The sequence below is a fragment of the Lissotriton vulgaris genome, chromosome 1_2 (genome assembly GCF_964263255.1).
Source record: "Lissotriton vulgaris chromosome 1_2, aLisVul1.2, whole genome shotgun sequence".
In the NCBI taxonomy this organism is placed as follows: Eukaryota; Metazoa; Chordata; class Amphibia; order Caudata; family Salamandridae; genus Lissotriton; species Lissotriton vulgaris.
In genome coordinates, this window is record NC_141686.1 from 340974971 (window position 1) to 341047059 (window position 72089).

Sequence of the window (72089 nt, forward strand, 5' to 3'; positions counted from 1 at the left end):
CGAGTGGGCTTCCCCCGGGAAGTCGTCAGTGACAGAGGCACGAACTTCATTTCGAAATACATGAAATCCCTCTGGCAGCAGTGCGGGGTCACCTACCGATTCACAACCCCCTATCACCCACAGGGGAACGGACTGGTTGAGCGGTTCAACCGTACCCTCAAGGGAATGATTATGGGGTTAGAAGAGCCCCTCCGCCGCCAGTGGGATGTGCTCCTCCCGTGCCTCCTCTTCGCCTACCGAGAAGTCCCTCAGAAGTCCCTCGGCTTCAGCCCCTTCGAACTCTTGTACGGGCACCCTGTTCGAGGGCCCCTCAGCCTAGTCAAGGAAGGTTGGGAGATGGCCCCCCTGAAAACCCCTCCAGACGTCTACAAGTACCTCCTGACCCTCCGCAATCAGACCAGGCGGTTCCGAGAAATCGCCAAAGCCAATCTTGAAGCCAGTCAGGAGGACATGAAGAAATGGTACGACAGAACGCCTCCTCCATAGAGTTCGTACCTGGCCAGCAAGTATGGGTGATGTCCCCCACCGAATCTTGTGCCCTGCAAGATAAGTGGACGGGGCCCTTCAAGGTGGTCGAGCGCAAGAGCCCCGTCACCTATCCCATCGACATGGAATCTTCCCGGAACCCCCTCCGGGTCCTCCACACCAACAGACTCAAGCCTCACTTTGTGCGCTCGGAGCTCAGCCTATTGATGGCTACAGACAGTGGGACAGAAGAAGACTCCGAGCCCCTCCCTGACCTCCTGAGGGCACGTGAAAAGGATGGTTCGGTAGACGGGGTCCGGCTGTCAGATGCCCTGACCTCAGAGCAGCGCCAAGACTGTCGGGCTCTCCTGCTGCAGTTCGCAGCTCTCTTTTCCCTTACCCTAGGGGTCACCACCTGGTGCCTGCACGACGTGGACACGGGGGACAGTCCCCCCCATCAGACATCGGGCGTACCGCGTGCCAGATCGGGTACGTGCCTGCATCCAGGACGAAGTCTCCAAGATGCTCACCCTCGGAGTCATCGAACCCTCGGACAGCCCCTGGGCCAGCCCAGTCGTACTGGTCCCCAAAGCTGCTGCCCCCGGCACCACCCCTGAGCTCCGATTCTGTGTTGACTATCGGGGCCTGAACGCTGTCACCCGGACCGACGCTCACCCCATTCCCCGAGCAGATGAACTGATCGACCGCATGGGGGCTGCCCGCTACCTCAGCATCTTCGACCTGACAGCGGGTTACTGGCAGATTGGCCTCACCCCCAGGGCTCAAGAACGATCCGCTTTCTCCACCCCGGATGGCCACTACCAATTCAAGGTGATGCCATTCGGCATGAAAAATGCTCCAGCCACTTTCCAGCGACTGGTGAACCAGGTATTGGCGGGCCTCGAAGACTTCAGCGCCGCCTACCTGGACGATATCGCAGTGTACAGCCGCCACTGGTCAGACCACCTCAACCACCTCCGAGAGGTCCTGCAGGCCCTCCAACAGGCCGGCCTCACAATCAAGGCCAGCAAATGCCAGATTGGCCAGGGGTCCGTGACCTACCTCGGACACCAAGTGGGGAGCGGTCTGGTGGCCCCCCTCCAGCTCAAGATCGCTGCCATCCAGTCCTGGCAACCACCCATCACCCAAACCGAGGTCCGAGCCTTCTTGGGGCTCACTGGATACTACTGGCGGTTTGTGGAGGACTATGGCAGCATTGTGGGGCCCCTCACAGCACTTACATCCAAGAACCAGCCGAAAAGAGTCAACTGGACTCCTGACTGTCAAGCGGCCTTCGAGAAGCTGAAGGCCGCCATGTGCACCGCCCCTGTGCTCCAGGCTCCCGACTACAGCCGAGAGTTCATCGTCCAGACTGATGCCTCCGACCATGGCATTGGGGCCGTCCTCTCCCAACTGAACCCCGAGGGAGTCGACCAACCCGTGGCCTTCATCAGCAGACGCCTACTGGACCGGGAACAGACCTGGAGCACCATCGAGAGGGAGGCCTTCGCAGTAGTGTGGGCCCTCAAGAAGCTCCGGCCCTACCTCTTCGGTACCCACTTCCGGGTGCAAACAGATCATCGCCCCCTGCAATGGTTAATGCAGATGCGGGGGGAGAATCCCAAGCTGTTGCAATGGTCCATCTCCCTGCAGGGGATGGACTTCACTGTGGAGCACCGCCCTGGCCAGGATCACGCCAACGCGGATGGCCTGTCACGCTTTTTCCGCCTTGACGTGGAAAGTCCCCAAGAAGATGGGTGACTCTCCCCGCCTTCAGCTGGGGGGGACGCATGTTGGACAGGCCAAATGAAGGGCTCGCTCCCTCCCCGCACGACAGGGCCCGGGCACCGGCTCTCCAGGTGCTACCCACAGAAGCAACTCGCAAACCGTCCCCTACAGGACCCCTGCTCCCGGACATCTCTGTATTACCGGCCCGGGCCACCGGCAGCACCATTGCCCGGCCCGGCCACCATCTTGGACACTGCACCACGAGGCCGCGTGGCCTCAGCTCGACCCCAACCCTGGGCCTGGCCAGGCCCCGACAGCCCGGCACCACCATCCACCCAGGAGGTGAACGGACCACTTGGCAGGTCAATGGGAGGAAGAAGTGTCGATGGCTCTCCCCCGCCAGGTGCCGATCGCCCCCAGCCTCCCCGGGCGCTGGCTCCACCCCCCTGCTGGGTGTCTGGACTCCCTCATCCCGGACCTCCCGACCTCCAAGTGCGAGGGTCCGGACATCAAAGGGCACCAGACCTATAACTGGGGCAGCTCCAGAGCAGGAAGCCAGTTGTAGCCTGGAGTCGAGAGACGCCTTGAAGAACTCATCCTTGACGGACTGCTGGCGCTGCCGCAGCCCTGCCTTGTGAACTGTCGTCCTGCCACTGGCGCTGCCGCGGCCCTCTGCAATCTACCGTCTTCGTTGGGACCTGCTGGCGCTGCCGCGATCCGTTGTAACTACCATCTTCGTTGGGACCTGCTGGCGCTGCCGCGATCCGTTGTAACTACCATCTTCGTTGGGACCTGCTGGCGCTGCCGCGACCCGTTGTAACTACCATCTTCGTCGGGACCTGCTGGCGCTGCCGCGGACCGTTGCCACCTTCGACCACTCCGGAATCTGCTGGCGCTGCCGCAGCCCGTCCTTCAAGCACGCCGAGCTCGAGGATTGAGAGCTATCCACCATCTCATCGTAACTACCAGATTGGTAATAAGACTGTCCCGCTACCTATTTCCTATCCAAGAGACTAGAATCGAGGGGACCCCTGAGTCCAGACCTCCTTGTACCATCCTACCGTACTTCAAGATTACTTATAAAGAACGTTAAATCTTATCCTTGTGTGGTGCCTATTCTGTGGGAAGGGGGGAAGTTACTTGTCTGTACGATCGCTGGAGACGGCTCTCCCCGGAGACCTCTCCCCTTGTCCTCGGCCGACCCTCCAGGTCCCGTCTAACACTCAGCAACATCGGAATCCGAGAGAAAGCACTGGAGTGGATCATCTTGTTCCTCGCCGGAAGAACCCAGAGAGTCCGCCTTCCCCCGTTCAGATCCGAGGCCACGGAAGTCATCTGCGGCGTACCACAAGGATCTTCACTCAGTCCAACCCTCTTCAACGTCTACATGAGCCCCCTCGCAGCCATCGCACGCCAACACAACCTCAACATCATCTCCTATGCCGACAACACCCAGCTAATCCTCTCCCTCACCAACGACCCCACCACCGCCAGAGCCAACCTGCACGAAGGGATGAAAGACGTCGCCGACTGGATGAGGAACAGCCGCCTTAAACTGAACTCAGACAAGACGGAAGTCCTCATCCTGGGATCATCACCATCCGCCTGGGACGACTCCTGGTGGCCCCCGGCCCTGGGCACCGCTCCCAAACCAACGGACCACGCACGCAACCTGGGCTTCATCCTGGACTCCTCCCTGACGATGACCAGACAAGTCAACGCCGTCTCATCCTCGTGCTTCAACACCCTGCGCATGCTCCGCAAGATCTTCAGATGGATCCCCACTGAAACCAGGAAAACCGTCACCCAGGCACTCGTCACCAGCCTACTGGACTACGGGAACACCCTCTACGCTGGAACCACAGCCAAACTTAAAAAAAGACTCCAACGCATCCAGAACGCCTCCGCACGCCTCATCCTGGACATCCCCCGACACAGCCACATCACCAGACACCTGAGACCTGGACTGGCTCCCCGTCAACAAGAGAATCACGTTCAGACTCCTCACCCACGCACACAAGGCTCTCCACGACCTGGGCCCCAAGTACCTCAACGACCGCATGACCTTCTACAAGCCCACCTGCCAGCTACGATCGACCAGCCACGCCCTCGCCACCGTACCACGCATCCGCAGAGCCACCGCCGGAGGAAGATCCTTCTCCTACCTGGCAGCCAAGACTTGGAACTCCCTCCCCACCCACCTTCGGCGAACCCAAGACCATCTCTCCTTCAGGAAGCAGCTCAAGACCTGGCTGTTCGAGTAGTAGCATACCCCCTCCCCCAGCGCCTTGAGACCCTCCCGGGTGAGTAGCGCGCTTTAAAAGTGCTGTGATTGATTGATTGACATTGGTCTGCTTTTGTTCCTTATAATTAAACTGGACCAGCAAGCATCCTCCCACAGCCCAACCGTTCTCCCCTCATCCTCCCCTCAAACACCCACAAGTGTGCGTATCCTTAGCAGTCCAGAATTCATCACCAGGGTGACCACTACCTATCCAGGGGACATATTTGAGGCCTCACACTCCACAAATACTACTGTACCTCCCACATATCTCAAGTACCACAAAATAAGCGAGCTTAGCAGTCCAGAGCTCTTCTGTCAGGTGACCTCTCCCCAGCCCACCTTACATGTCGTGGTTTCTCTTGCTTTTTCTCTCTCTCCCTAGCTCTCTCTTTCTCTCTATCTAAACGTTTCTATTTCTTCACTCTTTCTCTGACTAATCTCCACCTCTCTCTACCTTTCCCTATTCACCATCTCATTCTTCAAAACGTGCAACTGATCCAGCGGAGCTCCCCAACATCCCTCTATAATCATGTCACTTAACTCAGGAACAACTGTTCCTACTCATGGGGCCCATAACACTGCGAGTCACACACACATCACACTGCTCCCGAATCAGTGAAAAGAAGGCGAGATGCTGGTTAGCAGGGTACCTAGGTTCTACACTTTATACATTATATACATTTATAACGTTTTGTTCATCATGCTAATTTGAAAACAGGACATATATACAGCAAAGTACTCCGCCAATTCGGTTGATAGGCCAAGCTAGTAGAAGTCAGTTCATGGCGATTTAGACCGGCTCAATCAGAGTAATCCTACAATCATTTAACATTTCTTATTCTATTCTGTCATGACATTTATCTAAAATTAAAAAACATAATCAGACTCCAGTTTGAGTTTGAATTAAATTTTATCTGCTTCATTTAAGAAAGGTACTTTTAAAGTTTATTGTGACAAGCAAAGTTTAAGCAATTTATTTAGTACATGTTAAAGGAAAATGAAATTTAGAAAAGGTATTTCCCTCTGTTATATGAAAATAACAGATTCACGCAGGTTCCCAACCTGTCTCTCTATTCTCCTCAATACCTCCCTTGCACAGATAAAATTCTGCATTCAATCCTCTTCTCTGCTCCATCAAAAGTTCAAGTCCAAAAATATTTCAGTCTCTCTCGCACCATATAAGTGTCCAAACCAACCGCACGTCGTGGTGCAAAATCCAATCAGTGGTGCAAGCTCCTTTTTTTTCACTCTCTCGAACAAGCTCTTTTATACATTTTTTTCTCTAACTAACTAACTTAAAATTGAGACTTTTAGGGTCCACAGTTCATTCCGATTGGTCCATTAGACGGGTGGTGATGATCACCTCATTCAATCCTCGCTTAAACCAGTTTTCATTTTAGCAAAGTCATCTTAAAACGCTCTCATGGCCTTCATCTCCGATTTATGCTGGTCATTCTCCTTTTGTTGCACAATTTGATATTTTTCTCCATCTGTTCCTTTCACCCGGTTTTAGATGCAGGCATCCTTTGGCACACTTGACATCCCTCGCTTCGGGTACAGGCCATTCTATTTACTTCTGCTTTCACAGCGCGCATGCGTGGAGGCCTTTTCTTTCAAACTGATGTCAACGCTTCAAATATCAATCATTTACCACAGACAGGCTGCGTAGGCCTCAATGAGAACTAATGCAGAATTATAGCCCTTCTGTTTACCTCCCACCATTCGAATGTTCCCAGTTAGCTGTTACCTAGCATAAGCGTCACAGATAGCGTCATTTTCCCTTGCCACGACATATAAATACACTATTTAAAGCATAACTACACATGATTATTCAATTAAATGTATATTATTGTAACCCTATATTAGTATGACTCGTTTACAATTATTAATATATTAATTTTGCAAATAGCCATTAGTTTCCCTCATGTAATATCAAATGTCTAGGTGCATTTTGATGGTTAGTAACATGCTTCACACTGTTATGTTTCGTTATATTTATGAGTCTGGCTTTACAAGGGGTACACAACATGTTTGTCCCTCCCCTGCACCACCACAACACAGCTTTATTTTCAGCTTGCGTTTTTAACACTTAGCTATAAAACAATAGAAAACTTCCACATAAGTACATTAACACACGTACGCTGATGCCACACAAAAAACTGCATTAAAAAACCTTCAGTCTCTGTGATAGTTTACACCACAATCACAATTATGCAGCTATGGCAAAAAAAAACACAATTTCCTTTATTTGGTCACGGTTAATTAGCAAATCTTGTTTTAGAAGTCGATGTGTTTTGTTGATTTACAATTTTAAAAAGCATCGGGCCTATCCTATTTTTTCATTATAATATGACCGTAGCAGTCCAGAACTCTAGTGCAGAGAGACCTCGCCCCAGCCCTGCTCGCATATCTGAGGCCTGCACCTGCAAACACACTACCATAGCACAAGCTTCTTCCCCTCATCCTCTCCCACACATCGCCATAGCCCACAAGGTGTGCGTCCTTAGCAGGCCAAAGCTCTCCTTCAAGGTGGCCTCTCCCCACCCCAGGGCATATCTAAGGCCTGGACCTGCAAGCTTCAGCTCCTCATCCTCTCCCACACATCGCCGTAGCCCACAAGGTGTGCGTCCTTAGCAGGCCAAAGCTCTCCTTCAAGGTGCCCGCTCTCCACCCCAGGGCATATCCAAGGCCTGGACCTACAGAGGTTTCTGAACAAGGGCAAGCTTCAGCCCCTCATCCTCTCCCACACATCGCCATAGCCCACAAGGTGTGCGTCCTTAGCAGTCCAAAGCTCTCCTACAAGGTGACCGCACTCCACCCCAGGGCATATCTAAGGCCTGGATCTACAGAGGTTTTTGAACAAGGGAAAGCTTCAGCCCCTCATCCGTTCGTACAAATCTTCACAGTCCCACAAAATAACCGTCCTTACCAGGCCACAGCTCTGCTGCACGGTGACTTCTCCCCAGTCCAGCAAACATACCTGAAGCCTAAATCTGCAGAAATCTCCTAAGAAGTCCCCTCATCCTTCCCCTCAGCTTCCAAACCACACTCAAGCCAAGCGTCCTCAGCAGTCAAACGTTCTTCTCCAGGATCATCACTCCCCACCCTGCGGACATGTTTCAGGCCTCAAACTCTACGCATCTTACCAGAAACTTCCTTCCTTCATCCTTTCCCACATATCCTCAGAATACCACAAAATAAGCATCCTCGGCAGTCCAGTGCTTTTCTCCAAGGTGACCTCTTCCCAGCCCACCTCGCATCTCTTTCTCTCTATCCATACCTTATTTCTCTCTCTCTCACTTTATTACTAATTCATATTTGTACAAAAATACATTGCTTATGGTTAACAAGGCTTTCACACTTTATCTTACATGCGCACATTCGTCTGAGTCTGTTTGCTACAATTAAACTTTGTGTGCTCCGGCACTGGATGTGTTTTTGGATAGCTTGTATTCAAATATTAAATAAATTAGCATTTCTGCTTTCCTGGACAATGTGTTTTTGGTTCCACAACCAGTTGCATGATCTTTTTATATTTCAATATAATACACAACTAGTCCTTTTTAGGTGGACCATTCGAGACCTCTTGTATATACTTTAGTCAATTCAATTCAATTCAAAAATTGTTTATTTCGACCATTTCAGGCCATAAAAGAGTGCAAAGTAATACACAATAAAAGGAGATAAATTGTACAAGCATACATGGACACCATAAAATTCATTGTACACATATTGAACGTATTTTGCAAATACAAAAGGAAAGGATCCAAATATTTTAAAACTTAGCATTCATTATCAATCAATTGGCGCCGCTTGGACCACATAGCTAATAAAAACTTGGAAAGTGCAAATACAATAGCGCTTGATGTGTTAGTCTTTAAAATTCTAAAAGCATACAAGCAATTTTTAAAGCCTAAATTTCTGCAGAGTGGAACCAGCCAATAGTTCCTGGATTTGATGTAAGCTGGACAGAAGAAGAGCACATGGAGCTCGTCCTCTAAAACACTGCTACATCCTGGGCAAGATTTGTTAGTGGGGGCTGACCATTTGCTAGTAAAGGCTTTAAGTGGTAAGGTGCCATATCTCCATTGGATAAAAAGCTTCCTCGCTAGAATCGGGAAGACAACATCCATAAAATCCTCAAACGAGTAAGACTTTTTGCAGACTAAGAATGAATGGATCAAAGTACCAGAATTGGAGGCACAGACAATAAAGTTCAGTTTTTTCTCCTTGAAAATCCTAGTAAGGGACTTGCGTGATACCTCAAGGCAGCCCCTTTCCGGATTGTCCCACATGTCCGGCAAGCCCAGACTTAAGAATTCACGTTTTATGAACGCCAGCCATGGGATTTTGCCTGCGCTGTTGACGCTTAATATTTGCTTTAGCTCTTCCCTATAATTTAGCAGGTCTGTAGTTGCCCAAATCCTATGCCAAAACCTGAGCGGTTTTAAAGCTAGCTCATCTTCTATAGGTATCAATCCCAAGTCTAGCCTTAGGGGGAGAAGCGGGGTACTTTGTGAGAGTGTCAGCAGGCATCTTATGAATTTGGTTTCTATCTTGGCGATTTCCACCCCCCCCCCTGGAGTGCCCCCACAACTCTCCACCATAAAGAGCTGCAGCCCTGGCTTGGGTCTTATAAATTTTCCGGGGCTGGGCTCACTGGCTTAAATGTCGATGTGTATGGGACTTTAAAAATACCACCCGCCAGCTGGGACAATTTCAATTGAGATTTAACTCGTTGGGTACCCCAGGAAAGATTTTCGTGAAGTGTTACCCCCAGTTATTGTAATGTTTTGACCCTTTACAACCTCACAGTGCCCAGGATAGGATTTGTTCAAGTGGATGGCGGAGGATTAAATATCATGAATTTTGTTTTTTCGGAATTTATCTCAAGGCCACGGAGTCGACAAAAGTCCCCAAAACCATTCAGAATCCGTTGAATCCCCATTGGGGATTTGGAAAGCAGGAGGGTATCATCGGCAAACATGATCGCCGGAACCCTCCTGCCTGCCAACATTGGTGCATCGTTATAGGGGACATTATCCAGATGTGAAATTACACCATTAACATAGAGGCAAAACAGGATCGGTGCCAGGACACAGCCCTGCCTCACCCCTCTTGCAACTGGTAACCTAGAAGACAATGCCCCATTCCTCCCGCATCTAACCTGGGCAAAGTTCCCCTGGTGTAACCTCACCAACACATTCAATATCTGTGGCGGAACACCCAAGTCCTGGAGGACACCCCACAGTTTTCCCCATGGCTCTAAATCAAACGCGGACCGGAGGTCCACAAACACCATGTAGAGGCTGCCACCCTCAATCTTTGCCGTTTTCCAATACAGGAGAATCAGGCGAAAGATCTGGTCCATGGTGGATGTGTTCCTTCTGAACCCCACCTGAAAAGGGCTTAAAACTTCATGTTTCTCCATCCATACCAGCAAGTGGTCCAGGACAAGCCGCGCAAAACAATTTGCAGGACATCAATGAGACTAATGGGCCTGTAGTTGGCTGGGAGCAGAGGAGAACCTTTCTTGAAGATTGGGACTATCTCCGCTCCCAGCCAAGTACCGGGAACCTCCGTGCCTCCTAAAATTGCGTTAAAAAGAATAAGCAGGTAAGGGGCCCAGATCCCTGGTTGATGCCTAAATAGGTCCCCTGGGAGTGTGTTGAGTCCAGGGGCCTTGCCCACTCCAAGTTTTCCTAATGCATTAGACACCTCTGCCAGGGTAAACTCTAGGGCCTCGTGCTGCCTGAATAAAAATAAAGGTGCCTCCATGTTATTCATCTATATATAAGGCTTTAAAGTGAGATTCCCACACTGATGCATCGATATTGGGTTCTATTGCGGAGTTTGGTTCTCCCGAACCTGTATTGACCAGTGACCAGAATCTACCAGCGTCCCTGGATTCCAAGGCGGTGGTTAAATTATACCACCTGTCAAGGTCCCACTCACTCTTAGCATGAGCCATTACTCCTTTGTAACGCATTCTTAATTCCCGAATTTTGGGTTTATTAGTCCCAGACTTAACAGCCGCAATCAACTCAGACTTGGCCCTCCTGCAACCTGAGTTGTACCACGATGAGACTGGTGTTCTCCTCTTCCTGATGGGAGCCTGGGGATTAAAAACCTCGGCTAAAACAAAAACCGGATCCGAGTGGATGTGCGCTCATTTCCCATTGCAATCTATAGGTGTAGGAGGAGTGATTAGAATATCAACCTCCAAAAGCTGAGGTAGAACCAAACTATATCATTTGGCCAGTTCTTCTTGAGATTCTGCTATTTTGCCCCACTTTACCCTGGGTCTATTGTTGGAGAGTATCAACCCTTCACCCTGGTCATGTATTTCGGAGGAGTGAATATCCTTCGGTCCTGGGAAGGCCATCACTAGGCATTGGGCATTGTGGTCACTATCGACCCTCAGGATTACTCTAAAATCAATAACCTTTGGCCACATCCTTGTTTCCACCATGATGTAATCAAGGCGAGATTCATGGCCCTTTTTATTATAAGTGCACGTTGATGGAATATCAGACGGAGTGCGTCCGTTACAGGCCCTTAAGGAGTTATTTAAGGTAAGGGCCGCAATCTGAATCGCCAGAGGGGACCAAGACTTTGGTCGTGGTGATTGACAAGGTGGAATGGCCCAGTAGTCATCTTCGCCCATAAGTGCACCCTCACTCGTTCTTAGGAGGGGTTCGTAGTGACAATTCACATCTCCAGCCAATAGAAAATGGCAGTCATGGGGCAGTGTACTCAAAAAATTAGAAAGGTCATCAATAGTGGCCGATTCGTGAGCCAAACTAACTGGTCGTGTATATACATTATATATTACCTTCGCCTCACCCAGAACCACCTAGCGTTCAGAAAGCAGCTTAAAACGTGGATATTTGACAAATAATCCTCCTCCCCTTCCTAAGCGCCTTGAAACCCTCTGGGTATGTAGTGCGCTATACAAATTTTTTGACTTGACTTGACTTCTCTGCCGTGCACCCCAAATGAGTAGCTACCCAAGTGGCGAGGCCGCCTGAGGGTCGTCCCTTCCCTCCCCACCTAGCCGGTACATGGAATGTGGCGAATCCCTCTCTAGAGTGTTCGTCCCTGGCCCAGGTCTCCTGAAAGAGACAAATATCCTTTTGATCTACCAAGGAGCCCCACTCTGGACAATTTAATTTGTGCGATAAACCCGCCACATTCCTCGATAAAATTATCATCGTCTTCAGTGTTGCGCCAGGATTTGAAAAGGCAACACTGGTCTGCTGTGCTCCGTCACCTGGGTCTACATTAAGAAGGGGCCCTAAATGAGGGAGAACAGTGCTGCCCAATCCATCAGTAACTATTTCCCCTTTGATCTACGTTGTTCACTCCCCGGCTACATGTTCCTCCCCCTCCTGCCCCTCTTCCCCTTTCCCCCCCACCACGGCTACTGCTTACCTGTTAAACACTAGATCGGCCAGTAGGCAACAGCTCGAGCTCTTTAACTTACTGGACACCGAGGCCCCTGATTTTCTGTTTGTCACAGAAACTTGGTTTTCGGCCGATTCCCTCCCTGATCTACTGTCCACTCCCCGACTTACTATGCCCTTCGGGCGGATCGCCCTTCTGGTAAAGCCGGTGGGGGGTGGGGGGCAGAAGGGGGGGGGGCGATGATCACTCGCTCCAATTTTCAGTTTCAGCTTCTTCCCCACCCTCCCATACTCGGTGTTGATTTTTTAGTTGCCCGCTCAGTTAACCTTTTGGCCCCCCTCACAATAGTCCTTGTGTATCGCCCCCCTCAGAACATGCCTTCTTTCGTGCCCGCTTTGCAGGATCTCCTGGCTACGCTTGTGGTCAATAATTCATCTGTGCTCCTCTGGGGAGACTTTAATTATTGGCCGGACGACCCCAAGGAAGACCAGTTCTCCAAGGACATTTTTCGGCCACTCTCCAGTGCCTCAACTTCCTCCCTCATGTTCACTCCCCTACTCACGTACATGGTCATACTTTAGACCAAATATGGTCAGCCAGCTGCACTATCCTCTCCCCCAGTGTCCTCCCATGCACCTGGTCCGATCACTTTCTGATCTCCTTCTCTATCGAGCTTGAAGCACCAGAGAAACTCCCCTTACCTAAGAATATCTCGTCTCGCATTTGGAATCGGGTTGATCTCAACTCTCTCGGTGCTTCTCTCGCTCTCTCTCCCCCTGATCTTCTTAACCTCTCCCTAGATCTTTAAGTAGGTGCCATGAATCACTGGCTGTCCTCTTCCTGCGACCTGGTTGCCCCCCTCAGGAAAGTCAAGGCTTGCCGCCCCCATGATGCCCAAAAGTGGTTTACGGACGAGTTGAAAACTCTTAAACTGGATCTTAGGTGCTCTGAACGCCACTGGAGGCGCAACTACTGTCCTCTCCTGCGAGCCAAATACAAGTCTCTTTTAGCTAATTATAAGAGGGCTATCCTCTTAGCTAAAACTACTTACTTTTCGGAGAAAATCACCTCATCAGCCAATAAGCCCAAAGAGATTTTCTCCATAGTTCGCAACTTAGTTGCTTCCGACAGGGCCAACCCTAACCTTATCCCTCCCCACGCTCTTTGTTTGTCCCTGAATGATTTTTTTCTAGAGAAGATCGCGAAGATCAAATCTAACATCCCTTTAGCATCTTCGCCACCTCCTTCCCCTGCTCTCCCTCTGCCTTCTTCTTCCCTCGACCAGTTCCCCCCATCTCCTTGGATTCCTTTCTTGCTTTACTCCAGAAAGTGAAGTCAGGCTCCCCGGCTGACTGCGTTCCAGCTCGCATTCTGAGAGAGCTCTTCACTCACTGTCCTGATCCTCCCCTTTCCCTTCTTAATGCCTCCATCTCTTCCGGCCTGGTCCCGAAATCCTTTAAATCAGCCATAGTATTCCCCATTTTAAAAAAATCCGGCTTAGACCCCTCCCTTCCGTCCAACTTCAGACCTATTTCCCTTCTTCCATACCTTGGGAAGATCTTAGAGAGTTATATTACATCTTGTCTCTCCACTTTCATTGAGGACAACCATCTGCTGGCCTCCCACCAAGCGGGATTCCGCCTGGCCCACTCTATTGAGTCAGTGGTCCTGTCCGTTCTAGACGAGCTAAAGAGCAAGGCTGACTCCAACTTACCCCAAGCCTTGGTGCTCCTTGATTTGTCCGCTGCGTTCGACACGGTCGACCACTCCATCCTTCTCGGCCGTGTACGCGCAGCGGGCGTTCGGGGCACTGCCCTCTCCTGGCTCGCCACTTTTCCTAAAGAACGGACTCAGGCGGTCCATATTTCTGGTTTCATTGCCCCAACCCGATTGGTTCCTTGCGGGGTCCCCCAAGGTTCCTCCCTGTCCCCTCTTCTTTTTAACCTTTACATCGACCCCCTCATTCCCTCTCTCATTGACATGGGGGTCTCCGTGTATAATTACGCGGATGACCTCCAGTTAGTATTTGATCTCTCCTCTCCTTTGGACTCCTTACCTAAATTCCACTCTACCCTAGCTTTCATCTCTGAGTGGATGAATCACAACCAACTTAAACTCAATCTGGACAAGACGGAGTTGGTCCTGACTGGCCCTACCACCTCCCCCTGGTCTGCCGCCTTTTGGCACTCCACCTGTGGCCCCCCCGCCCATACCAGCGGCCTCTGCAAAGACCTTGGGCATTAAAGTCAGTCAGGACCTCTCCATGCATGCCCAGATTAGTTCAGTTGGTTCCTCCTGCTTCCTTTCCCTCCGGATTATTTGGAAAGTGTCCCTTTTTTTCTTCCGATGCTCTTAAACTTATTATTTTGGCAATTTCTTTATCGTCTTGACTACGGAAATAGCCTCTACGTGGGCATTCCGGCCTACGAACTACGCCGTCTTCAGGCTATCCAGAATCAGGCCGCCCGTCTTATCCTTCACCTTCCCAAGTCCCTCTACATCACTCCTGTTTTGAAATCCCTTTAATGGCTACCCATTTGCCAGAGATCCCTTTTCAAGATGGGTTGTCTGGCCTTCATGGCCCGTGCCCGCACTGCCCCGGCTTTCATTAATTCCCTCATCAGTCCCTACACTCCCAACCGTGCTCTTCGTTCCTCCAATCAGGCGCTTCTCAATGTTCCGCGCTTCCGCAGATCCAAAACTGGAGGCACTAGATTCTCTGTATTAGCCCCTCGCTTCTGGAACAGTCTCCCACTGTCCATTAGATCCATTCCAGTTTACCCACAATTCCGCAAAGCCCTTAAGACCTTCCTGTTCTCCCAAGCGTACTCCTGCTGATCTCCTTTCGGTAGAATTCCATCCAACTCAGCCCTCAACCTATGCGCCAGGAAGCCGCTCGGTCACAGTGCGCTCTATCAAGAACTTTTAACTTCAACTTCAACTTTGGGCCCTTGAACATGAGTATGGGGATCTATGAAAGGACCAGGTGGGCCACCAGTACATGACTCCACATCTCGAATAGATTCAGCAGGGTAGCTAGATTAGCTATTACATCCAGTGCCCAACTTACTATGCTGTAGTCAGTCCACCATTTCCAAACTGCTGTACCTATTATGGGTAGTTAGATGACTCTGGGCGATTAAGCGCCCATTGCTACCCCTCTCTCCCCTACCCCCACGTTGGTGCATTACTAAAGACCAGTCACCTGTGCGATCTGACAAGTCTGTTGGCGGATAAAAAAAGGACAGGGGAAGGCATTGAATAGCTGTCCCAGTGCTATTGTTGCTCCAATTACAGATATGCTCCACAGTACGGGGATCCCTAAAGTTTACCAGAACGCAGTCACCTGTGATAGTTTTAGTACAGTGACCCACCCATGAGAGCCTATGTACCATCAGTATTTCGCTAGTGATGTGAGAGGGTAGTGGTCTATTTTGATTTAACCAGTGGGTCACTTTATTTTTTAAGGAAGTAAACGATTCCTGACCAGGGTTACTAATTTCCGGAATTCCTACCAATACTACTACATATGGACTGGTTTTAGGTGGTAAGTCAATTCTAGGTGCCCTCTGGAGTGGTGCTGCAGATACAATCTGTCCATTCTCTTTTAATTTCCCTGCAGTAGCAGAAATTCTCCTAGTCAGATTCCGTGCATTTGCGGGCCTGGCATCAGCTATTTGTGACGTAGGTTTGATGACGTCCCTGATAGATGGCAGAGCAGAGAGGGGGGGTGGGGGGGGGGGTTTGAATTGCAGGGCCCTCCCATACAGGAGTCGTTTGGGCAATACCCAGACATGAACCATTAGGTTTTAACATGTCCCTCATACCTCGTGCGTGTAACCAGTTCTAGCTGGGAAAGCTGAACTTCGATAAGTCCAAGTCTGTCTTCTATCGGTCCCAGCGAAGATCTCAGTAAATCACCCAATTTTATAAGGAGAGAATCTTTAGCCAGCCTTGTACGGCCAGTAGACTGACCGCATCCGAGATAGTTGGCCCTGGGCCCAATACAATCGGTGACGATGGCCCCTGACTAGACAAATCATTCAAGGCTTTGGACCCCTTGCCTTTCGATGTTAAGTCACTGTTACCCAGCCCTTTAGCACGTTTAGACTTTCTTCCTCCCACAGTGGACGCGGCAGCGCGCTTTCTCTTGGGTTTGGCGCCATCTTGTCCTAACTGGGGTTGACAGGTGGGTGTTTTCATATGAAGATTAGCCAAGACTAGAGTGGTGGACAGAGCATCTGTCATTCCTGAGCAAACAAGAGTGACATGCGCTCATTGTCCTGGGAATCAGGCGGGTGTGTATAGTTACTAACACAGGAAATATAGTAGCACAACTATTCCGCTCGGGTTTCCGGGCGTTGGCAAAATAACCCATGGAGGAGCGTTTGGCCAAGGCCAGATTTTGCGACACCCAGCGCTCCATCATAGTTATCCCCTGATCGATATCAATATTTGCTCTTGTTATAAAGTTATCCAAAGTGCCAGTGAGGAGACCCCTAGCGATCAGGGTTTTATTCCTCGTCTCACGTGCAGCCATACTATTGCTACCAGGCCTTCTGACAGGAGATACTTGTAGCAAACCAAGGCAATAGGTGCTTATTCTGCAGTAGGCGCTAGAGGCGTGGTCCGGTCCGGTCTAGAACGGGCTAAAACGGGCCCGCCCTTGACCCGGGGCTCGCCCTGGCGCGCGCCCGTGCGCGTCTCGCGATATGCGGAACTGGGCGAAGCTAAATACAGGCAGTGAAGTGGGCGGGAAGAGTTCCCAGCTGCGGCCGGTGATGAGGCGATACGGCGCTACGGCTGCTGGTCCTCGCAGTCCCGCGCTGTGAGCCCTGGCTCCAGAGAGGCCGGTAGAGTCCCGCAATGTGTCCCCACTTTCTATATATACTTATATATTAGTGCAGTGGTTGCCAAAGTTTTTTGACCCATGGCTCCCTTGACCTAATTGGCAGTTGGCCGTGGCTCCCCCCCCATTTTTTTACCGGTGGGCAGGTGGGTGGGGATGTAAGCCCGACCTTGGGAGCACTTCTTGTTGTCTTCCTTAAATCAATTGGGATGCAATGAAGGTATTTAATCATATTTGTAACAAAATAAAAAGACAACAGTTGTAAAAGGGGGAAAACAAACTTTTCTTTTATGTGCTGATACGTTTTCTCTCATCTCGGTGTTATCATTGCATACTGGAGGAAAAACGCACCCAACCGGCAAACACGCACGCCGAACTTCATTTAATACATTCCTGTCAACCCTCTCCCCCTGCCTGCCAGAACCCTGCCAACCCTCTCCCCCTGCCTGTGGATGTCTCCCCCGTCTCTTGTTTTATGCCTTGTGGCTGGCCCTGCGCTAGGAGTGCCCGTTCTTCCCATGCTTGCTCCCTTTCTGACCTCTCCTGCCCCCTCTACCCATGTCTGTCCCCTTCGTGTCTTGAGACTGTCACTTCTTCCCACGCCTGCTCCCTTCGTGTCCTCTGACTGTGTCTTCTATCCATGCTGCTCTCTTTGTGTCCTCAGACTACCCTTCTCTCCATGCCTGCTCCCTTCGCGCACTCAGTCTGCTCCTAGTGTCCATGCCTGCTTCCGTTGTGCTCTCAGACTACCCTTATGTCCGTGCCTGCCCCCATACCCCCATACTGCCCCCTCTGTCCATGCCTGCCCCTGCGCCCTCAGACTGCCCCTTCTGTCCATGCCTGCCCCCGCGCCCTCAGACTGCCCCTTCTGTTCATGCCTGCTTCCGTTGTGCTCTCAGAATACCCTTTTGTCCGTGCCTGCCCCCATACCCCCATACTGCCCCTTCTGTCCATGCCTGCCTCGCATCCTCTGACTGCCCCTTAGGTCCATGACTGCTCTCTTAGTGCCCTCTGACTGCCCCCTCTATCCATGCCTGCTCCATACGTGTTCTCAGACTACCCTTTCTTTCCATGCTTGTTTCCTTTGTGCACTCTGTCTGCCACTTGTGTTCATGCCTGCTTCCTCCGCGACCTCCAACTACCCCTTCTGTCCATGCCATCTCCATACGTGCCTTCTGACTCCCTCGTCTATCCATGCCTGCTCCCTTCGTGCACTCAGTCTGCTCCTTGTGTCCATGACTGCTCCATTTGTGCCCCCTGATTGACCCACCTGGCAATGCCTGCTCCCACCGTGCTTTCAGACTTCCCCTCCTGTCCATCCCAGCCCCCTTCGTGCTCTCAGACTACCAAGTGTGTAATAAATGGTGTGCATGTATTGTATTGTGTCGCCTGGGAAGTTTGGAGTTTCTGGTGTGGCTTACTAGTCGTGATTTCGATTTGATCTGATCTAGTGTGCCATTGAAGTTATGGAATATGATCAGTAGATATTGCATGCAAAGACGGTTCACCCATCTCCAGTTCTGTCTTGATATCCTAGACAACTAGGGCATGTAATCCAACTCTCTGGTGATTGTAATGCAATGACTTCAATAACAGCCAGTATGTATGATGTTTTGGTACATTGATAACTAAAGTCTGCTTGTCTGATATGTTCGATAAGGTTTCACAGTTTTCATTCAATAAGGACCAGCCTGCAGCTTTTCACCTAGCGACTTCACATTCCAGTCGTTCTGTTTTTCTTCAGGAAGCAGCACCGCGCAGGACTGTCTGTTTCCGCGATAATGCAGGTGGCATTTCTACATTTCTAGAGCTGCTGCTGCAATTTCTCACATCGTGCCGCGGCGCCCCTGGCAACTCATAACGGCGCATTGGGGTGCCGCGGCGCACAGTTTGGGAACCACGGTATTAGTGGATGCAAATATGTGTATGTACTTTGTGGGCTCTGGAGATCACCCCTAGAACTTGTCTGCTTGTGCTTAAGGACTTTCTTTTCTGTTCAACTACCTCTATTTAACTGTCTTAATAAAAAGGGACCAGTAGAGGTCAAAAAAATACTAAAATTGCTTTCAGCTGAGGGACTTTCTTTTTTTAAAATTTCTGGCAACTGCCTCTACTTAACTTTCTTGAAAGAAAATTACAAGCAGAAGTCAGTTAAATACCAGAATCACGTTAGCATACTGTAGATTCCAGTCCATAGAAATGGTCTTCCACAAGCACCCGTAGACAATAATATTTTTTTCAAATCTTGTATTCTCAGTGATATGACCACCAAAGGCCCTGATTTTATACTAAAAACAAAGCTTTGGACTATACCATTTCCATTTAAAAGGCACTATTTTTCTCCATGTGTTCCCATACCTGGCGCGTCAGGCAGTTTGGTGCTTACTTTCCCTCAATTTTAAAGAACAGTAGATGTTTCAGCACCCAGGCTAATGTGCTGCATAGCTAAATACATATGAGGTCCCAAAGGCGAGACCGATTGCATTGCAAATGCTTGTTAAGTTTACTGTTGATTGGTTGCTGTGCAAATTCAGCAATAGAAAAAGAAGCATTATTCTCACCTATATGTGCTTAATAAAATTTTACATTCTTGACATGACAGGTCAAAAAAAAAATTCTCTCAACACTTATATGCAGATACATAAACATTAGTTCTGGGCGGTGAACTCCGTGCCGTTCGTGGACTTTGTGGAGATTCTGCACTCCGCAGAGCACTCGGAGGACTGAAAAACTTTTCCTTGCTCGTGCCCACCAACATTGAATTGGTGAGCGTGAGCAAGGAAAATCCAGCGCTAGACCATCTCCAAGCCAGATTTCTCAAAGCAGGTGCTCGGGGATTTGCACTAGCACTCATTTTGATAAACTTTATTCGCGTTGAGGAAGCTGCTGCTCTAGTAGAACTTCTATTCAAGCAGCGGAAAGAAGCAGCGCCCTCTTGAACTGTGCGTGGTGCTGTTCGCACTGATTTTACAGCGCGGGACAAACATCTGGCGCAAAAATATCACTATGTTTTATTACAGGAATGTTGAGTTTAATATGCTTGTAACTTGTACTTATATGGCCTGTGTAAGCCGAATAAAGTTTTATGTCTGGCTGAAGTGCCGTAAATGTGTCAACGCAGCTGTAACACTCTTGTGACCCGCTGGCTTGCTCTTGACAATAATCAGCTGAGGCCCCCAATTCCTAGTCTCATCATCCACTTAGCCCCCAGGGCGTCTCATCATTGCACACACATACATACCACCATTGCGACTTAGTTCATTCCTAGAGATCCAGACGTCACTGCAGATCCAGGGCTTGCTACCAGCCACAGCAAGCTCCAGCACATGGCCAAATGTGGGTGGGGACCTGGGCACGGGTGTCTGAGAGACCCCAGAGGAGCCTCGCACAAAGCCTCGCAACAGGCATCTGTCTGTTCCTTGCTTCATGGTCACTGATGACCACGGGTGGATCTTGTGGGGGGACACGGCGTTCACCAGGATGCTTCACAATTCCATACACTAGTGCTGTTGCTTCCATATAATAGTTTAGAGGCACGCCTTGTGCTCTCACAGATGGCACAGGGTCCAGAGTAATCGGACTATTTTAAGCCAATCAATACGCTCAGTGAAGGAAAAGGTCCAAGAGACAAACGTGTTCCCAAAGCAATTACACTATTAAACGTCAAAAGTTGTCTTTGGAAACATCAACAGTGGAAATTGAACTTGTAACGCTTGCACTACTCTAATAAACACAGTGATGGAGCGAACTACACCCTGGAACGCCTCACATCTGAGGGGCTGGTGGTGGAAGGGCTGCGGGGGAGCATAAGCTCCTCCCCACCCAATCCGGGACAGACTAATCACCAAGATAGAAAACAGACACTCTGAACACCCTGATGAGTTTGAAGTATCTCCCGTGCCATCACCACATGAAACAGGCAGGTAGATCGGTTTATTAGCAAAGTTTTAATGCGTAAAATAAGTCATTCTTGGCAAACAGCTCCCTGCGACAGTTCCTTTGTCTAGTTGTCAATCTCACCCCTCACACTAGAACAGGACACAACTGACCTCACAAAACACATCACAGCATGCAATGAAATACTCCTTACAGTGTCTTTATCAGACAATCTGCTTTGTTTTGTAATGCATGGGAAAGTTAGTTTTTGGGTATTTAATTTTCACCAGAATAGCGGCCAAACTCCAGCCGACTTCGACCATATGGTTTGCTTTGCCCAGGCCTTGACCCGTTCTGGTCCGAGGTGGAATCTGAGCTCACACAGACCTTGGGTCGTCAGGTTCCACACAATCCCTTACGTCTTCTCCTGGGTGTATTTGATGGTTTGGACGGCTCTAGAGCGGATAAACATTTTCTGGGAACGGCGGTCGCTGTGGCTAAATGAGATATTGCAGCGGCCTCGGCCCAGCCCGACCCCCCTACCCTGTGAAAGTGGCGCCGGGGAGTGGATTGGTGCGCGGCCCAGGAGGAACCCCTCCGAGACACATGGTTGTCCCACGAGGTGCCAAATGGCTGATCCTACTGTTTTAAATTGCCAGCTTTGGCTCTCCCGTGTAACGGGGTGCTGCTCTCCAGCTTGGGTGGCTTGCATAAATACTCCTGCCCTAACAGTGGGGTTTTTTACTGTCTGTTGGAGATGGAATTGGCTTTTCTGTGTATGATGTATGCTGTCTTTTTTTTTCTCCCAAAATGATAATAAAATTGATTTATCAAATTTTTTTTAAAATTCTCACCTGAATAAACCATCTCAAAACATTATGAATTGTGTAACGGTCTCGGCAGTTGAAACTGCAGAATGATATGGTTGGTGCCACCTTTGTAAGTTGTTAGACTCTGGACAACCATGAATCCTCTTTTGATCTCTCAGCCTGGATGGGATGTACAGAATATTTACACAGCCGGTCTGAAGATACTGATAGGAGTAGATGTTCCTGCTTTAGTGATGAAAGGAGTTTATATTTTTTGTCCTCAAGCGGTAATTGATTCCGATTTCTTCTCCTAGTTTCTTTTTCCCATTTGCCCAGTTCTTTCAATATTTTTTTGTTGAATCCCAGAAGTTATGTCTATCAGGATAGTTTATGATCCACACTTGGTAACCGGTCCTCAACACTGCACACATTTCATGAGAGTCGGACAGGTTTAATTCGCAGTGAAGCAGCCTCTGTGAAGTTCGTTTCTTGGTGAAGGGACGTTAGTGACGTTGATGAACCTACATTCTGTTTGGAGACGCTGCGAACGTTAGAGTTTGTCCATTAACTCAAAGCTCTTCTGACATTCAGAGGAAAGGGAGGATCTCAGCCCGGAAGGATTGTTAGATGTCATAGGAGGTCTAACTTCAGCTGTAGATTCTTAGATGATGTAAAAGATCACATTCTATTTTTAAATGAAGGTTTTTTGGCAGTGCTTTGAGAAGACTTTCATCTCGTATGTGTGGTGGCCCCCTGCCCTGGGCACCACTCCCAAACCAACGGACCATGCACGCAACCTCGGATTCATCCTGGACTCCTCCCTCTCGATGACCAGACAAGTCAACGCCGTCTCCTCATCATGCTTTAACACCCTGCGCATGCTCCGCAAGATCTTCTGATGGATCCCCACCGAAACCAGGAAGACCGTCACCCAGGCACTCGTCACCAGCCGACTGGACTACGGGAACACCCTCTACGCCGGAACCACAGCCAAACTTCAAAAAAGACTCCAACGCATCCAGAACGCCTCCGCACGACTCATCCTGGACATCCCACGACACAACCACATCTCCGACCACCTGAGAGACCTGCACTGGCTCCCCATCAGCAAGAGAATCACGTTCGGGCTCCTCACCCACGCACACAAGGCTCTCCACGACCTGGGCCCAAAGTACCTCAACGACCGCCTGACCTTCTACACGCCCCCCCGCCAGCTACGATCGGCCAGCCACACCCTCGCCTCCGTACCACGCATCCGCCGAGCCACCGCCGGAGGAAGATCCTTCTCCTACCCGGCAGCCAAGACTTGGAACTCCCTCCCCATCCACCTTCGGCTGATCCAGGACCACCTCTTCTTCAGGAAGCTGGCTGTTCGAGCAGTGACGTAACCCTCTCCCCCAGCGCCTTGAGACCCTCCCGGGTGAGTAGCGCGCTATACAATTGCCGTGATTGATTGATTGATTGATTACTTGATGCTGCTGAGCACCACCTTTTGTTTACAGCAGTTTCCATATCCCGTGCGGCGTCATGGTTGTCGCCTGTGTGCTCTTTGATGGTATACAAGGCTTGCCTTAAGATCAAAGCTCTTGCTACACACAGGGCAGTAATAAAGTCTCTGTCCTGTGAGTGATTTGATGATGTACAAGGGTCTCCTTCCGAGAAAACCTCTTGGAACACACAGTGCAGTGATAAGGCTTCTCTCTCTTGTGTGTATGCTTTGATGGCATATCAGGGCTGCCGTAAGAGTAAACCCCTTGGAACACACAGTTCAGTGATAAGGCCGCTCTCCTGTGTGAGTTCTTTGATGCAGTACAAGGTTTGTCTTCTGAGAAAAGGGTTTGGAACACACAGTACAGTGATAAGGCCTCTCTCCTGTGTGTATGCGTTGATGCCGTATAAGGGTCGACTTCCGAGAAAACCTCTTCTCACACACAGTGCAGTGATAAGGCTTCTCTCCTGTGTGAGTTCTTTGATGCAGTACAAGGTGTGCCTTCTGAGAAAAGGGTTTGGAACACACAGTGCAGTGATGAGGCCTCTCTCCTGTGTGTGTTCTTTGATGCCGTACAAGGGATCCCTTATCAGAAAAGGGTTTGGAGCACACAGTGCAGTGATAAGACTTCTCTCCTGTGTGTACGCTTTGATATTGTAGAAGATTTCCCTTCTGAGTAATACTTTTCTCACAGATATTGCAGTGAAAGGGCCGCTCTCCTTTGTGAGTTTTTTCATGTGTTGCCTTATCAGCAAACCTCATTTCATGCTCAGTGTAGGGATACCGATCTGTATGTGTTTGTTTGTGCAGTAAAAGACACGTCTTTCCAGTAAATGTCGTCTTACACTCAGCACAGTCATAAGCTCTTAGGCCGGTGCCTATTCTTTCCTGCCTTGCAAGTAGTGTTTTATTGTTAAAATTCTCCCTCCTGTGTATTCCTTGGTGTTTTCCTTCATTCATTTTATAAGCAAAGTTCTTCCTTCCTCCAGAAGCTTTACGTTTCTCTTTTTCATCCATACTTTCTGTCGTCGGCTGCTGGGCTGCAGAATGAAATGAACACTGAGAATTATACATGGGAAATATTTCTTGAAAGAAATGCACGGTTATAATATGAGAAAGGTGGACAGTAATATCTAGGAAGGAAGGAAAATGTTACTACCTGTAAACAATCATTTGCTGCTTGTAGTTCTACAGTTCACATGTGGTGACCTCTCATGGGTTGGGTTCTGACTACTAAGAAAAAATTAATTTAACGATTGAGTTTTGATCTGGAGAACGACTTGTGATCCCATAGCAGAAAGGTATAATGCATTAGCGCGCAGACTCCAACTTAAATTATTGTGTTGTTTTCTCCATCGGAAAAGAAAGAATGCAGGCCCCGTATTGGTTACAAACTGAACTCCCCCCTCACGGAGATGCCAGCCCGCTGCATAGTGAAGTCTCAGCCTGCACAGACCCTTGGTGTCACCATGGAGTAATTCTCACAGAAAGGTTAGGGAGAGTTAGAGGTAAGAATATATATAAAACTTCTCTTCTCCTGTTCTCCCACAGGCTTATAAAACTTTTCCCAACAGGCAATACAAAATTAATAAGTCCTGATGATGATCCCCATGTATCTTAGAGCAGGGATCGAAACGTCGACCGTTTACAGTAGTTATACAGTATAAAACAATGTGTATTATTCACTGTATATACTACTCTGGCAAAACACTTGCAGTTTGATTTAAAAAGTGTCCAGTTTGCTCTTTTTCTTGCCTGTAACATCTTTTCTTACCTCTAACTCTCCCTAACCTTTCTGTTTTGTGGTAAAGCACAGGACTGTGCTCTTGTACATTTTTTGTAACGCGATTTACAAATATTTCTACATTGTGAAAATAAATTCCTTGTCCGGCTGGACTTGGACAAAGATAAGCGGCTTTTTAAGGCTTTGCTTAATATTTCTTTTCTATTCATGCACTGCTTTGGACCACTGTTTGCTTACAAATTGTTAATAACCCTTGGTCCGCAGCCAATAATAGGGTCCCCCTTGTTTCCTTAAAAAAAATCCCCTTCAGCTACGCCACCGGACTCCACTGGACGGACCACAGCTGCGTCTACTTCAGCTTCAAAAAGAACACGATCCACCACAACCAGCAACAGGTTGCACGCAGAAGTTGGAACAAGATCACAGCCGACCAGCTTGTCGCATCCCTGAGCCAGGACCCCCCTGCCAGCTCAGCAAATCCCAGCCAGGCCGCCAACAACAACCTCACGAGGTGGATCAGCAACTGCGCAGACGACCTCGCCCCACTGAGGACCCCGCCCAGCAGACCCGGCAGTAAGAAAGCACCATGGTTCACCAACGAACTCAAGAGCTCCAAGAAGAACTGCCGAGCCCTCGAGAGAGCCTGGCGCAGAGACCCAACACCAGACAACATGACCACCCTCAAGCTCGCCACCCGAAAACACCACCAACTGATCCACACCACCAAGAAAACCGCATTTAAGGAACGACTAGACAACAACGCACACAACAGCAAAGAACTCTTCAAAATCGTCAGAGAGCTCGCCAACCCCAGCGCCGGAAACAACTACATCACCCCATCGCAAGACCTCTGCAACTCCCTCGCCTCCTACTTCCACAACAAGATCGCAGATATACACAACAGCTTCAGCACACAGTCCACGCTCCCCACGACCGCACCTGCTCCCCCGCCACCACCCTCCGCGCCTGGACCCCGATCAACACCGAAGAAACCCTATGCACGATTAACTCCATCCACTCTGGATCTCCGACCGACCCCTGCCCTCACCACGTCTTCAACAAGGCCGACTCCATCATCGCACCCCACCTACAGGACATCATCAACACCTCCTTCGCCACCGCAACCTTCCCGGAGAGCTGGAAGCACGCCAAACTCAGCGCTTTACTGAAGAAACCATCAGCGGACCCCACTGAACTAAAAAAACTACTGCCCCATCTCGCTTCTCCCGTTTCCGGCCAAAGTCATCGAGAAGACCGTCAACAAGCAGCTGGCCGCCTTCCTCAAGACTAATGGATCCCTCGAGCCGTCGCACTCTGGCTTCCGGGCCAACCACAGCACCGAGACCCCCCTCATTGCCGCCACTGACGACATCCGAGCCCTACTCGACAACGGGGAAACAGCGGCCCTCATCTTCCTGGACCTCTCCGCAGCATTCAACACTGTCTGCCACCGCATCCTAGTACACCGCCTCAGCAATGTCGGAATCCAAGAGAAGGCACTAGAATGGATCGCCTCCTTCCTTGCAGGAAGGACACAGAGAGTCCGCCTCCCCCCGTTCAAATTCGAGGCCACCGAAGTCATCTGCGGAGTCCCCCAGGGTTCATCGCTCAGCCCCACCCTCTTCAATATCTACATGAGCCCCCTTGCGGCCATCGCACGCCAACACAACCTCAACATCATCTCTTACGCCGACGACACCCAGCTGATCCTCTCCCTCACCAACGACCCCGACACCGCCAGAGCCAACCTACACGAAGGGATAAAAGACGTAGCCGAATGGATGATGAACAGCCGCCTGAAACTGAACTCAGACAAGACGGAAGTCCTTATCCTGGGATCTTCGCCCTCCGCCTGGGACGACTCCTGGTGGCCCCCTGCCCTGGGCAGCGCACCCAAACCAACGGACCACGCACGAAACCTGGGCTTCATCCTGGACTCCTCCCTCTCCATGACCAGACAAGTCAACGCCGTCTCCTCTTCATGCTTCAACACCCTGCGCATGCTACGCAAGATCTACCGGTGGATCCCCACCGAGACTAGGAAGACGGTCACCCAGGCCCTCGTCACCAGCCGACTGGACTATGGCAACTCCCTCTACGCCGGAACAACTGCCAAACTCCAGAAGAGACTTCAGCGGATCCAGAACGCCTCAGCAAGACTCATCCTGGACATCCCCCGACACAGCCACATCTCCGAACACCTGAGAGACCTGCACTGGCTCCCGATCAACAAGAGAATCACGTTCTGACTCCTCACCCACGCACACAAAGCCCTGCACAACCAAGGCCCAGGATACCTCAACAACCGACTCAACTTCTACACTCCGACCCGCCAGCTTCGATCGACCAGCCACGCCCTCGCCACCGTCCCCCGCATCCGAAAAGCCACCACAGGAGGAAGGTCCTTCTCCTACCTGGCCGCCAAGACATGGAACTCCCTCCCCACCCACCTTCGCCTCACCCAGGACCACCTCTCCTTCAGGAAGCAGCTCAAGACCTGGCTGTTCGAGCAGTAGCAGACCCCCCCCCCAAGCGCCTTGAGACCCTCTGGGTGAGTAGCGCGCTATATAAATGCCTTGATTGATTGATTGATTGATTGATTGATGTAATATGTGAGGGCATAAGCAGTGCATGGCGGGGGCACATGTAATAGTTAGCTCAGTAAATTATACCTGGTGAACGTCAGGTTTGTTTTTCGTTTCTTTTTACCTTATTTCAACACCCAACTAAGAGAGAGAGAACGAGAGAGATAGGTTTGGGGTGATTCATCAAGCAGGGACCAAGAAAATAATAATTTTTCAGGCAAGCAAATCTGACTTTGCACCCCCTGCTTTTATTGCATTTTCACTAAATTGCGTCTTTCCTAATCATTTTAAAAATAAAGTGCTAAATCCACAAACCAAGAATTATAAATAGGCCTTGATTTTGACAGGAGGATATTCTTCTCGTTTGGTGGAACTAACCTGTTGGACTTGGCCCTGCTTGGACATCCCGAATTTTTTTGCCTTTCCCCTATCCCTTTCGCTGTGATGGAATTGGTGGGTTCAGGATGTTGCCCACTTTGGCGCTGGTTACCAGTGCAAAGTGTGTGTGCTTTCTGCCTTACATAGTTATATTAGGAACCCCCCCCTTTAGGGAACATCTCCCCCATGGTAGGAAATGTATATGCCATGTGTGGTGTGAGAGTAAAATAATGTAAATGTAAATGTATTTATATAGCGCAAATCACCGACCTGGTACCTAAGCGCTTGCTTAGGGAACCCGTCCTGGTATTCCCCTGTGAGATAACCCGGCAGGGTATCCACAAGGTGAAAGCCAGGCATCCCACCACGAGGGGCCGTTGAGATTAAGCAAGCTATTGCCCAGAGTCGCAGAGTGTGAACCCGTGAATCGAGTAGGCACCGGAGCGAGAATTGTCGAGGACGTGGACATTTTAGGACTCAAGATCCCATCGAGCCGGGAATTGAACCCTGGTCCCGGGCTGACCTCTGCTTCCACGTCTGCCTCCTCTAACCCGTGAGCCACACTTCTCCATAATAAATACTGTGTAATAGTGTACGCACCTTTATTCTCACCATTGCAGAAATGTCACTTTTAAAATGGACGCCATTTCTTTCTGCTTGTGCCGCCTGCCTGAGGTGGGTGGGCTGTCTAGTGTTTGAAGTGACAAGGTGTTCTACACTTTCCCCACAGTGACAGTGGAGGCTAGAACTGTCAGGGACCTTCTAGAAGCTTCCAGCTCTTTCTGGTAGGTGGGAAGATATATGTAGAGCAGTAGAGATGCCATGTGCTCAGACTGAGGGTGGACTGGAATGAGAGGGGACACCCTGCCAGGAGGTACCGCCGCAAGAGCCTGTGTGCTGGCTCCTGAGCCCATCTGTACCCCTCTGCTGTCCACAGGGCCAGTGAGAGCCTTTGCTGGAGTGAAGACTGCTGTGTCAGGAGGAGTACCACTTTATGGGAGATTACTGCTTCTAGGAGCTGCTGTCCTGTACTGATGAGTGCCCACTGTTTGCTGATCTTGCCCAGCCTGACTTGCCTGCTCTGCTGCCCTAGCGCCTCGTGAGCGCTATACTTTGACTGCCTGAACTCCAAGGAGGTGAGAAGTGTGGGCGCTACTCCCAAGGGTGAGAACTGTGAGTCACCTAGCGCCTGATGAGCGCCATATTTGAAGTGACTGTGATGCCCTGCCTGCACTCTAGCACCTGGTGGGCACGGTTTTCCTGATTACCAGAAGACTTACGCGATCTTCTGTCCCTGAAGCTTCTAGTGGGGCCTAGTGCCTCACAAGCGCTATATTCAAGGTGCCAGGGGGAGAGGAGCTGACGCTTGCAGTGCTGTGCTGTCAAAGCGCTATATTTCAATTCCCCTGCACGTGTGCTGCATTGTGGTGCTGCCAGAGTGCCTTATTCGCATTGACGGTGCTCTGCTTGCTGCCAAGGCGCTACAACTGTGCACAGAAGAGGAGCTGACGTCTGCAGTGCAGGGAATCTAAAGCGCTACGAGGGGATCTCGGTGTGTGGGATTCCCCCCCGCCTGCTTGGTTGACAGTGGGCAGCTGCAACGTATTGAGGGGCATTGTACTCCTCAGGAGAAGAGAGAGAGGAGTGAGAGACACTCCTCCCCTGCCCCAGTGCTTTGCACACTTTGTTTTTGCTGTTTTTGCAGCCAGCCCTGACTTTGCGGGATATAGGGCATTTGAGCCCCGGAGAGAGGCCAGTTGGCCTGGGGCCAGTTTCAGAGTGTTGTGCCCCCGATTGGGGCGAACTGTGCTTATGCTGGCGAGGCCTATTGCCCCATATGATTTATTGCATAATATTGTTGCATAATGCATTTGTACCTAGGATGATGATAAATGCTTTTCCCTCCGGTTTGCAGAGCTGATTTTGGGCCATTGGTAATTTGAGAGCCCCCGAGTAGGGGCTCCCCAGGCGCAGTAGCGCCTGAAGCGAATCTGAAACTTTGGGGCAGCTATTCCAGGTGTATTTACATAAGGTGTCCTGTTAATGTTGCTTATGCCTAATGCATGTGGTTATATCTCTAATGGTTTCTTTCCCCCTAATGCTTACAGGATGTTTGGGGGTTACTAGGGATGCACCATTGTGCTAATGTTCTGTCCTAATGTGCGCCATGATGAAATGCTTCATGTGTATGCCCCGTTCTAATATGATTAGGCCCCATGCACCGCAGGAGGTGCCTTATGCATCTGCTAATGCCTAAGGTGATGTTGCCTAGCGTTTTTACCCCATGAGAAGGCTTCATGCCTCCTATGTTTATGCCCACAGGTTGATGCCTAATGCTTTTCCCGCCTAATAGGTTATTCATACTGTTTGTATGATTAATGCCTTTATGCTACTGTTTTTCCCTAATGTCTACGTGGCTGGTTTAGGCCTACCTTGACAAATGCTTAAAGTGATTTATGCAAAGTGCATGTCTACTTACCAGGAGGTACGGCCGGTGAGACGTTATTGCTTGTGGACTTTCAGTTATCCTTGGACTTGTGATGGTTCTGGCAGCGGCCCGATTGGCGCTGCCCTCTATATAGTCCCCCTGTGAATTATTCCCCGGTGCAGGCTGGCACAGTTGATCTGCACCTGTGATTCCCTTCTGAGGTGTTTATTTTACAATACACATACTGTTTTTCACCTAACCTGGTGTGGAGTCTTTTTGTAGTGTGCCTTGTGTGTCGCCTGTGTGTGCTGCGATGATGCTTTACACATTTCCTCCGGAGTTTGACCCACCCGCTCTGCACCACACTACCCGTTTCTAACATAACCCCAGCGTGTTTTTGTTTGTGCGACGTGAAGTTGCTGCATGGGAGTGCTGTTTAACTGCATGGAAATATTTCTGTGGTTTGTTTTTAGATCTGGCAGGCTACGCCACGGCCATAAATGAAAGATAAAGAGAGAGGCAGAGACTGGGGCATTGAAAGAGGCAGACACCATCAGTGAAAGAGAGAGAGTGGAAAAGCAGAAAAGAAGCAGACACAGGCGCAGTGAAAAAGACAGATTCTGGGGCACGGAGGGAGGCAGAGACAAGTTATGGAAAAGATAGAGATGCAAAAGTAGTGGAAAACATAGAGACAGACAGCAGAAAAGACCAACAGAGACAGAGAAAGAAAGATGCCATGGAAAAACAAAGTCGAGTCTGAGAGGTGTGCACTGCTTCTGCAGTCTGTAATGGCAGACCTGCTAACATCGGATTAGTTGGGTCACTCGGGGTGGCACAAACAGAGCTTCAGGCCCTAATGATCCCTTTAATGGCCCTGCCCTGGGTACCACATACCAGTGACTTATAAGCGGGTTAAAGTCCTTGCCAACTGGGGTTACCAATTCACATGTCACAGTTTTTGGGAGAGAGCACAGGTCTCAACGCAGAAAACCATGTGGAGAAGTGTGGCTCAGGGGTTAGAGGCGGCAAACCCGGAAGCTGAGATCGGTCCTGGACCAGGGTTCAATTCCCCGCCTCGGCGGGTCTTGGGCTCAAAAATTCCACGGACTCGATAATTCTCGTTCCGGTGCCTACTTGACTCACGGGTTCACACTCTGCGACTCTGGGCAATAGCTTGCTTAATCTCCACTATGGCCCCTCGCGGCAGGATGCCTGGCTTTCACCTTGTGGATACCCTGCTTGGGTTATCTCACAGGGGAATACCAGAACGGGTTCCCAAGACAAGCGCCTTGATGCCTTCGGGTGATACGTGCGCTATATAAATCGCAATACAACCATCGGCACTGGGAAAAAAGTGTGGGGGCAAAGGGGGTGACCATAAAAAAAAAGGGCCCTGTCCCACATCATCCTTTACCCATAATAGATGAAATGACAACACTTGATGGAGCAAAACTCTTCTCAAAATTGGATATAGCCTCAGGGTATCATCAAGGGCTATTGAGCAAGGAGTCAAGACAGAGGAGGACATTTGTGGCTCCTGGTGGAGTAGATCAGTTTCACACGATGCCATCTGGTCTCGCCCCTGCAGCAGCCATATTCCAAAGGAGGATGGCAGAGGAGGGGGAATGGTCTCTCTGAAGTTTTGGTTTTCCAAAACAATGCTTTGATTTTTGGCAATGATTTAGATACACATATGCGTACACTTAGAATATCTTGAGAGGCTTCCTGAAAAGAGGTTTGAGATTTTAAAAAAGTGATACATGTATGGTTGGTTGAAAATTGTGGGCATGTGGTTTCAACTAAAGGGATTTCAATATGGCCAGGCCTGTTGACAGTCACTGAAATACCTGCTCCAAAACACTGTGACCAACAACTTGAGTTTAAGGGAATTGTGGGAGGGATGGGCGGAAATAGAAGCTAGGAGGCTTTAGGAGTTTATCAATTGTTCCGGTTTATTTGTAGTTTGTAGAGAAAATCAAGAGTTCTTCTTGAGCTGCTGTCCTGCGGGTGGTCGGAGGGTCTCTTCTGGTGTGTGTTCCTGTTTCCTGGTAATTCCCGATATCCGCTTTGGCTGTCCATCTCCCAGATGGCTTGAAAGGAACAGAACAAAAAAGGATGGTGAGACTCGGATTCTCGGAAAAGTCCTAGGTCAGTAGATGGGATCGTGTCCGTCACCACACCACGTTGTTAACGCCTAATTAACGTGCCCCCCCCCCCCGTGTATGTAATTCAAGCCGAGTCACTCAGGAGTTAGAGGAAGAGAATCACCAGAGACGAATATTAGCAAACGACATCGGTAAACGGTGAAAGAAAAATAAAGGCAGACACCAAGGAAATATCCTCATGAAAGAAAAGAAAATATGTGGCTTACTTTGGTGCAGTACAAACACCCCTTGACTGCTCCCTGTACCTCAATATGCTCTCCCCTGCTAGCTTGATGCCCTCACTTTCCCCGGTTCACTCACTGACCTAGCTGCAGCTCTCCTGAGCTGCGGTGGTGTTTTCGCACCTCCTGGGGGAGGTGGGGATCCACCAATCCTCGCTCCACTACTCTCCTTCGTCTGGGTTATCATAGCCGTCGTCGTCCCGTTTTCTCCACGTTTCTTCCCTCGTCTCTCCTCTGGCATCCTGCTAATACAACTTGATGCACACTCTGCGTCTTCTGTCTCCGCCTTTTCTTTTCTTGCTGGCCTTCCTGATTGGTCCTTCTCCGAAATGCCACCTCCTTCTTCCTGCAAGGAGGAGGTCGGGAGCAACGGGTTAACCCTTGCCATCTCCCGGCTTTCCGTGGTATTTCCTGTTTCCAGGATGGGTAACGGGGGTTCAGGGCCCTACTCTCGGGGTCCTCCTCACAGGAATGTATGAATTTTATTCAAAATGTACTGAAAATGTTGCGGTGATTGCTGAACCACTTCACAACCTTTTTAAAAGGAATGCTTGAGGGATTTGGGGACAGGAAGGTGCATTTGCTGAGATTAGGGGAAAACTGCTAAATGCAGGACTACTGAGTCTATTGCTACCAAGCAATGAGTGCTGTATCACTGAAGATACTTGTAGCGTTGGCATTGGCGCTGGAGTGACTCACGGCGAAGGAAATGAGGAATGTGCAATGGCATCACACACACTGCGACCACATGAACGTAAATACTCGACCATTGAGCTGGGATGTAGGGCTGTGCGTGGGCAACTTAAAAGATCAAGTCATCCTCATGTGGGGCCAAGTTCAGAATACGAATAGATAATAAACCTCTTTTGAATGGTAATAATGTGAACACCAGCAGGCTACTGCCAGGTCGGTGAGGTTACGTTTGAAACATCATTTTGAGGTCGAACACACTGCAGGAGAGAGAATCAAAAATACTGATTGCTTGCCCCGACTGCCCTGAGGGCAGGAAGATGTGGAACATAAGAACACAGAGAATGACTGTGAGGATGTGGAATGTATTGCAGGAAGTATTTGTTGGCCGGGTAAAGACTGTGTGTGTGTGTGGGCAAAAGTAGAGAAAGACATTGGATGAAGATTCTATTTTATTGAAAGTGATTCATTTCATGAGGAAAGAATGGCCAAAAGAAAAACCATTTGTTTTGAAAACTGCAGACCAATATTACATTTCATACTGTCAGAGGTGAGCAAAACTGGTCGCCTGCCATCGACACAGATGTGGAAAAATTCATTAGAGAGAGTTACGAGCTGTTTGCAAAATCATAAAACAGTGAAATACACAGTTCTGCTTATGACAGAAGAGGGTTTTCCTGACAGGACGGGACCATGAATGTAATGATTTTTTTAGGTCTGTTTCAGATGCTTCCTGTGCATCAGAAATTTGCCATTGTGCTTGAAGACTACATGTCAAATTGGTTGCAAGTACGGTTTGTACGTGTCAGAGAGGGTTTTCAGGGTGAATTGGTTTCGGATAAAGGTGTATAATTGGTCTTGAGGGAGATGAAGCACTATTTGGATGGAACTGGTATCAAGCATAAATGTGCTAGTCGTCATCACCCACAGAATAATGGCCAAGCAGAGAGGATGAACAGATTGGTCAATCAGGGTTTTTTCATGGCCGGTATCAAAGTGGAAGATGCTGTCATGGCTATGCTTACAGCTTATCGCAACACACTGCATGATTTGGACTTCGTAATATGCACTAAAGAGGGGCTAAGACACAATAGCTATATAAAGAAGGAAGAAAGATGAATTGACCTTCAAAAGATGCATGTGATATTGTAAAGCTATTGTTCGCATAAACATGATCACAGAGGCAATAATAAACTTATGCAATCAAAGTACTCTGGAATGACTGGGGGAATCAGATGCTGAATTTCCACAGTAATTCCACATATCCCAGAGCAATCACCATTTACTTCACCAACCCTCCAGCAGAGTTGCTTTAAATGCTGATATTGCTAACTTGGAGGGAGGAAAAAGTGAGGGAAATGTAATAGGAGACATTATGGAGACACAGCTGAGGCCTTATAATGGGGCCCATATTAGATAAAATAAACATAAGAAAATATATCACCCAATCCTGTATACTGTAATACAACTAACCCAGCTTGATATTCAGACCACCTTGTACTGTGCACCTAACCCTACAGACCACACTGAATCTTGAACCTCCCTTGACCTTGTACGTTGTTCTACAGGATGTAGTATGTTATAATACAGCCGGCCCTCTCTGACCTGAAGGCCCCCCAGTTCTATGTACATGTACCTACACACTTCAGAAAAAAAAGACCATTTCTTACCGAAGGCTCTGGGGTGCCGCGGACCCTTACCCCACCCATCCCACCACTACAGACCCGACTTACAGATCACTGGTCCTCTTCACACTGCCTTCCTCTCCTCCTAAGTGGCAGACCCTGACTGACCCAGAAATCCTCTCATATTCTGTGCACTCACACATCACATAGACCCAGCCCCATCTCTACAGTGCTTTAGTTTGCACTAGCAACAAAAAAGGGCACTGTTACTCTTGGTGAATAACACCTCACTTTCATCTCACACTTAGGGGATGGTGAGTATCGCGGAGCTTGGAGTGAAATCACAGATTCTGACACATAATTCCTCAGAGGTCCTGAGCCCGGAATGGGGCGTCTCATGCACGGACCAGAATTCAGGTCATTTTTCATGTGCAGAGTCCCAATTCTTAGCCTATCACTGAACGGGAAGGAGAAAATCCTTTGCGAAAATAAAGGCGATACCTGGTACATAACCGCTTCTGGTGTACTCAAGGCCCCGCCCCCAAAGATACCAGTCCACACAACTCAGATTTGGCCCCCTGAAGGTCTTACTAAAAATCTGGAAAGATCCACTTTGGAGATATTTTATGTTACATTCCCTCAGGACTGTACAAGTGAGTAGACATTCTGCATGGTCATTCAGTACGAAACAAATACCTGGGATGGCTTTGAGCAGCAATCCATCTGCGTCTGTATTTCCTCTCTCCAATGGGTCTCTAGCGATAGCTCCATCAGTATCAGGAGCATTCTGTGGCAGGAATGATGAGGCTCCAGATGGGCCCTGCGCATCAGCACATGTGGGTTGTAGGTCAGAGTTCCCATCTCGGTTCTCAGGGCCCAGTGGTTCTTGCTTGTAGTTATGATCGTAGTCCTCAGGGCTCAGTGGTTCTAGCTTATAGCCGCGATCTGGACTGAGTGCCTCAAGGTGCATTCTTTCGGTCTTGCAGTTCTGATGTGGTTCATGTGCATCAGAAAGAACCTGCAGGCATGTGTGGGGCTGCATACTCTGGGCCTCTTGAAATGCTGGTTGTCTGCAGAGGTTTTGCCGTTGACCGTCACCATCAAACCACAACAACTCTTGCTTTAGGTGTTCACTTGGTCTCTCCCCATCTGGGAGCACTGGTTGTCTGCACTGGTTTTGCTGTGGCTCATGTCCCTTGTAAAACAGTGGCTGCGGGCAGACGTTCTGTTGTGCTCCCCAACTATCTCCATACAATGGTTCTTTCTTCATGTGTTCCTCTGGTTCTTGTTGCATGCAGTGGTCTTGCTGTGGTTCATGGCCATCATCAAACACTGGTGGAAGACCTGGGGTAACTTGAGCATCTGGAGGAGGGCACCTGGAGCCAGTACCGTCCTGCTGTGGTCCAGGGCCAGTCGGAGACAGAGGTTGGAGGCACTGGCTCTGCTGTGGTTCCTGCCCATCATCAAACACTGGCGGAAGACGAAGGCTTGGCACACCTGGGATGACTTGAACATCCGGAGGAGGGCCCCTGGAGCCAGTACCGTCCAGCCGTGGTCCAGGGCCATCCGGAGACAGAGGTTGGAGGCACTGGCTCTGCTTTGGTTCATGCCCATGAGAAGACCTAGGATGAAGACACTGATTTGGCTGTGGATCAAGACCAGGTGAAGATGTAGATTGAGGGTATGGGTTCACCTCCTTGGCCCTGACTGAAAGATTGATAAGAGGGGACCAGCTGAGAGGACAATCTCTGACCACCACCGGACTGGCCATCTCCAAAGACACACCCCCATTTTCAAGGTGATCTAGACCCTTTGCTTTCCAGATTTGCTCCATGAGCCCAGCGACTCTTGACGGCACGTCCTCTAGGGTATTCTGCAAGTTATCCAGTTTGGCTTCCAACTGCTCCAACATAGATAACAGGATCATGTTAGGCAGGTTCCCTGATAGGGCTTCCATCTCACAGTCCCTCTGAGCATCAGTTTGGGATCTTGAAGAAGGCACATTATGGGTAAGAGAAGAAGGGAGTGTGGCTCTTACGGGTTCAGGTGAACACTGCAATTCTCCTTTTTGTCTTGGAACCGGCCTTTTCTCCATTCTGGAATTCTGATGTTCAAGTCCTCAGGTGTCTGTGAAGGGGAAGAAAATAGAAAAGACAACACATTATCACAGGACAATTAGGTCAAAATACTCCTTCCTGTCTCACCGCAGCTAAGGCTCGAAAGAACTAAACTGTCTCAAGAGCTGGAGAGGATCTACCCTGCTCAAGGTCAGGCTGTCCTCGAGGACATCAGGAGTTATACCCTGCTACACATCTAAACCCCGCTCAGTGCTGCCCTTACGTGATATGGTGAGATTTAATGCAGGTCCGCTCTGCCCTGCCAGAGAGGACTCCCTACCCAGAGCTGATCTGTTAAGCTTCAAAATGTATCAGTATGACCTCATCAAACCTAACCCTACAATTTAACGGACTTATTACGTTTTTGTAATTCTTTATTTTTTTTATGAAAATGTGGTAAGCATTACCATAATGGATATTCCCTATGAAATTGAGCCTTGAGAAATAATAGATTTAAATTCCCAGATAAAAATACACATTTTCTGGTCAGGAATTGAGCTACCTAGGTCACGTAATCTCTGCTGATGGGGTCTGCCCCAAAGGTGAATCAATTGAAACCACACAGGAAATACCAAGACCCATAAAGAAAGAAGAGGCACTCGCGTTTTTGGTGAGAAACTTTCTATTCTCAGTTTCTACCTAATTTACTTGTGCCATGTGAGCCCTGCTGAGGAAGGGTGCAGACTAGGTGTGGAGTAGGGAATGCGAGAAGAATTTGCAGATGTTAAGGAGAGTCTTGTGAATGCTCACAGTCTGCATAGTTTTGCCCCATTGTGTTGTTACGGACGCCAGAGACAAGGGCCCAGGAGTGGAACTGAAACAGCGGCATGGTCGGAAAGCAAGTCATGATTGCCTTTGCATCTAGGGCTTTGCCGGGGGCTGAATGTAGACATTCGAATACTGAGATGGAGGCATTGGCCATGTTTTGGGCTCTCAAAATAAACATTGTTGTAGAGTGTAGGAAACTGTAAGTAGAGGATGTTCGACTAGTCCAAACTGGACCCAATCTATGCAGCTGCTACAAGGTGCCTGCTTTCTAGTGTCAAATAAGAGGCAATCTCTTTCTGGCGTTTAATATGATACATGCACAATGACACAACTGACAGAACTTGCCAGACCGAGAAAGAACTGTTGATCTTTACTTTCAAGCTCTACATATTTTGAGCAAACAGTCGAAGAGCGCCCATCTCCGAAGGCTAGTAGACATCAAGCCATTAGTCATTATGGCCATTAACAAGCAGAACTTCTGTCTTTGCTACATTTCACTTTAGTTTATTGCAACCCAGCCACTGCCATAGGACAGGCATTGTTTGGTGGAATGTGCGGGGAGAAGAGGGTTAACTGTCTAGACACAGCAAGATCTGGGTGTCGTTAGAACACATAAATGCTCTAACACCTTTCTCAAGCAAAGCTTCAGCAAGTGGGATTACATAGCTGGTGAACAAATGGGGCGAGATTGAGGACCCATGAGTCACTCTGGAATTACATGCAATGTGTTGGACGGAAAGTTTCCCAATCCGGAGATACACGTTCAGCCTGTAAAGAATGATATGAACCTCTTTAGAGCCTAGCACCCGATGCCCAAAGCCTCAACATGGTTCACCAAGTTGGAGTACTCAACTGTGCGAAGACAGCAGAGAGATCTAATGAGAACAAAGCATTGGCTCCGGCTCCCATTTCAGCTCATCCATAATAGGGAGAAGCACTGTCTCTGTATTGTGTGATGGCCGAAATCATGCCCTAGTGTCCTTGAGACAGTGGTTTTGGTACAAACCTTTCCACCAGCTAAGAGCAAAAGAAAGTAACAATATCGGTGATAACTTTTTAAAAAACAAGGAATCTGCTCCTGGCTTCCAGAACAAGGGATTTGCTGTGGTGTCTTTAAGAGCGGCAGGAACCATACCATTAACAACTAAGTGGGGAGTAATGGCAGAGGTACTGGTCCAACTTAGAGATTCAATTGTTTGAAATTTGTTACAGGATTGACGTTGTTCAGCTAACCAGATCTAGTCACCTCAAAAGGAAGATGCAGAAGTCTCAGGGAGGAAAGTGGAGAGCTCCCTGTGTCAAATAATACTAGGTGCTGAAGTGGTCTCTACCAGGGGGAAGGTACGTGAATCAATCTCCTCCATTAAGGTTTTCGTTTTGTTGTGTCACACAGTTGGTGAAACAGTGTGAGAGTGAATTATAAATTGAAAGTTTCTGTGAAGGTGACATACAAAGGGACACGGATGAGTTGGATGAGAAGATGAAGTCATTGTAGGAGGCGACAAACAAACAGATTCTCTGAGCGAGAGCAATAACCCCGCCACATAACTTAGTTGGGGAAAATAAATATAATATTTCAGTAAAGGAGGAGGACTTGAGAAGAGGTCCTGAAGGAATAATATCAGGATCGAGGAGTATATATGCGTGAAGAAGGGGAAGACAAGCTTGCTTGCTACTATGTGTTGTTGGGAAGGACCTACAGATGTTATCCACCTTCCTAACAAAGAAGGTGGCAAGGTCCTCACACTCCTCATTGGACTTGATGGTTGGCCCAGCAGCAGTCTGCTGGGATTGAAGGCTAGAGAGTATTGAGAGCACGCTTTTTGCAGGGTTATCACTTTCGCAGATTTTACTGGCGTAAAATGCCGCTCGGGCCAATTGAATGGCCTTGTGGTACCTCATAATCGCCGCACGGTAAATGCCCTTCGCGGCGGGATTGAAATCCCTTCTCCATATATGCTCCAGCCTCTTGCAGCTCTTGCGCATATTGGCCAAGTCGCCTTGGTACCATGGTCTAGTTTTAGTTTTGTGGTTAATAGACCATTTTGCAGTGATTAGGCTGTCTAACGGATACCTGATCCAGTCCAAGAATACCCTGTATGCCTTGTTGGCATCAACCGGCAGCCTCAGGCAGGTAACCGAGAGGCATGCGTCGAATTGTTCCCAGTTCAATTTGTGCCATGGACGTTTGAGGGAGACTGAAAGACCCGTACTCCGTACCGGGGTTATACCCTGGAGTGACATATGGACTAGGTAGTGGTCTGACCATCCCATGGGGATGGGCGTGTGCACTGTAAGTGAGGGTATGTTCGTAAAAGACTGGGTCTAACAGGTGGCTGGCAATGTGCGTCGGACCCGATACCAATTGCACAAGCTGACAAGCCGCGAGATCAGGTACAAAATTAGCTGTGTCTATGTCATCATAATTGTCCAGATGGAGGTTCAAATCCCCAGTGATGTTAAAGTTAGTGGCGTTAACTGCTAATACGCTGACCGTCTCCATGAGGGCAGTCCTGAAGTCATTGGATGGCCCTGGGGACCGGTATACCAGGAGCCCCGACATCGTGTAGTTGGGGCTCAGTGAGATCTTAAAATGTGCACATTCGCATCCGGTGACGACCTGTTTTAAAAAAGTACATGCGTAGCAAGATTTAAAAATATAGGCGATGCCCCCACCTCTGGACTCCCTATTTAAAGTAAGGATGCAGTAGCCAGAAGGGAGTGCAAGGCCTGGCTCGGCTATCATGGCATCAGAGAGCCACGTCTCGGTAAGGAAGAGCACATCACGGGAGGTGTCCTCTAATAGGTCATGGACATCAGCGAAGTGTTTGGCTAAGGAGCGACAGTTCAGATTGAGGATGCTAAGATGCTTACTGGGATGGGGGAGGTAGCAGCGTGGGGGCGGGGCTAGTACAGTACTGAAGCAGCACTGTATACAGCAGAATGGGCCCTCAATGGCGTCCCCATAGGACTTTCTACAATTGCTCACCGAGTTCCTGATTTTTAGGAGGTCATTCCGAGTGTAGAAGAGCCTATCTCTAGTGGGGGAGGCAGCATGCCTGGCGGCGAGCTGGCTTGGACGGGAGCAGACAGCCTTGCCTTTGGCGCGCCATTGGTGTGCCCGCTGAGTGCTTCTGCGACATCGGCCCCTTTTTACTGGGCTTGTGCCGAGTTTTGAGCAACTAGACCGTCTCCTCACCCAAAATGGAAGAGGAGCGTGGCACACGGGAAGTGGGTCTCCGCCACTCTCAACTCCCTCCACACAAACAGCCCGCTCATGGTTGGTGGTGGACGGGGGAAGGATTGGCAGATTTATAAAGCACTCAAGGTCTCACACACACACACACACACACACACACACAAACACACACACGCACGCACCCACACACACAAGTTAAAACAGAACAGCTTCCTGCAACCGGGCAGTCCTACACGTCAGTTACATTCTGCAAGCAATAATGACATTCCTTCTTAGGACCGTAGACTCGGATTATGCAAGTTTTTAACATTTTTTAGCCACCAGTGGTGCCACCATCATCACTGGTTTTAAGCAAAATTTCTTTAAGGTGAAGTCCAAGGACCAGGCTGCCGCCCTCAAACTATCCTCAAGACGGCTACCCAAGGTATAGGCCTTTGATGCCATCGAACCCCTCACCGAGTGCAACCAAAAGATGGAGACACTGATTCCATCCTTTGCCATAATCCACCGAAACCATTGTGCATTTGTTGTTGGGGGAACTGGCTTGATTGCAGTGAGCAGCTGTTTTGTCCCAGTGAGTCTCACCTCCACTGTTATGGTCTCATAACCTTGTAAACAACTTACTATGCACAAGTTATGCACAATTTAAGATTGCCTGGCAATGCCAGATATTCAACTATCCTAGTGTGCAATTTGGAATTTCTTGACACTGACGGTAACTCCTTCCAGTGTGTACACTCTGAACGAAATATCCAGGGATCTGACATCAGAGACCCATTTACCTAATATAAGACATGACAAACTAGCTATTTTACGCAACAATTCCTTTCTGGAAAGTAATGGGTTGTCGTGCCAAGATTCCAAGAAGTGCAGAACCACATTCATGTCCTGCAATTGTGAATATCTAGGTTTGGGAGGAAGTGAAAGTCTGATTTATCTGAGAAGTCTATATACCCGAGGATGCTTCCCCTGTAACCTTCCTTGCCATGAAGTGGAAATTGACCTTCGCTACCAAGAGGTGGCAGTTTCCTTGGACATCCCTAAGAATGTTTTGATTCTGGGGAACACGGATTGGAGAATCCAATGAAAGGTCAAGAAGAACTGGAAACCAAGCTTGCAATCTCCAAACCATACCAACAGGTTCATCTTCTGTCTCCTGACCTGTGCCATAAGCTTCACGAGCATGGAGAACAGGGGACATGCATAATTGAGCGCCTGCCTCCAGTCTTGACAGAACACATCAGTTGCCTCTGCTAGAGGGCCCGGTATGCAGCTTAAAAACCGAGGAACAGGTGAGCAAGTCTAGATGTAAACAGGTCTATGTGGCATGGTTTCCACCAGGTCATTATCAAGTGATCGAAAAACAAAGGGGCCTCGTTAAAAAACGGGTGTGCCAGGCTCATCGGGCCCTGGCTGTGCCGCGATCTAACGTAAGCCCAAATCCACTGAAGCCCCTTTACAGTAGGAGCAAATTAGAGAACTGTGAGTGCGGAGTGTACCCCGGGCCCCGGGCCTCTCCCCTCAGATACCAGGTGGGCAGACCGATCTCTAGATACCTGGGCGAGCCCTGAAGTCTGACTACCAGCGGCCCCTGAACTAGCAACGAGTGCCACTAATCACCTGCCCCTCATCAGACCCCCATTAAGCAGTGAGAGCAGCGCATCTGTAAGGCTGGGTATTGCGCCGGGAGACCATACCTAGAACTGCATCTGCCCAATAAAATACGGGTACAAATAGAAGGAACCCCCTGGGCATACACCACAAAACTGGTACCAGCGCACTCCAAAAGTAGTGGTAACTCTTGAGTAAGGCCCCACCACCCTATAGAGGCAAGTTACCTCACACTGCTTGCAAGGTGCAAAGATGGTGAGAATTACATGTGAAAGAAGGTGACACTGACCTAAAAGATAATCACCTCTTCAATCACGCCCTTGCATAACCAAAAATGGGCCGTACAAGGGAGAAACAACCAGGCCCACTCGCATCGGGGGGAGCAGAACATAACGAGCAGGACGGCGCAGTCCAAGTACCTGATAAAGACTGCCTTCTCCTAACAGCCGCCGAAGACCCTCAAGATAAACTAGATATTATCCTACAGGAAGTCCGGGAATCAAGGAAGGTGATTGAGCAACAAATGAGCACACTAGCAACAGGCTTCGCGCTCCTAATGGCGGATCATGACAAAACAGCTACGACTGTGAAAAACAATAAAATGCTCCTCACTGAAATGGTACCACAACACAAAGCCTGCGCAGAAAAGATAGAACTGTGGTGCCAGGTGTCCAGCCTGCAAGATAGGGTGGACGACGCCAAAGGCTGTTCACGGCAGAACAATGTGAGAATAGTGGGTGTAGGAAGGGGGAGGCTCTAGTTGGCGCAGTGCAACACTAGCGACAAGCAGGGACTCTCTCTTCCTCGTCAGGGCTGAGGGTTACCTTCCAGACAACCTCTGCTTACCCTCTAGGTAGTGTGGCTTAAGCAGTCGTAGGCTAATCTTTGGGGCACATAGGGTTAAACACTTGCAACAGTACACCTTTACAACCAACCCACCACACAACGAGACCAGACTGTATTCTGTAAAAATATATATCTTTATATAGATTTTAAGCAGGCTTGTGAATACAGTCAATGTACTTTATGAAGACGGTTGCAGGTTACTTAATTCGGGTTACCACAGTTCTTATGCAGTTCTCTTGAGGCCCGTAGGCCGGTGTTACTCAAAGTTCTTGTGGAGCCGGCGGCTTCCAGGGGATCTGTCCCACGTCGCGTTGCCTTCCCGGGGTCGCTGATCGTTGCGGCTCTTCAGCCGAGCAGGTCACTGGTCATCCGGGGCAGCGGTGTTCTGTGGCGGCAGGGTCCTCTCCTTGTCGTCCGCTCCGACCCTGGGGGCGGCGGCTGTGCGGCGGTGGCAAGTGGCAGTACGGTCCCCAAGTGCAGGACGTACCCAGCCAAATGTCGGTGCAGCTGTGGCCTCACAGCTGGGCTGTCGGGCAGGCTACCGACTTTGCGGATTCTCGTAGGGCAACTGTCCGTCTTTGCAGGTGAGTGACTGCTCGCTATGCAGTCCCCTCGAGAGCTCGGACCGGACGGGTCCTCCTTCCCTTTGCTCTCGGGCTCCCGGTGCAGTTGCGGTCACGGTGTTCGGGCCAGCGGCGGCTGGTCCTTACTTTGCTCTCGCTGTTGCTTTGGGCCCCGGTCACGGTGGTCGGGATGACGTTGATGCCTTAGAGGAGATTCCTCTGTCGATACTGCGGCGATGGTCAGCACCCGCAGTCGCTTTCTTCCAAGGGGGTAGCGTCCACTGGTCCTGGGACGCTGGTCAGGGGGCAAGTTCAGTTGCAAGCCCTTGGAGATCTCTTTAGCAGAGTTTGGCACAAGTAGAGCAAAAGTCTTTCCGTAGTCTTTTCTTCTTCCTCTCCTTCAGCAGCAAGGCACCAGACACAGGCAAGAGTCAGCACCCTTCCTTGTCTCTCACGGTCCTTCTCGTAGGGCAGAGTCCTTCTGTGGCCCAAACCGGATCTAATTTTCAAGGAGCAGGGCTCCTTCTTTTATAGGCCAACTCTTTTGTTCTCGCAGGCCAGGGGGGCCTTTGCATAGCCACTCTCAGTTCTGGAGTACCCCGGCGGGTGTACTCCGGCTTCTGCTTTCAGTGTGAGGGGCAGGCGCATCAGACGCCCCACAGGAGGTGGAGCCAGCATTGTCCGGACAGGGGTGGCCAGAGTACCTTGTTGATGGGGGCTTCGCCCTTCCTGGGCCAGGTGCCGGCAGAGTCATCCGCCGCTCCCCAGTAGGGTGGAGCCAGCATTGTGGTGGCCGAGCACAGTGACAGTTCGAGTCAAGAGGCACTCCTACCTCCCACTAAGGTGTAATCTGCGCATTCACCACCTGTTATCCCTCCAGCCCTGTCACTCACACATCCCAGACAGTCAGATACACATACCAGCAGAGGCGGCTGAAATGGTTAAGCAAGCAAATGCTAACTTTCTAAAAGTAGCATTTGCAAACCCAGGATACTAAAATAAACTTGACTACAAGAAATATCTTATCATCCTGAGTTCAGGCATACTAAACATGACTCGCTACCATGCTCCTTGAGCCTGCGGGGATTATAGGGTGTAATAATCCTCGCAGCTCAGTCTGGCCTAATGGAGTAGGTAGCCTTCAATAGTGAAATACGGTCTTCGTTGTAAGTCACTACTAGGACATGCCACGCACATCTGGGCTTGTCCTACCTTACACCTACAACGCACCCTGCCCGCAGGCCTACCATAGGGGTGACTAACATGTAGTCAAGGGAAGGGTCGGTGCTGGCAAGTGGGGACACTTGCCCAGCTAGCGTGACAGTACGAGACCGCACGCGGGTTCTGCGGTCGCAGTTCGCAGACACATCTTTACGGCTGCTTCGGTGGGTGGCGCAACCAGCGCTGCAGGCCCACCAGCAGTATTGGCATCTACAAGCCCCGGCACTCTCTGGTGCACTTTACTAGGGACTAACAGTAAATCCAAAGAACCAATCATGGATACCAATCGCATGTACAATTTACAGTAGGGAGCACTTGCACTGCGGCACGGATCAGCCGTGGCGCAGTGCCCTGAGTATCGGAAAACCAGCAAAACATCGGAGGCACATCAGCAAAAAGTGGAAGGGAGACTCACGCCAAGGTGCCAGGTCTAACAGTGGGGCTTCCAGAACGAAGCGAAGGAACAAACCCAATGCAATTCGTGGAACAGTGGCTACAAGACACGATCGCCCGGAACGACTAACTAACCAAATCCTTCAGCGTGGAAAGGGCACACAGAATCCCCGACACATTGTAGGGGTCGGCACAGTCCCCAAACAGAAATCACAAAAGTCGCATAAATCACGTTAAGAAAGATCAGGCCGCAGAAAACCATTCCGTACAGACAAAAGACAAGCCCATCTCCAGAACACGTAACAAAAAGCCAAAAATCAGCACTAATGACAGCACTTGACGACCAAGATACTCTCTCCCTGGCTGAGTCAATTGAATCATCCGAAGATACTAACCTGCATTCAGACTCTGAGAACAGTATGGCTCTTTTCCTGTCCATCACCCCACAATTAGTAAACGATTACCTTGGATGAATACCTTGACTCGAGGTCAATCAGGCCTTAGAAAAATACCCTAAGATAGACGAGACACTGAGCTATATGCCCTCTTGGCCTTACAATGCATACACAACATTACAAAAGGCCTGCGTCCGGCCAGCTGTATGGCAGCTGAGAGAACTCCGCCCATAGAAACATGGCAGACTATGGTACCCATCTCCCCCACTGAGACTGCACCAAAGTTCAAGTTGTATTATAAATCAACCTTGTTTTGGAGTTTGGTCCACCATAGTTCTTCGGACAGACCTTGTATTGTGCAATGTTAAGGGTACTCATACAGTTGACTCACTCCTAGGTAAGTCCGCCATGTATACAAGCTGTCAAGGAATGACAAGTCGTAAGACAATATATATAGAAACGTATGGCTATTTTAAGAAAGTACACAATACCAACCTGGAATGCTAGATGAAAGGGATCTGTGCAGAAGCGTCACAGAATATATGCCCAATTGAAAAGGTGGAAGTCACATATTGTTTTAATGCAGGAGACACACCTCACTAACTCAGAGGCCACCAAGCTACAGACAAAATGGAGGGGTCAAATATACCATACAACATACTCTGCCTTTGCAAGGGGAGCTGCTGTATGGATCAGAAACAGCACTCCCGTCATACATACCATACAACATACTCTGCCTTTGCAAGGGGAGCTGCTGTATGGATCAGAAACGGCACTCCCTTCAAATATACCATACAACAGACTCTGCCTTTGCAAGGGGAGCTGCTGTATGGATCAGAAACGGCACTCCCTTCAAATATACCATACACATACTCTGCCTTTGCAAGGGGAGCTGCTGTATGGATCAGAAACGGCACTCCCTTCAAATATACCATACAACATACTCTGCCTTTGCAAGGGGAGCTGCTGTATGGATCAGAAACGGCACTCCCTTCAAATATACCATACAACAGACTCTGCCTTTGCAAGGGGAGCTGCTGTATGGATCAGAAACGGCACTCCCTTCAAATATACCATACACATACTCTGCCTTTGCAAGGGGAGCTGCTGTATGGATCAGAAACGGCACTCCCTTCAAATATACCATACGACATACTCTGCCTTTGCACAGGGAGCTGCTGTATGGATCAGAAACGGCACTCCCTTCAAATATACCATACAACATACTCTGCCTTTGCAAGGGGAGCTGCTGTATGTATCAGAAACTGCACTCCCTTCAAATATACCATACAACATACTCTGCCTTTGCAAGGGGAGCTGCTGTATGGATCAGAAACGGCACTCCCTTCAAATATACCATACAACATACTCTGCCTTTGCAAGGGGAGCTACTGTATGGATCAGAAACGGCACTCCCTTCAAATATACCATACAACATACTCTGCCTTTGCAAGGGGAGCTGCTATACGGATCAGAAACGGCACTCCCTTCAAATATACCATACAACATACTCTGCCTTTGCAAAGGGAGCTGCTATATTGTTCAGAAACGACACTCCCTTCAAATATACCATACAACATACTCTGCCTTTACAAGGGGAGCTGCTATACGGATCAGAAACGGCACTCCCTTCAAATATACCATACAACAGACTCTGCCTTTGCAAGGGGAGCTGCTGTATGGATCAGAAACGGCACTCCCTTCAAATATACCATACAACATACTCTGCCTTTGCAAGGGGAGCTGCTGTATGGATCAGAAACGGCACTCCCTTCATACATACCATACAACATACTCTGCCTTTGCAAGGGGAGCTGCTATATGGATCAGAAACGGCACTCCCTTCAAATATACCATACAACATACTCTGCCTTTGCAAGGGGAGCTGCTGTATGGATAAGAAACGGCACTCCCTTCAAATATACCATACAACAGACTCTGCCTTTGCAAGGCGAGCTGCTATATGGATCAGAAATGGCACTCCCTTCAAATATACCATACAACAGACTCTGCCTTTCCAGGGGGAGCTGCTATATGGATCAGAAACGGCACTCCCGTCGAATATACCATACAACATACTCTGCCTTTGCAAGGGGAGCTGCTATGGATCAGAAACGGCACTCCCTTCAAATATACCATACAACATACTCTGCCTTTGCAAGGGGAGCTGCTATATGGATCAGAAACGGCACTCCCTTCAAATATACCATACGACAGACTCTGCCTTTGCAAGGGGAGCTGCTGTATGGATCAGAAATGGCACTCCCTTCAAATATACCATACAACATACTCTGCCTTCGCAAGGGGAGCCGCTATGGATCAGAAACGGCACTCCCTTCAAATATACCATACAACATACTCTGCCTTTGCAAGGGGAGCTGCTATATGGATCAGAAACGGCACTCCCTTCAAATATACCATACAACATACTCTGCCTTTGCAGGGGGAGCTGCTGTATGGATCAGAAACGGCACTCCCTTTGTTGCATTAGACCAAAGAGTGGCTGTGAACGGTAGATATGTATTGATCCACGGTACACTAGACGATATGCATATAGTGATTGGCAACATATGCGCCCCAAATGCAGAGCAGGATACATTCTTAGGTACCCATAACAATATCCTAGCTGATTGGGTAGAATACCCCTGGCTTCTGGGAAGGGATTACAATGCAGTCCTTGATATGAACCTCGATCGCTCTCACCCTCCATTGCAGGGAGCAGGCGCCAAGAAACAAGCAGCCTCTCTGCATAGATGGGTGAAGGGATGGGCACTAACCGATGCTTGGCGCACTAAGTCAAAGTCAAAAAGTAACTTTATTTCGATTGAATTTACAATCATAAAAAGTACATTTAAAAACAGATATTTGCAACAGTTTATAAAAAGTTTCATTTACTCAATAATTACTAAAGGAAGCATAGCACTATGACTCGGAACGTTGAGAGATCATTCAAATTCAACTAAACATTGACACTCTATACAGGGATATAGTAGCATAATAGTCATTTGCGCAAAAAATGGAGTCTTAAGGGGCAGTAGCCAGAATTTGGGAATGAATTTTCAAACAGGCTTTGAGGTAACAGGCTACAGTTTTGGCAGTAAACGGAGTATCTAAGTGCTGAAGTGCCAAAAGAGCCGGTCTGCATCTTCTCAGTCCTAGCTGTCGGAGAAGTGGGACTAACCAGCGTTTCCGCGGGGTCTCATAAAAGCTGCAGAAGAAGGTTACATGCAGGGTTGACTGGCGAGAGTGTCCATCACATGGACAGCTAGCTAGTTCACGTGACCAATCAGAGGGCATAGGCAGTGAAACAAGACGATAAAATAAATCAAACCGAAATCTGGTTAAAACATATCTCTCATAATTAGACAGAAAAAAAGACAAATAAGGTTGAATGCCATAGGAGGATTGAATCATCGTTAAATGAACATTTGACTTTTTACCAAGTTCTGAGCACAAACGTAAATCGCTTAAATGGGCGACACATAGTTTCTTCAAAGCTTTTCTTGGTATGGCCAATAGTGATACAGGGTCAGTGAAATATGCAGGGCAATTCAGATCATTCAAAAATTTAAAAACATATAACAGCCAGGGAATCTTTTTCCAGTAGGTCAGTGTAAGACAATCGGATATTAGTAACCTAGTAAGATGACATTGCTCCTGGGTCCATATGCGATGCCAAAGGAGAATCGGCTGATATCTAATGATGTCGGTTAGATACTCCCAGCCGAGCTCCATATGGGTGCCATAAGTAGAAGCACTTCGGGGAAGGGCTAATATGTATTTCAAAAAGTCGTTTTCAGTGATTTGAAGCTCATTAGCGGGCATGTAGCCCCATACACCCGCTCCATAAGTGGCCACGCTCATACATTTGGCTTGGTAAATCTTCAAAATTACAGCAGGGGCGGGCTTGCCCAGTTTCCTTGAAAATGAAGTCAACGCAGATGTTGTGCGTTGAAACTGCTGTTTCTTGCTGGAAGTGGCAGGTTTCCAGGAAAGATGTTTATCAATAAGAATCCCTAGATATGGATATGTGTTAGCGGTTTCTAACCTGGTCTTCCCGATAAAAGCAGATTTACATTTTTGGGCTTTCTTGCCGATATTCATAACAAAAGTCTTGGACTTATTAACTTTAAGTCCAAGAGAAAGCATGAATTGGCAGTATTTGTCTAGCTGGATCTGGAGTTGGTTGGGTGTCCTTGCTAAAATGACAGCATCGTCTGCATATAATAATGCAGGGATTGGGCGGGTATTAATGCAGGGGAGATCTTTGCTGTCAACTAGCATCGCTTGCTCCAGCCCGTTTGTGTAGATGTTAAATAGGAATGGAGCAAGGACGCACCCCTGCCTAACGCATTTTACAATGTCAAAAGATTCAGAAAGCTCCCCTTTAATGCCATATCTCACACAAGCTTTTGCATCCGAGTATAGCTCTCGGAGAAAGTTCAGCAGTGCAGGATCTATGCCCAGATTACTCAGGATCTCCCACAGCTTGGAATGAATTACACAGTCAAATGCGGAACTCAAGTCCACATAGACTAGGTAAAGATTACCGCCTTTGGCCCAGGCATATTTGCCCATGAGCAAAGTCAGGTTTAAGGCCTGTTCAACAGTGCCCAATCCCTCCTGGAAACCAAACTGCAAGTCGGTTAAGATCTTATTCTCTGAGGCCCAGTCCCGGAGATGCTCCAAAATTAGTCTACCGGCGACCTTTCCCAAAGAATCCAAGAGGGAAATGGGCCTGTAGCAGGCTGGATTGTCACGTTCTCCCTTTTTAAAAATGGGTAGGAGCACAGAAGTGGACCAAGAATCAATAAGGCCGATCTGAGTCACTGCGGACATGACCTGCGTAACAATTGGGGACCATAGGTCTATGTTGCTCACAAAGATATCTAATGGGACCCCATCAGGGCCGGGCGCTTTACCGGTCTTTGAATAGGTCAGCGCAGCGGTCACCTCCCCTAGATCGAAATGAAGGTCAATAGGATAGATATTGTTGCTTGTGGCAGCTGCCACCTCTAGTCTAGAGACCTCGGTTGTTAAGGTGGGGTCCCCAAAGATCTGTGAGTAGTGTGCTACCCATTTTTCAGCAGGTACTGCCACATCTAGACGCCGTACAGCTGTCGCATCAGCTAAAAAAGGGGCCTTAACTGTTCTCCAGAACAGGGTACAGTTCTTGCTTAATGTGCTCTGATGTAATTGGGCCCAAAGGTTGTTTTTTATTTCCCGTTTACGGGATTTTTGTGCCATCATATAGTTTTTTCTTAGGGAGGCGATTAGGGGCATGTCCCTGACTTGATTGTGTAGAGCACTTTTTAGTGCGCGCAGGGCTTTACGGCAGTGAGAATCGAACCACCCTCTGGAATCCTTATCATGAATCTTGTGTTGGCGTGCAAGCTCTTGTCGAATAGCTTCTAGGATTTTGACAAAACTAGAGAGGATCAACTGAGGGGATGATGACTTCTCCAAGCAGTGATAGATTAAGGGAAGATACAGATACTACAGAATCACGACAAGTAGAATGGGAAGGCATTTGAGACAGTTATTAGAGGTGTAGCTATCAGCACAACAGTGGGAGCCCGACAAACGATTAATAGAGAGCTAAAAGAAATAGAAAGTAGACTGGAAAAGACAGCAATCACTGAGACCTTAAAGGAACCAGCCCTACAAGAGGCTCGCATCACACATGCTGGACTCTTAAAGTGACTACGAGTCATAGATTATCGAACATATACACAAAAACAACATGCAGAGGCCGATCAGACTGGCTCTCTCCTGGCCAGGACTTTGTGTTTATGTGCTCGGCCATGGAGAGCTTGCCATCAATGAGGAAACCGGCCACCAGTCGTTGGTCCAAACTCTATGCGCATTACCGAGGAGCAGGATCCCTGATTTTCTGGCATTCATTAACAGGTGGTTGTTAGTCATCCAATCATTAACTGAGGCCATACAGTTGGAGAATCTGATTTTGGTGTCACCAGGGTCTGTTCCGATCTTGATCACCAATTGTGTGTCGTCAGCGTTCGACACTGTGTCAAACCCATAGTTTCGGATGATTTTTGCTAAGGGGGACACGTAAAGATTAAAAAACGTCGGGCTCAATATGGACCCCTGGGGGACACCTTTGTCAATATTCCGTTTTTTGGAAGTGAAGGCGCCAATTTGGACCTTGGAAGACCTGTCAGCCAGGTAGCTCCTGATCCACCCCAGGGCCGGGCCTCCGACACCAATCTCCGACAGACGAAATAGCAGGGTGTTGTGGGAGATGGTGTCGAAGGCCGCGGAGAGATCAAGCAGGATAAGGACTGCGGATTGCCTGGCATCAAGGGAGAGCCTGATGTTATCTACGATTTCAAGGAGGACGGTCTCTGTACTATGGCAGGCCCTGAAGCCAGATTGGGATGGATCAAGCAGTTTATTTTCTTCCAGGTAGTGATAGAGCAGGTGGTTAATCAGTGATTCCATTGTTTTTCCGAACAGAGGTAGAAGAGAGATTGGACGATAGTTGGAGAGTTGAGTTGGATCAGCAGCTGGCTTTTTTAGAATAGGACGAATGGTGGCTTCTTTCCAGTGTATGGGGACAGTGGCTTGTGTGAGGAAGAGGTTGGAAATATTGGTAAGGTGAGGAATCAATACTGGGGCGATTTTAGAGATAATTTGAGCAGATACTGGGTCGTCTGGGGATCCGGATTTGATCTTGCTGAGGGCTAAGTCCACCTCTTCCTCCGTTATTGTATGAAATTACATAAGCGAGGGGGAGGATGGCATGCTGATTGCATTTATTTTCAGAGGGGGATTGGTGTGAAGCGGAAACTTAGAGGCATTGAGGGAAGTTTGGCAAGCAGGGGGGTGGTTGGTGAATTCTTTGACTATTTTATAGAGTTCCTTTTGTGAGTTGAGGCTTGATCTATTCTGTTTGCAAGGTATGTTCTTTTTGCTGAGGCGATATGGCCCATGTAGATTTTATGCAGTTTTTAATATTTTTGCTTGTCTTGTTCATTCCGTGATTGTCGCCATTTGCGTTCAGCCTTCCGAGCCATGTTCTTGTCAATTTTTAGATCGGGGGTGAACCAAGGCGAGAGTTTATCTGGGCATTTGCTAGCCTTGACGGGGGCGATAATGTCCAAGGTGTTACTAATTGCTGTTTCCAGGTCTTTGGTGTATATGTCAATTTGGGTAGTTTCTGTAACAGAAGGGATGGAAAAATGGATTGAAAAGGGCTCTGTTTGAATACTTCTCCACGTTCGGCATAGTTTGAGTTCACGTGTCGGGGGAGATTGTCTCTGTGTCCCTTGGATCTGAAATTTTATTATACGGTGGTCTGACCATAAAACTGGGAATTGTTTGATAAAAAGAATGTGAGGTGTGTTCGAAAATAATAGGTCTAGCGAGTGGCCGGCAGAGTGTGTGGGACCGGTCACTATTTGGTTTAGTCCAAGCGTGCTTAGGCTGGTGATGAGATCAATGGTGTGGGGGTCAGTCACAAGCTCTGCGTGGTAGTTAAAATCGCCTAACAGAAAGAAGCTATTGGAGGCGAGGGTGTGAGGGGCGATAGCTTCAGACAGTTTATTAATAAAGTGAGTTTTGGAGCCCGGCGGGTGGTAAAGAAGAGCTCTCCTCCGAGGATCTTTATTGGAGAACTCGATGGTGAAAACACAAAGTTCTCCCCAGTCTGACTGGTGAGATTCCATGATGTGAACCTTCAGTTTACTGTTAAAAACAATAGCTAATCCTCCACCTCTTCTGTCCTTCCTGTCCTGTTTGGTTATGCAAAGAAAAGTTCCACAGCGGATCTTACAGTAAGCACCTCTATTTTCCAATGTCCCTCTTGTGTCCAATTTGAGCTGTTATGCTGGATGTTGTGCTGATAACCTCCAGGACCTGCTGCGGTTTTGGTCCTACTGGAAATCCAGACAAAGACTTATGAAACAGAACGGAGGCAGCACCAAGGATGAAGTAGCCAGGACAATGTAGTATCAAAAATAAATTCTTTTATTTTTCTCATTTATAGGACAGCCAACGCGTTTCGCTCCCCAACCATGGGAGCTTCGTCAGGGCTGAAAGCAACACAAAAATACACCAATATTAATGACACATACCAACATGACATTTACAAAAAAAGGGACAAGATTAAAAACTACATTGAAGTTGAACATTTGGCGAGACGAGATGGCAAAAGATAAAAGAGAGACACAAAATTAAATCCTATATTTTTTGTACAACATCTTGCATTAAAGTCCAAGTATATAAACACAAGAGTGATGCAACTTGATGGTCCATATAGGACATAAATGACCAGAACCAAATGTGACAATTTGTAAAATGCCTCAGGTGAGGCAGACAGGAATAGCCATTGAATAGGACCCAAAAAAGGGAGAAAAGAGCAAGGAGGAAGGCATAAAAAGGTAAAGAGAATAGAAATAACCAATAAGTGAAACCCAAGTAGAGACAAGGCCAGAGTTAACAATGTACAATAAGTGTTCTCACCGAGAGTATTGGTCAGAACTTGAAGTGATGAAAAATGACGTCAATGGGATCGTTAGATTCGAACAGTACAGATGCTAAAAATGGTACAGAAGATTAATTAGTATATGTGAGGTGGTCCAGAGATCAAGTCCTAGTAAGTTTTGAAGGGCACTAGAACTCCTTACCCTATATCAAAATTCCGTTATCCGGATAGTATTTTAGCCACGTCAGGGTTTTTATACATAAAAGACACAATTGGTCCAAGAAAATGATGTTCCACTACATCAAAAAGAGAATAGGGAGGATTACAATCAATGCACATCAAAATTAGTATTAAAATGCTGGTTGTTGGTAAGCCATATAATATAAACTAGTCGCAAAAAAGCAATATTATCTATATGGACATAACGGGCGGCGATTCAAATTCCTACGTGAATCAATATTGTAAAATTACTCACAAATTAGTGTAAAATTTCTGGCATCCAAAGAACAGTGTATGCGCAGACCATAATAAGCTGCCACCAAAATTGCTGAAATGGAGAGAGAAAAGAAGAGGGATTTCTATATATATATATATACACATATAAATCACGCCCCCACACAGTCATATCATTAATCCAGAAGGGTAAGTTATTGGCTACTCATCAGCAGAAACGTTGTTGGGCACATATAGCATGTGTCATCCTAGTAGAACAGATATTAATGCTAATCAGGAGAACACCGTGTATGCAGAAGCAAGTTCACACATCAATGGTCCCATGCAGAAAAAGCCGTTTGTCGGATTAAAAAATATAATGGTGCTAAACAATAATCTAAGTAAGAGGAGTGTAATATGGAGGCCCATAATGCATATATATATTTAGTATGCATTTGCCGGGGTAACTCCACATGAGGGCGTATCGACCGGAACCTGCAAATCCTACTACAATTTGAAGATACTCAATCCCAACGTGTGCAGACCCCAAGAGTTGCGTTCCGTTTTTTAAAAAAACACACCCCGGGGCTACAAACAACGAAGCATTTATACATCTACAACCCAGCGAAAGGAAGTGGCAACAGGTGCATAGGAGAAACACGAAACGCTAGTGAGACGCTGCAACCAAAATACATTAACGATCAAAAGGAAACACAAGACGGTGGCGTTCAGAACCCACCCCCCCCCCTTTTTTTTAAAAAAAGATATACATAGTGCCAAGAGATTGAAACCAGGTAACTCGGCATCGGCCCTGGGACGAAACGTTTTGGGAAAAGTACTTCTAGTATCCCCTCCATACGGGTGAGAGCGGATGTAGACATCAGGTAAACCAAAGGGTAGCGCAAACTCACCTCAAGAGCCTCCTTTCAGTACGGTGTCCCCATGCCGGATTCGATCAGCTGAATTCAGCCCGATCCGGTGCGTTTTTAAAACGCCGCGCATCGGTCACATGGTGCATAATCACACACACCTGTGGTTGTTCAGACCAGTCCTATTCAATGGCTATTCCTGTCTGCCTCACCTGAGGCATTTTACAAATTGTCACATTTGGTTCTGGTCATTTATGTCCTATATGGACCATCAAGTTGCATCACTCTTGTGTTTATATACTTGGACTTTAATGCAAGATGTTGTACAAAAAATATAGGATTTAATTTTGTGTCTCTCTTTTATCTTTTGCCATCTCGTCTCGCCAAATGTTCAACTTCAATGTAGTTTTTAATCTTGTCCCGTTTTTTTGTAAATGTCATGTTGGTATGTGTCATTAATATTGGTGTATTTTTGTGTTGCTTTCAGCCCTGACGAAGCTCCCATGGTTGGGGAGCGAAACGCGTTGGCTGTCCTATAAATGAGAAAAATAAAAGAATTTATTTTTGATACTACATTGTCCTGGCTACTTCATCCTTGGTGCTGCCTCCGTTCTGTTTCATAACTGTTTGGTTATGCAATAGCCGGGTGGAAGGGCTGTGGCTATGTCCGGCAGAGAAACCTCTTGCAACCAGGTCTCGGTAATAAAAAGGAGGTCAGGTTTTTCTGAGTCTAGTAAGGCCCAGATATCCAGAGCATGTTTGGGTAGGGGACGAGCATTTCAGTAAAGACAGGTCAGGTCTTTACTGAAATGCTGTATATTGCTAGACTTTAGAGTGGTGTACACTGTATTGAGATTTTCACTAATGGTGGGGTGACTGGAGGGAAAGTGAAATTCAGGTTTGGAGTTTTTAATCTGAGGCAGAGTAGTCAGAGGACCCAGCTGGGCATCCAGAGGTGCTCTGTTCAGATAATGTAGCTCACGGCTTGTATATTTGACAGTTGCCATCTTGAGTGTAACAGGGAGGAAGATACAAGCCCGTTCGCGCTGGTCTGGCGCGGACGGGCGCAGACGGGCTTGCCTTTGGCTGCGCACGTCCGCTCGGCGCACCTCTTTTTGAGTGCGAGGTGGGCGGGACCGCTGCAGAGAGGGGTGGAGTGCTGACCTGCCTTGTCAGCTGTGGTGGGAGGCGGCAGCTTACGTGAGCAAGATGGTGCTTACCCCTCCGCACAAACAGCACAAGCTGCGGCGGACCGAAGGGGCACAGAAGGAAGAGCCAGATACAAATACAAGGACAAACAATTCGCTACCAAGTAAGTGTGGCAATTTTAAAAGAAAAACAAGACAAAATTGGTTTAAAAAGACGGGTGCTCTATTAAAGCGCGACTAGCGAGTCTGTCTCACACAGATGGTTCAGTGTCTCAGTTTCTAACACACTGCTGCGCGCGTCCGCTCGGCGCGCCTCTTTTAAGTGTGAGGTGGGCGGGACATCTGCAGCGAGGGGTGGAGCGCTGACCTGCCTTGTCAGCTGTGGTAGGAGGCGGCAGCCTACGTGAGCAAGATGGTGTTACATAGGGCCTACCTTACACGGCACTGATTAAAAAAAGATGTAACCGGAGGTGGGAGATCACTGTCCCCAATCTTTGAACAGAGTGCTGATCTGCTACATATGTTATGGGCTTGTCCTCGATGGTCCCCTTCTGGGCAAATGTGATGAAGGTCTAAGGAACTGTTACGAACATAATAGGGGGACACACCTCAGAATACTTTAATCCAGGACTGCGCCGTAAACGCAAGAAAACAACAGTGCATCCCGATTTGCGAACTTAGCCCTAATATTGGAAATACCCTCAATTACTATGAGGTGGAAATCCGCATTGCCAACTGCAATGCTCACCTGGCATGGAGAAGGAGTCAGATGGGGAAGGGCCGAGAGCATGGCAATAAGGAGGGAGGAAACCATGGGATTAAGAAAGACCCCTATTTCACTAGAATGGGCCGCAGTGCTTGAACTCTTTATACCCTCGGAAGCTCCATTACATTAAGACGCTGTCGTTTAGATACTCACCCACCAATACAAAACGAACGAATGAATATACCAGTGACAGCAGCACTGCTACTACGAGTTACAACACAGTCAATGCATCTTCTACGGAGGTAACACCTCTTTACAGAATAGAAGTAAGTTGTAATAATCGCTCTCTGATTACAATAGGAAACTCCGATATGCATTTTGTTACATATGATTCGCTGTCTCCCAGCTGACCCTCCCACCCACAGAGGTAGAGCCTGTGCTCACCCTCGTGAAGAGCTGTGTCCGTCCTGCTCCTCGCAGAAACGGTCGCTCCCCCCACCTCCCCCTCCTGTTGGTATCGTATGCGTTACTGCCTCTCTCCTGGAAAGCTTTCTGTGCAGCGCTAGATTTAAATTGATTGATTGTGGGCAGCGCTTGTCTCGTACTACCGGCGCTATTATTGTATTACTGCCTCTCTCCTATTTAAATTGATTGATTGTGGGCAGCGCTCGTGTCGTACTACTGGCACTTGTATTGATACTGACCTGCGCAGCGCTCGTGACCTGGGAGCTTTAGTGCCACTGCAATTGCTTTATAATTAACATTGTGTGCGTAAATTAAGCTCTTGACGTCAATCTCGCCAACACTGAACACCTTCACTTCCAGATCCACATCGACCCCAAGTCCACACTCAGAGGCACCCTCCTTTACAGGCCACCAGGACCCTGCGCACAATTTAGTGAAGACATCACGGACTTCATCACTCCACACGTGCTCCCCTCCGAGGATTACATCCTTTTGGGAGACCTCAACTTTCACCTTGAAAAGAACAACGACCGCAACACCACCACCCTTCTGGACAACCTCGCTAACCTCGGACTCAAACAACTTGTCACTACCCCCACCCACATCGCAGGTCACACACTCAACCCTATCTTCACCTCCAGCAAACATGTCTCCTTCACCCAAACCACAGCTCTCCTTTGGACTGACCACAGCTGCGTCCACTTTACCTACAACAAGCCCACATCCAACAACCACCCCCAACCCTCTCTGCAAAGAAACTGGAACAAAATCACCATCGACCAGATCTCCTCATCGCTTCTTCTAAACCCCCCAGCCCACTCCGCAAACCCCAACCAAGCAGCCACCAACCTCACCCAATGGTTATCCAACAGCGCCGACACCCTAGCACCACTGAAAAAACGACAAATCAAACTAGGCAGCAAGAAGGCCTCCTGGTTCAACGATGATCTTAAGAAATCCAAGAAACTCTGTCGCTCCCTCGAGAAGGCCTGAAAAAAAGACCCAACCACCAGCACCAAGGACGCCTTCAAAAACGCCACCCGCATACACCACCAACTGATCCGGAATGCCAAGAAAGCCGCTTTCAAGGACCGACTAGATAACAACGCCCACAACAGCAAGGAATTATTCAACATCGTCAAGGAATTTACCAACCCCTCAGCCAACTCTAACGACATCACCCCCTCTCAAGCCCTCTGCGACTCCCTAGCCTCATTCTTCCACAACAAAATTGCAGACATCCACAACAGCTTCGACAACCGACCCGATGACCAACCCACCCAACCCCCTGCAGGACCCCCACCCCCCTTGAACATCCTCAATGACTGGAAGCCAATCTCCACTGAGGACACCATCCGTCTGATGAACTCTATCCACTCAGGATCCCCCACAGACCCATGCCCTCACCACATCTTTAACAAAGCAGACTCCATTATAGCACCGCACCTCCGAGACGTCATCAACTGCTCCCTCAACTCCGCAACCTTCCCGGAAAGCTGGAAACATGCCGAACTCAGCGCCCTCCTGAAGAAACCCACAGCTGACCCCACCGAACTCAAAAACTACCGCCCTATCTCACTCCTTCCATTCCCGGCCAAAGTAATCGAGAAAGCGGTCAACAACCAGCTCGCCGCATTCCTCGAAACCAAGAAATCCCTCGACTTCTCACAATCCGGCTTCCGAGCCAAGCACAGCACTGAAACCGCCCTCATCGCAGCAACAGACGACATTCGAACTCTACTGGACAATGGAGACACAGTCGCCCTCATCCTCCTCGACCTCTCCGCAGCCTTCGACACGGTCTGTCATAGCACCCTTTTACAACGCCTCAGAAACGTCGGAATCCAAGGAAAAGCACTGGAATGGATCACCTCGTTCCTCACCGGAAGAACCCAGAAAGTCCGCCTTCCACCATTCAAGTCAGAGGCCACTGAAGTCATCTGCGGCGTACCACAAGGATCTTCACTCAGCCCCACCCTCTTCAACGTATACATGAGCCCCCTCGCGGTCATCGCACGCCAACACAACCTCAACATCATCTCCTACGCCGATGACACTCAACTGATCCTATCTCTCACCAGAGACCCTAACACTGCCAAAACCAACCTGCACGAAGGAATGAAAGAAGTAGCCGACTGGATGAAGCACAGCCGTCTGAAACTGAACTCAGACAAAACAGAAGTCCGCATCCTAGGCACCTCCCCCTCCGCCTGGAATGACTCTTGGTGGCCAGAAGCCCTTGGAAAAGCACCCATCCCGACGGACCACGCACGGAACCTGGGCATCATCCTGGATTCCTCCCTCTCGATGAACAGACAAGTCAACGCCGTTTCTTTATCTTGCTTCAACATTCTTCGCATGTTCAAAAAAACATTTTGTTGGATCCCCACCGAAACTAGAAAAACGGTCACCCACGCTCTGGTCACGAGCCGACTGGACTACGGAAACACCCTCTACGCCGGCACCACCGCAAAACTCCAGAAAAAACTGCAACGCATCCAAAACGCCTCAGCCAGGCTCATATTAGACATCCCGCGTAAAGAACACATCTCTGGTCACCTGAAAAACCTCCACTGGCTCCCCGTCAATAAGAGGATTACTTTCCGGCTCCTGACCCACGCACACAAAGCACTCTACGAAATCGGACCCGAATGCCTCAACACACGACTGTCCTTCTACACCCCCTCCCGCCAGCTACGATCCTCCAACCAAGCCCTTGCCACTGTACCTCGCATCAACAAAACCACCATGGGAGGTAGATCCTTCTCCTACCTGGCAGCTAAAACCTGGAACTCACTTCCCACTCACCTTTGCCTTACTCAGAACCACCTAGCATTCAGAAAGCAACTTAAAACGTGGATATTTGACAAGTAATTCCCCACCCTTCTTCAAGCGCCTTGAGACCCTCTGGGTATGTAGCGTGCTATATAAATTTATTGACTTGACTTGACTTAAACATAAAAATCAATAAAATATGTTTTTTTTAAACAGAGAAGCATGAGAACTTTTGATAGTACATTTGCGATGACGGTTGTCTGGCTGAAGAATGTTATAAACCATTCCCTCTCCTGCAGTACATAGCAACACGTGATATGTGGCCTCAGAGGGTCCTAGAGATGGAGGGGTATCATACATGCATCTTAAACAGGAAGCTGTTCACGCACACTGGAGTGTATGCCATAATTGAACATTTAAAGGGCTTTCTGTGATTTGAAACTGTTCATGTGCACTGAGTGTACAAGGTAACAGAAGATTTGTATGGATAAAAGGTTTAGCAAGTTTTGTGTCAAGAACTATCAATTCTATTAACTATACGAAGGTGAGGATTATGCTCCTCAATCTTTGCTGCAATATTCACAGCGGCCATTAAGACAGTCAAACACAAAAACTACATTTACCATCAATTCAGTGACTAATCAGCGCATACATGTCCCTTCATCAATCAGAGGCACCAAAACTATTCCTCTCTCTTTGCTCAATTGACCAAAAGATCAACAACTTGGAACTTCACTTTCAGAAGAACGAAAAGTCACAGTAATCAAACGGAATTGTAACGATCCGGAATTCCACTATAGAGTAGAACCCTCCGGGTGGTCATGGAAGAGAAACTTGTGTCACTAAAGACAGCAACTCCAGAAGAACCACAGATCCAACCTGTTAATGGCGCAATACCCATAAGACCTGGCCACTTACTAAAGAGGCCTTTCCTGCGCTTCTGCTCAGTACATCAAAGAAGGTAACGTCCAACCCAAAACAGAACATTCAAATAACAGAGAGGGACTTCAAATGAACATATTCAAACCAGACACAATCATGGAATATAAGATTATGGGCTTGATTCATTACTTGGAGGATGGCCTGCAGTTTTGCTTAGGGAACGGAATATTCCTGACAATGTGTATTACTCTCTTCTACGGGGCTGTGCCAGCAGGACGCAGCCCTGTAACATGGAGTAATTGTTTATTGTTTGCAAAAAGAAAATCCTGAAACTAGGTTTTCTTTTTGTAAACAAAAAATATAATGCTCCTTTCGCCATGAGAGTCTTCTCCCATGGTGAGTGGAGCATTATAATGCTTTTATTGTTCCTTCTGGCATTAAGAAACAGCATAAAGTTACTGCATGTCCAGGATCTAAACTGGACGGGCATGTAACCATTTCTCCAATGGCCCTTACTCCTGAGGGCTGTTGGAGAAGTTATGCCACGGCGGAGACAAAGTAGTCACATTATGGGCACACTGAAGGCCCACCTGTATTTAAATCAAGCAGATGGACCCTCATGTTGGCGGTATGTATATTCTGTCACTGTTGAGATGGAGTATACCCAACACCAACATAATATTCAGGACCTAATTCACATCTAATGCACATGTTGACTAACGCTGGGATAATCCTCATCCTGTGCCCTTAATAGAATTGAAAATTCTTGGTGCAGGAGCTAGATCATTTTTTATTCTATGTCAGGACCGGAGGCTGAGATTACGCTTGTTTAAAGCTGGTCAACGAGCACAGATGGCACATTGGATATTGGTTTATAATAAAATGTCTTGAAAGTAAAATCAGATAACCAATCTATACAATCATTAGATCATCTAACCTGGCGCATAATAAACATGTTTCGGTGCCATTGCGCCCCTGACTGAGTGTGCCCAAATTTACTAAGGTCAACACCGTCTTCTGCCATAAAATACCCAACCCATCTGACCAGATCAGCTGATCTGATAGGACCAAATGGCTCTTGGCAATCAACAAATGGCCTTCAGCATCTTGCTTGAATCCCAATGAGCAAAGCTCATACGCTTTCAAACATTGTACAACACAAAATGTAGGCTCATTAGGAAAACCTAAATATGAAACATTTGGGAAAGGTGATATTCTGTCTAGAAATGTGGAAAGACATCCTTTCAGGTGAAAATAACTCTTAGATCTTAAGCTCTTATAACCAAAGATCCGCTACATCACATCCAGCATAAAAGCATCGTCAGTCTGAACAACAGTTGTTTCACAATCAGGAGAAAGTCTTTTCTCAACCCGTCTGCCTTTTAGTTAATTAATTCAATAGAGCTCCCCTCTAGCCTCAACTCCCCTCTACTCCTCTGGACTCACCTCTCCTCTACACCCCTGGACTCACCTCCCCTCTATACCCTTGGACTCAGCACCTCTCTACACCCCTGGACTCAGCTCCTCTCTACCCCCATGGACTCACCTCCTCTCTCCCCCCTGGACTCACCTCCTTTCCACACCCCTGGACTAACCTCCCCCCTGGACTAACCTCCCCTCCCCCCTGGACTCACCTACCCTCTGCACCCCTGGACTCGCCTCCCCTCTCCTGGACTCACCTCCCCTCTCCCCCCCTGGACTCACCTCCCCTCTACACCCCTGGACTCACCTCCCCTCTACACCCCTGGACTCACCTCCCCTCTACACCCCTGGACTCACCTCCTCTCTACATCCCTGGACTCACCTCCTCTCTACATCCCTGGACTCACCTCCCCTCTACACCCCTGGACTAACCTCCTCTCCATACCCCTGGACTAACCTCCTCTCTACACACCTGGCCTCACCTCCCCTCTACACACCTGGCCTCACCTCCCCTCTACACACCTGGACTCACCTCCCCTCTACACACCTGGACTCACCTCCTCTCTCCCCCCTGGACTCAATCCCCCTCTCTCCCCTCTGGTCTCAATCCCCCTCTCTCCCCCCTGGACTCAATCCCCCTCTCTCCCCCCTGGACTCAATCCCCCTCTCTCCCCCCTGGACTCAATCCCCCTCTCTCCCCCCTGGACTCACCTCCCCTCTACAACCCTACACTCACCTCCCCTCTCCACCCCTGGACTCACCTCCCCTCTACACACCTGGCCTCACCTCCCCTCTACACACCTGGCCTCACCTCCCCTCTACACACCTGGACTCACCATCTCTCTATACCACTGGGCACACCTCCTCTCTATACCACTGGGCACACCTCCTCTCTACACCCCTGGACTCACCTCCTCTCTACACCCCTGGACTCACCTCCTCTCTACACCCCTGGACTCACCTCCTCTCTACACCCCTGGACTCACCTCCTCTCTACACCCCTGGACTCACCTCCTCTCTACACCCCTGGACTCACCTCTCTACACCCCTGGACTCACCTCCTCTCTACACCCCTGGACTCACCTCCCCTCTTCCCCCTGGACTCACCTCCCCTTTAAACCTCTGGACTCACCTCTCTACATCCCTGGACTCACCTTGTCTCTACACCCCATGACACACCTCCCCTCTACACACCTGGTCTCACCTTCTCTCTACACCCCTGGTCTCACCTCCTCTCTGAACCCTAGACTCACCTCCCTCTACAACCCTGGTCTAACCTCCTCTCTACACCCCTGGACTAACCTCCTCCCCACACCCCTGGACTAGCCTCCTCTCCACACCCTTGGACTCACCTCCCCTTTTCCTCCTGGACTCACCTCCCCTCTACACCACTGGACTTTCCTCCCCTCTCCCTCTGGACTCACCTCCTCTCTACACCCCTGGACTCACCTCCCCTCTACACCCCTGGACTCACCACCTCTACACCCCTGGACTCACCTCTTCTCCACACGCCTGGACTCACCTCTTCTCCACACGCCTGGACTCACCTCTTCTCCACACGCCTGGACTCACCTCCCCTCTACACCCCTGGACTCACCTCCCCTCTACACCCCTGGACTCACCTCCCTCTACAACCCTGGTCTAACCTCCTCTCTACACCCCTGGACTAGCCTCCTCTCTACACCCCTGGACTAGCCTCCTCTCTACACCCCTGGACTCACCTCCCCTCTACACCCCTGGACTCACCTCCCCTCTACACCCCTGGACTCACCTCCCCTCTACACCCCTGGACTCACCTCCCCTCTACACCCCTGGACTCACCTCCCCTCTACACCCCTGGACTCACCTCCCCTCTACACCCCTGGACTCACCTCCCCTCTACACCCCTGGACTCACCTCCCCTCTACACCGCTGGACTCACCTCTTCTCCACACGCCTGGACTCACCTCTTCTCCACACGCCTGGACTCACCTCCCCTCTACACCCCTGGACTCACCTCCCCTCTACACCCCTGGACTCACCTCCCCTCTACACCCCTGGACTCACCTCCCTCTACAACCCTGGTCTAACCTCCTCTCTACACCCCTGGACTAGCCTCCTCTCCACACCCCTGGACTCACCTCCCGTTTTCCTCCTGGACTCACCTCCCCTCTACACCACTGGACTTTCCTCCCCTCTCCCACTGGACACACCTCCTCTCTACACCCCTGGACTCACCTCCTCTCTACACCCCTGGACTCACCTCCTCTCTACACCCCTGGACTCACCTCCTCTCTACACCCCTGGACTCACCTCCCCTTTAAACCTCTGGACTCACCTCTCTACATCCCTGGACTCACCTTGTTTCTACACCCCATGACGCACCTCCCCTCTACACACCTGGTCTCCTTTCTGAACCCTGGACTCACCTCCTCTCTGAACCCTGGACTCACCTCCCTCTACAACCCTGGTCTAACCTCCTCTCTACACCCCTGGACTAACCTCCTCTCCACACCCCTGGACTAGCCTCCTCTCTACACCCCTGGACCCACCTCCCCTTTTCCTCCTGGACTCCCCTCCCCTCTACACCACTGGACTTTCCTCCCCTCTCCCTCTGGACTCACCTCCTCTCTACACCCCTGGACTCACCTCCCCTCTACACCCCTGGACTCACCTCCCCTCTACACCCCTGGACTCACCTCCCCTCTACACCCCTGGACTCACCTCCCCTCTACACCCCTGGACTCACCTCTTCTCCACACGCCTGGACTCACCTCTTCTCCACACGCCTGGACTCACCTCCCCTCTACACCCCTGGACTCACCTCCCCTCTACACCCCTGGATTCACCTCCCCTCTACACCCCTGGTCTCACCTCCTCTCTGAACCCTGGACTCCCCTCCTCTCTGAACCCTGGACTCACCTCCCTCTACAACCCTGGACTAACCTCCTCTCCACACCCCTGGACTAACCTCCTCTCCACACCCCTGGACTCACCTCTTCTCCACACGCCTGGACTCACCTCTTCTCCACACGCCTGGACTCACCTCCCCTCTACACCCCTGGACTCACCTCCCATCTACACCCCTGGACTCACCTCCCCTCTACACCCCTGGACTCACCTCCCCTCTACACCCCTGGACTCACCTCCCCTCTACACCCCTGGACTCACCTCCCCTCTAAACCCCTGGACTCACCTCCCCTCTCCCCCCCTGGATTCACCTCCCCTCTACACCCCTGGACTCACCTCCCCTCTACACCCCTGGACTCACCTCCTCTCCCCCCTGGACTCACCACCTCTCCCCCTGGACTCACCACCTCTCCCCCTGGACTCACCTCCTCTCCCCCCCCCCTCCTCTCACCCTCTCCTCTCCTCCTCTCACCCTCTCTCCTGGGTTTCTTCTTCTTCACCGTTGGAAACTAATGGACAGTTTCACTTCCGGGTCACCCAGGGCAGAGTCGGCGCCAGCGGCGGAGGCTGAATTATAGCTCTAATTGTACTTTGTATACCTTTGTAACCTGCACACATGTCACTCTTTCCTCCTGTGCACTGTTTGCTCCTGTTGTATTTTGTTTGCTCACAATTGTCACTTTTGCCTCATGTAACATAATGAAGCCTACTCTCAGAAGAATATGACCCCGCCCCCTCCTCTCACTATGGCTGCTTCCGGGTCAGCAGTGGAAGAGTCCGCTTTAGTACCGGATGCTGCTAAGCTCTCCGTAGGCCTGTGAGTAGGACTGTGTCCGGGTCACAGGGGGCAGAGTCAGCACCATTTTATTTATGCAATTTTAAATAGCGCAAACTTTACTTGAAGGTGTCAGAGCGCTTTACATAGGATCCAGTTTCAAACATAAGGACTGACGGTACAAAAAGAATTTGCAAATTTTTGACTTACATAAGAACTAGTTGAAAACATACGGACTTAGGATTACATGCGTTATAAAAAGGTACAAACAGAAAAAAATTTGCAAATGTACAAGAGATAAACTCACACAAGGAGGAGATACAAATTGATAAACTCTAGGCATATACTAGTGAAATCTCTATCTACTTAGGGAGGGGATACACATGGATATACTCTAAGAGTCAGATAGGAATGGTAGAGAGTACAAAGGTCTACTGCATATACTAGTGATTAGAGTTATCTCTATATACATAGGGAAGGGATACGAATGGATATACTCTAAGAGTCACATAGGAATGGTAGAGAGTACAAAGGTCTACTGCATATACTAGTGATTAGAGTTATCTCTATATACATAGGGAAGGGATACGAATGGATATACTCTAAGAGTCACATAGGAATGGTAGAGAGTACAAAGGTCTGCTGCATATACTAGTGATTAGAGTTATCTCTATATACATAGGGAAGGGATACGAATGGATATACTCTAAGAGTCACATAGGAATGGTAGAGAGTACAAAGGTCTGCTGCATATACTAGTGATTAGAGTTATCTCTATATACATAGGGAAGGGATACACATGGATATACAGTCACAGCACCAAGGGAGGGACAGAGAAGGGAAGGGAGACAAACCAGAGAGGGAAGCAGATAGTAACGAGTAAGACAGCGAGGACTGTGTCAGAGGCATCAGGAGAGACAATAGAGAGGTCGCTAGGACAGCGGGGGGAGGTCAGAGATCGCTAAAATGGCGGAGGAGAAAGGTAGAAGAAGAAGTGAGTCATAAACAGAAAATGGCGGGGAGCACAGAGGTCCAGGTCTGAAAGTCCAGGAAGAGGGCTGCCATAGCCGGCAAGTCCGGGGGGAGAAGGCAGTGAGTGCGCAGCAACGGTTGGGTGTTTATTATGTCCTTGCTGCAGAGAGAGCGCGTGTCCCGATGGTGCTGCTCGTCCCCAGGACTCTCCAGATGTTCAGGATCAACACTGGACGCCATTTTGGAGTCAGGCGATCGTTGCCGATCGGGGGCTTCGATGCGGTGCTGGGGGCAGCAGTCGACTCTGCCGCTCGCTGGTCGCCGCCGATGCTCGGTGCGATCGCGGGGCTGTGGAGCGACGAAGTCGAGATTAGGCTCAGTTCAGAGTCTCTGTATTATTAATCTCGGGGGCGGCGCGAGGCCCTCGCCTGCATCCGGGGGAGATTCTCCTATTTCTTATTCCCTCAAGGTCCTGCAAACAATAAGCATGACAAAGGGTCCTCTTATTGACGCTCTAAAGTCCCAGACTGTCTTTGGTTCTAATTCTGTCTCTTCGGTCGAAGTCCCCTCTCCTTACCAGGCATCGCTGGTGATCCTCGTCCTCACAATCCTCGAGCTTGTGAGGAGAACAGTGTCCGGGTCACCGGGGTCAGCATAAGCACCAACAGCGAAAGCGGCATGAAGCCCCGCCCCCTCCTTCTTAGTAATGTCTGCTTCCGGGTCAGCGCCGGCAGAGTCAGCGTCAGTCTCGGGTGTTGCCGAGAACTTCTCCAGTGTTCTAACTATATTTCCACCCCCGTCATTTTGTACACCCCCCCCCCCACGTCAGAAGGGTATCGATTCATGCAGGTTCTGCCTGTGTATTCGAGCTCCCTCGTCTGGCTGCACACCCCACGAGTCTCTGCGCATGCGTGCTTCGGTTTATGGATTTTAATTAATTGTTTTACTCTCGTGACATTATTGCGGGGGGGGGGGGGGGGGGGGGGGGGGTGGGGGGGGGCAAATAACCCAATCTGGCAACACTGGCTGTGGCGGAATTTATCATTTATTTGGGGACAGTGACACTAATGTCACCGAGTGTCACCAAATAAATGACAAATGATAAATGCCGCCGGAGCGGACCTCAAATACAGCCCCCCCCCCCTCCCCCTGGAATGCAGCCCCCCCCCCGGAGTACAGCGCGGCCGCCCCCCCCCCCCCCCTGGAGTGCAGCGACCCCTGGAGTGCAGCGCGCCCCCCCCCCCCCCCTGGAGTGCAGCGACCCCTGGAGTGCAGCGCGCCCCCCCCCCCCCCCTCCTGGAGTGCAGCGCGCCCCCACCCCCCCCCTAGCGCCGCCGCCGAGAGGAGGGTTGTTGTAGCCGCGGGTGCGGTGAGGCAGGGCTCCTTGTAATGTCTTCATGTTTGATGGGGCCACAGAGGGGAACACGGGCAGAAGTCACCTTCACCAGGTGTTCACTACAATCCGAGGAGTCTCAAGAACTGAGTGTTTACAAGAGGAGGCCTGAAGTCTGTTCACACAGAGACGTCAGGCGGTGAATACAGCTGGAGCCACAGTCCTGCGTCCTGAGACCCCCGAGCTCTCAGGTCCTAATGGAAGGAGCCCCTTTGAAAGTCAGCAGTACAGTATTATATTGATATAGCTCTCGGGTCCTAATAGAAGCAGCCCCTTTGAAAGGCAGCAGGACAGTATTATATTGATATAGCTCTCGGGTCCTAATGGAAGCCGCCCCTTTGAAAGTCAGCAGTACAGTATTATATTGATATAGCTCTCGGGTCCTAATGGAAGCAGCCCCTTTGAAAGGCAGCAGTACAGTATTATATTGATATAGCTCTCGGGTCCTAATGGAAGCAGCCCCTTTGAAAGTCAGCAGTACAGTATTATATTGATATAGCTCTCGGGTCCTAATGGAAGCAGCCCCTTTGAAAGGCAGCAGGACAGTATTATATTGATATAGCTCTCGGGTCCTAATAGAAGCAGCCCCTTTGAAAGTCAGCAGGACAGTATTATATTGATATAGCTCTCGGGTCCTAATGGAAGCAGCCCCTTTGAAAGGCAGCAGTACAGTATTATATTGATATAGCTCTCGGGTCCTAATGGAAGCAGCCCCTTTGAAAGGCAGCAGTACAGTATTATATTGATATAGCTCTCGGGTCCTAATGGAAGCAGCCCCTTTGAAAGGCAGCAGTACAGTATTATATTGATATAGCTCTCCGGTCCTAATGGAAGCAGCCCCTTTGAAAGGCAGCAGTACAGTATTATATTGATATAGCTCTCCGGTCCCAATGGAAGCAGCCCCTTTGAAAGGCAGCAGTACAGTATTATATTGATATAGCTCTTCGGTCCTAATGGAAGCAGCCCCTTTGAAAGTCAGCAGTACAGTATTATATTGATATAGCTCTCGGGTCCTAATGGAAGCAGCCCCTTTGAAAGTCAGCAGTACAGTATTATATTGATATAGCTCTCGGGTCCCAATGGAAGCAGCCCCTTTGAAAGGCAGCAGTACAGTATTATATTGATATAGCTCTCGGGTCCTAATAGAAGCCGCCCCTTTGAAAGTCAGCGGTACAGTATTATATTGATATAGCTCTCGGGTCCTAATGGAAGGAGCCCCTTTGAAAGTCAGCAGTACAGTATTATATTGATATAGCTCTCGGGTCCTAATGGAAGGAGCCCCTTTGAAAGGCAGCAGTACAGTATTATATTGATTGAGCTCTCCGGTCCTTATGGAAGCAGCCCCTTTGAAAGTCAGCAGTACAGTATTATATTGATATAGCTCTCGGGTCCTAATGGAAGCAGCCCCTTTGAAAGGCAGCAGTACAGTATTATATTGATATAGCTCTCCGGTCCTAATGGAAGCAGATCCTTTGAAAGTCGACAGTACAGTATTATATTGATATAGCTCTCGGGTCCTAATGGAAGCAGCCCCTTTGAAAGGCAGCAGTACAGTATTATATTGATATAGCTCTCAGGTCCTAATGGAAGGAGCCCCTTTGAAAGGCAGCAGTACAGTATTATATTGATATAGCTCTCGGGTCCTAATAGAAGCAGCCCCTTTGAAAGTCAGCAGTACAGTATTATATTGATATAGCTCTCAGGTCCTAATGGAAGCAGCCCCTTTGAAAGGCGGCAGTACAGTATTATATTGATATAGCTCTCCGGTCCTAATGGAAGCAGATCCTTTGAAAGTCGGCAGTACAGTATTATATTGATATAGCTCTCGGGTCCTAATGGAAGCAGCCCCTTTGAAAGGCAGCAGTACAGTATTATATTGATATAGCTCTCGGGTCCTAATGGAAGGAGCCCCTTTGAAAGTCAGCAGTACAGTATTATATTGATATAGCTCTCGGGTCCTAATAGAAGCAGCCCCTTTGAAAGTCAGCAGTACAGTATTATATTGATATAGCTCTCAGGTCCTAATGGAAGCAGCCCCTTTGAAAGGCAGCAGTACAGTATTATATTGATATAGCTCTCCGGTCCTAATGGAAGCAGATCCTTTGAAAGTCGGCAGTACAGTATTATATTGATATAGCTCTCCGGTCCTAATGGGAGCAGCCCCTTTGAAAGTCAGCAGTACAGTATTATATTGATATAGCTCTCGGGTCCTAATGGAAGCAGCCCCTTTGAAAGTCAGCAGTACAGTATTATATTGATATAGCTCTCGGGTCCTAATGGAAGCAGCCCCTTTGAAAGTCAGCAGTACAGTATTATATTGATATAGCTCTCGGGTCCTAATGGAAGCAGCCCCTTTGAAAGGCAGCAGTACAGTATTATATTGATCCAGCTCTCCCGTCCTAATGGAAGCAGCCCCTTTGAAAGGCAGCAGTACAGTATTATATTGATATAGCTCTCGGGTCCTAATGGAAGCAGCCCCTTTGAAAGTCAGCAGTACAGTATTATATTGATATAGCTCTCAGGTCCCAATGGAAGCAGCCCCTTTGAAAGTCAGCAGTACAGTATTATATTGATATAGCTCTCGGGTCCTAATGGAAGCAGCCCCTTTGAAAGGCAGCAGTACAGTATTATATTGATATAGCTCTCCGGTCCTAATGGAAGCAGCCCCTTTGAAAGGCAGCAGTACAGTATTATATTGATATAGCTCTCCGGTCCCAATGGAAGCAGCCCCTTTGAAAGGCAGCAGTACAGTATTATATTGATATAGCTCTCGGGTCCTAATGGAAGCAGCCCCTTTGAAAGGCAGCAGGACAGTATTATATTGATATAGCTCTTCGGTCCTAATGGAAGCAGCCCCTTTGAAAGTCAGCAGTACAGTATTATATTGATATAGCTCTCGGGTCCTAATGGAAGCAGCCCCTTTGAAAGTCAGCAGTACAGTATTATATTGATATAGCTCTCGGGTCCCAATGGAAGCAGCCCCTTTGAAAGGCAGCAGTACAGTATTATATTGATATAGCTCTCGGGTCCTAATGGAAGCCGCCCCTTTGAAAGTCAGC

At 49.0% G+C, this 72089-nt stretch overlaps 1 protein-coding gene across 1 annotated transcript; it reads right to left on the reverse strand.

Annotated features, from left to right (window-relative positions):
* Positions 1-20618: 20618 nt before the first annotated feature.
* Positions 20619-36865, reverse strand: LOC147736714 (uncharacterized). The gene is made up of 2 exons (XM_086953435.1): positions 35440-36865; positions 20619-23947 (listed from the first exon to the last, which is right to left on the reverse strand). Exons 1-2 carry the CDS (start codon positions 36836-36838, stop codon positions 23187-23189), a joined length of 2160 nt encoding a protein of 719 aa, XP_086809561.1. The 5' UTR covers positions 36839-36865; the 3' UTR covers positions 20619-23186.
* Positions 36866-72089: the final 35224 nt, after the last annotated feature.

Bases quoted from the DNA above. Each gene is read 5' to 3' on its own strand.
- LOC147736714 (XM_086953435.1), bottom strand. From the start codon at position 36,838: ATGGAGAAAAGGCCGGTTCCAAGACAAAAAGGAGAATTGCAGTGTTCA. The intron at 23,948-35,439 runs GTATTTGTTTCG...TTCATTCTGCAG, and splicing joins GCTGCTCAAAGCCATCCCAG to CCCAGCAGCCGACGACAGAA.